Genomic DNA, 71,777 nt, shown 5'->3' on the forward strand with positions numbered 1-71,777 from the left:
GCTTTAAAAAAAATAAAAAAAGATGATCTCAAGCAGGCACAGCAAAGTGTAGCGTCCACTGTGTTGTATAGAAGCAAAGATCAAATCCCGCAGGTCAAAAGTTATTTGTTTTTGTACCACAGTCTCCAAAACGAATACTTGTTCTCCATCATTGCCAAGGGATCAGTGGCAATAGCAAATAAATGAACAGTACATATTGTCAAGAAATGACACTGTGTGTAAAAAAATATCCAAATGTACTTCGTTGCACAAAATGAACAAATTTATCTTCATCACTTCGATGCCCTTCTTATTCCAATGAACCATGGGCTTACTTGGTCCAATCAATAATGTGTTCAGATTCTTCCTGACCAACTGTTCCCCAGGAGAGGGATATTCACCAGTTTGTGACCATTGGACCAATAACATTTAGTCAAACTTTAAATTGTGACTGTAAGGAGGTCAGATGGAAAAAAACCTTGAGCTCAGATATCAAACTCTGCCTTACTCTTGCAGTTCACAATGTTAAGTGAAATGTGTAGGGACAGCAACTGCTTGGAACAGCAGCTTAGCTCCTTAATCTCCGTCTCCTCACGTTGGGAATAAGAATCCATCCCATGTCCACACCAGCGCACGCTGTCCATCCGGGGATTCAATATTCTTCATCCCTGTTGGCCTCATCGTCTCCGGGCACAGCCTCCTCTTCAGTGGCGTCCTTACGGGCGAGGTCGACATCTTCCTGCTCATCGTCCATCTCGCCTCCGTTGTCCTCCTGGGACAAAAGAACGCACGACATGACGTGGAGCAAATGCAAGGGCCCCGTCCGAAAACCCACGCTGGGCCACCAAGTGAAATGTGGAGTTTCACACAAGGCCTGCACCCTTTATACACAGCACCTCCGATATAAGCATATAACAATTACAGCACGGAAACAGGCCATCTCAGCCCTACAAGTCCGTGCCGAACAACTTTTTTCCCTTAGTCCCACCTGCCTGCTCTCATACCATAACCCTCCATTCCCTTCTCATCCATATGCCTATCCAATTTATTTTTAAATGATACCAACGAACCTGCCGCCACCACTTCCACTGGAAGCTCATTCCACACTGCTACCACTCTCTGAGTAAAGAAGTTCCCCCTCATGTTACCCCTAAACTTCTGTCCCTTAATTCTGAAGTCATGTCCTCTTGTTTGAATCTTCCCTATTCTCAAAGGGAAAAGCTTGATCACATCAACTCTGTCTATCCCTCTCATCATTTTAAAGACCTCTATCAAGTCCCCCCTTAACCTTCTGCGCTCCAGAGAATAAAGACCTAACTTATTCAACCTCTCTCTGTAACTTAGTTGTTGAAACCCAGGCAACATTCTAGTAAATCTCCTCTGTACTCTCTCTATTTTGTTGACATCCTTCCTATAATTGGGCGACCAAAATTGTACACCATACTCCAGATTTGGTCTCACCAATGCCTTGTACAATTTTAACATTACATCCCAGCTTCTATACTCAATGCTCTGATTTATAAAGGCTAGCACACCAAAAGCTTTCTTTACCACCCTATCTATATGAGATTCCACCTTCAAGGAACTATGCACGGTTATTCCCAGAGTTGCTGCCTTACGGCGCCAGAGACCCGGGTTCGATCCCGACTGCGGCTGCTGCCCGTTCTCCCCGTGACCTGCGTGGGTTTTCTCCTGGTGCTGCGGTTACCTCCCACACCCCAAAGACGTCCAGGTTTGTAGGTTAATTGGCTTGGGTAAGAATTGTTAATTGTGTGTAGGTTAGCACTATAGTCTATGGGGATCGATGGCCGGGGCGGACTCGTTGGGCCGAAGGGCCTGTTTACGTTCTGTATTCCTAAACTAAACCTCTACTCCTGTCAGTGTCACCTCACCGTGCTACACTTGTCCACAATCACCACAGCAGCCTTTAAAATCAAAACTGGGCCAACAAAGAGTTCACCGTAGCCTGCAGTGGAGAAACAGATCGACCCGTTTAGTTTAGAGTCATCGAGTCCTACTGTGAAGAAAAAGGCCCTTCGGCCCAACCTGCCCATGCCGACCAACATGTCCCAGCTGCACTCATCCCACTTGCTTGTATTTGGCCCATATCCCTCCAAACCCATCCTATCCATGTCCCTGCTTCTCAAATGTTGCTGTGTTCAAGAAGGAACTGCAGATGCTGGAAAATCAAAGGTAGACAAAATTGCTGGAGACACTCAGCGGGTGCGGCAGCATCTATGGAGCGAGGGAAATGGGCAACGCTTCGGGCCGAAATGTTGCTATAGTCCTTGACTCTACCACCTCCCCTGGCAGCACGTTCCATTCACCCACCATCCTTTGCGTGAAAAAATGACCCCTCGGATTCCTATAAAAGCTTTCCCCCTTCACATGAAACCTATGCAACCTTTGATGTAGAGATACAGCGTGGAAACGGGCCCTTCGGTCCACGCCGACCCCTGTCACCCGTCGACACTAGCTCTATGTTATCCCACTATCTCATCCACTCCCTACACACTTGGGGCAATTCTACTGAGGCCACAATTAACCAACAAATCCGCACGTCTTTGGGATGTTAATGGCGAACTTTAAATCAATCCTAAATCATCCTCGTTACCCCCATTGTCCCTTTGTACATGACCTCCTCCTTGACCTCCAGATTCACCCTGTTTGACATATCTGACTCCACCACAATTCTTCCCATTTTAAATCAGTGACTTCTCCAAATTGCTCTTTTCTTAATCCAATTATCAAAGTTCTGCCTGATTTTTATCATCCGTAACTGAATTTAATTATCTTAAAATTAGCTTCCAAATTCAATTATCTTAAATTTCTGCAACTATAATTAAATTTCATCTGCAGGGCAGGGTAATCTTTCTAAGAGCACTAAAGGGCCTGTCCCACTGGGCGATTGTTTTCGGCGACTGACGTATCAGGTCACTGAGAGATTTGCCGCGCGATTATTTTTTCTCTCGTGATTTTCCAAGTGTCGCAACAATTTTTTTTGTCGCCGCTGGATTTTGAAATGTTCAAAATCATTTGGCCACATTGATATGACGTCGGCAATCGCCGAAAAAAAATAATGGCCAAGTGGGACACGCCCTTAACGCTACCATACTTTGCCTATTATGCTTCCTGGCATGTAGGGCAGCAACGGAGGTTCCTTCAGTTGCTGTTTCCGTAACATATGTGTTTTAGGAGACAGGGTTGTTAGCCCTAGTGCTCAATCTCCAACCTGGAGGACCAGTGGATCGCTCTTCGTCTTGCCTGTAACCTTCCACCTGTCCAGCGTGGGAGACCCTAACAGGAGAAGAGTCTCCCGCTGGCATCGCTCTAGGGGTCACTGAGACACACACGCTCCCCGACCACGACAAGGTTGCAATCCAACGGGGAGACAGGCCCTTAACACTCTCAGGTAATTATGTTTCTGAAACCCGAGATGTCTCTACACACAACTTCTGCTAAATGTTTACTTCCTATTTTTTTTGCTTTTCCTAATACCTTGTGCCACCCCTCCATTTTAAATAGGTTTAAGTTGATTATTGTCACAGGTACCGAAATACAGTAAAGGCTTTGTTTTGCATACTATTCAATTAAATCAGATTAAACTATACATAAATACAATCAAGTCAAACTCAAGTACAATGAGTGGAGCAAAGGGGGAGATTGGGCACCATATCCGAGGATGTGCTGGCTCTTGAGAGGGTGCAGAGGAGGTTAACAAGAATGATCCCAGGAATGAGTGGGTTAACCTATGATGAGAGTTTGTCGGCACAGGGCCTGTACTCGCTGGAGTTTAGAAGAATGAAGGGGGTGGGGAACCTCATTGAAACACAGAATAGTCAAAGGTTTGGATAGAGTGGATGTGGAGAAGAAGTTTCCACTAGTGGGAGAGTCTTAGGACCAGAGGTCATGGCCTCAGAATTAAGGGACATTCTTTTAGGAAGACGAGGAGAATTTTTTTTAGTCAGAGGGCGGTGAATCTGTGGAATTATTTGCCACACAGAAGGCGGTGGAGGCCAAATAAGTGGATATTGTTAAGGCAGAGATAGATAGATTCTTGATTAGTACTGGTGTCAGGGGTTATGGGGAGAAGGCAGAAGAATGGGGTTAGGAGGGAGAGATAGATCAGCCACGATTGAATGGCAGAATAGACTTGATGGGCCGAATGGCCTAATTCTACTCCTCTTCCTTATGACAAAGTCCATTGTCCGTAATGGGGTAGAGGTGAATCGGACAGTACTGTATTTATGGAAGGACAGTTCAGAAGCCTGATAACAGAGGGGTAGAAGCTGCTGTCCCTTCTGCCGGATGGGAGGGGGAGAAGGAATGAATGAACTGGGCCACCTGACCATGTTACCAACCTGTCTGTGACCTTGTGGAATCCTTTACAGTTGTTGTTCTTTGTTAGATCTCCTTAACTACTGTGGCATTAGACATTTTCATTGTTGCATTATTCACCATATCTAAATGGAAACTGTCTCGGCCCAGAATTTAGTTTAGTTCAGAGATACAGCGTGAAAATAGGCCCTTCGGCCCACCGAGTCCGCGCCTATAAGTGATCTCCCCTATACTCATTCTATCCTAGACACTAGGGACAATTACAGAAGCCAATTAACCTACCAACCTGCACATCTCTTGAATGTGGGAAGAAACTGGACCACCCGGAGAAAACCCACGCAGTTACAGGGAGAGGGGGCAAACTCCGTACAGACAGCACCCGTAGTCGGGATCGAACCCGGGTCTCTGGCGCTGTAAAGCAGCGACTCTACCGCTGCGCCACCGTGCCGCCCCTGTGTACCGCTTACATTTTCCGCCTCTTGATCTTCCTGATACTCGTCCATGATGTTAGCGCCTTCTTTACGTGCAGCGTTCTAGAGGTGGATAGAGCAGAGAAGAATTTAGAGAAAGGATCTTGTCTTCATCTCCGTTGATTCTGCAGTCGCGATACTGCGGAGAATTTGAGGTGTTCATGTTCCCGTTGTTGCCGTGCTGCGACACTCCCCCGCTCTCAGCTGCAGGGGGATAATGGGGTGGGTGCAAGGGGTGAGCGGGGTGGGGTAAACAGCAAGCATGGGGGAGGGGGGGGGAAACTAGCGGGAGTGGAAGGAGACTGGGGGCAGGGAGAGAGGAAAGTGAAGAGTGAGGAGAGATAGTGGGAGGGGAGGGGAGGGGGGAGTGACTGGAGAAGCAGGGGGGAAGGAGAGTCGGGGAGGTAACAGGGGATAAAGAATGAAGGGGGGGCAGTGAGAAGGTGGGGGAACGAGTGGGAGAATAAAGGAGAACGGGAAGGAAAGAATGGAGGAGGGGAGGGGAGGGAAAGGGGAGAGGAGTCCAGGACAAGTGTTGAGGCAGGTCTGTGTGTGTCTGTGTGTGTGAACGTGTGTGTGCGTGCGTGTGTGTAGTGCGTGCGTGTGTAGTGCGTGCGTGTGTGTGTGTGTAGTGCGTGCGTGTGTGTGTGTGTGTAGTGTGTGTGTGTGTGTGTGTGTAGTGTGTGTGTGTGTGTGTGTGTGGTTAGTGCGTGTGTGTGTGTGTAGTGTATGTGTGTGTGTGTAGTGCGTGTGTGTGTGTGTGTGTGTGTGTGTGTAGTGCGTGTGTGTGTGTGTGTAGTGCGTGTGTGTGTGTGTAGTGCGTGTGTGTGTGTGTAGTGTATGTGTGTGTGTGTGTGTGTGTGTGTGTGTGTAGTGCGTGTGTGTGTGTGTGTGTGTGTGTGCGTGTGTGTGTGCGTGTGTGTGTGTGTGCGTGCGTGTGTGCCATACCTTTGCCGCCGGCCTGGCCAGGAGCTGCTGCTCCTTCACCCCGCCCACCTTCGCTGCAAAGCCCGGCCGCTCCAGTTCAGCTTCTTCAAACTCATCCTCACCCTGGTTGTTGGGGTCCTGAGCCGGGTCCTCATCAACGTCGGGCATCTGCAGAGACAGAAGGAAACACTGAACCCGGCCTTACTCCCTCCTGCCCCTCTCACCCCCCCCCCCCCTCGCCCCTCCCCCCCGCCCCTCTCACCCCCCCCCTCTCACCCCCCCCCCCCTCGCCCCTCCCCCCCCCCCACTGCCCTTCTCTCCCCCCTCGCCCCTTTCTCCCCCCCCTCGCCCCACTCTGCCCCCCCCCCCAGCAGAGGAAGTAGTGGAGAGTGCGGGGGGAGCGGAGTGCCGCAACTCACCAGCGGCTCCTGTGGAATGGGCTCTCTCCGGGACGACAGGGCTCGGGCAAACAGCTTCTCGGCGTTCATCTTCCCCGCTTCCTTCAACCCATGGTCTAGAAAACAAGCGAGACCAAATTATAGATAGCCCAGCTGCACAATGGCAGCGTTAACAACCAGCCGACGGTAACACAAGCAACTTGGTAATGGGGTAGGGAGAGGGATTGGTGGAGAGGGATTGGTGGTGAGGGATTGGGGGTAGGAAGAGGGGGAAGGGGCAGAGGGAGGGGATGAGACAGGGAGGGGAAAGAGAGATGGACGGGGTGGAGAGGGGGGGAGGGGGAGAGGAGAGTAGGGGATGAGGGAGAGGGGGGGGGGGGGGAGAGAGGATTAAGACTAATCAAACAGAGTATGCAACAAACACCAAACTAAACAAAAAAAATCAAGTCATTCACAGATACAGGCAAAAGGGAATAAATTTTAATGCAGGATAGTCCAGTGAAGTCTGATTAAAGGTAGACCGAGGGTCTCCAATGAGGTAGATGGGAGGTCAGGACTCCTGCTCGTTGCTGGTAGGATGGTTCAGTTGCCTGATGTTAGTCGGGAAGAAACTGTCCCTGAATCTGGAGGTGTGCGTTGTCACACTTCTGTACCTCTTACCCGATGGGAGAGGGGAGGAGAAGGGAGTGGCCACCAGGGCCATAGGTGGGAAGTGTATGTCGGAGGGCGGTGTTAGGGCAGTCACTGTTGCTGTCAGATACTGCACGTACTGATGGGCTGGATCTGTCGCTGACAAGGTCACTAAATGTTGTTTACAGTCACAGTCAGCGTTCAGCTCCGAATACACGAGCCGCAGAAACACATGACTCATCCAAAGCAGATGTCTGGCAGCTCAGAGGCACTGGTGTCGGAGGAGGAGATGTCGAGGGAGAAGTGGGTGAAACCAGCGATTCGGGGGCATCTCGGTCCCACCTCCACTCCATAGAGTCACAGAGTCACACAGTGTGAAAACTGGCCCTTGCCCACACCGACCAACATGCCCCATCTAAACTAGTCCCACCTGCCTGCGTTTGACCCATCTCCCTCTAAACCTGTCCTATCCATGCACCTGTTGTTATAGTATCTGCCTCAACTACCTCCTCCGGGCTCTGGCAGCTCGTTCCTTAAATCTCCCAGGACTCGAGGGCCGGAGCTATAGGGAGAGATTGAGCAGCTGGGTCTTTATTCCTTGGAGCGCAGGAGGATGAGGAGTGATCTTATAGAGGTGTGTAAAATCACGAAAGGTATAGATCGGGTAAACGCACGGCCTCTATCTCAGAGTAGGAGAATCAGGAACCAGAGGTCAAGGGTTTAAGGTGAGGGAGGAAAGATTTAATAGGAACCCGAGGGGTCAGGTCGGGGTGAGTTACCCCCCCGCCACGGGTATCATGTAATCCCGTGTCGGCATGGACCCCGTGGGCCGAATGGCCCGTTTCCACGCTGTATCTCTAAACTAAACTGAAAAACTCAACTATGCATGTACCCGTCCAAGTGTGCTTTAGTCTGCCCATGGGATAAATATCAGCTGACCAGCGGTGTAGATCTCTACCCATTCTCTGATGCATCTCCTCAAGTCTCTCCCTCCCGTCGCCTCCACGGTCCAGACTCCAGTTGGCGTTCCCATGCCCGGGATTCCAGTAGCTCCTGACGTTCCTTGCCGGAGTGACCGGAGGCCCCAGGCCGTTCTCCGCTCGGCTCTCCCGATGGTATTCCACGTCTCCATTCACGGCGTTGATAATCTCATCCCACCTGTGGGCAGAGGAGAGCAAATCAAACTGCAGCAACTCACTCAAAGTGTCTCAGCTCGACGGAGGAATCCGCTGGAGGAATCACCCTGAAATATGTACGCGGGGAAGGGGGGGGGAAATCGCTGTTTGCGTTGAGAAATACTTTTTAGAAGCACAGTGGCGCAGCGGTAGAGTTGCTGCTTCACAGCGCCAGGGACCCGGGTTCCATCCCGACTACGGATGCGATCTATACATTCTCACTGTGACCACGTGGGCTTTCTCCGGGATCACCGGTTTCCTTTTGTCCCAGAGTAGAGACTTCTAAAACTAGAGGGCTTAAGCAAGGTGAGGGGTGATATATTAAAGAGGAACCTCCTGTGTAGTCCGTATCTAGAGGGGAGACCTGAAAGCTTATAAAATTATGTGAGGCATAGATAGGGTAGACAGGCAAATACTTTCCCCCCCCCTGTCTGGCTGTATGGTAATTTGCATAATACTGGACATTAATTGGTACACATGACAATCAAAGATCTTTGAAACCTTTGAAGTCAGAACTTTTTTCCCCCCAGAGTAGAAATATTAAAGACTGTCAATAGACAATAGGTGCAGGAGTAGGCCATTCAGCCCATCGAGCCAGCACCGCCATTCATAGATCAGCCATGATTGAATGGCGGATTTGACTCAATGGGCCGAATGGCCTCTGCTCCTATAACTTATGAAGTGTGCCGCCCCTTTGTTCTGTTTGTTTCTCTGAAGATCTTTCCTGGTCCGAGAACACTAACGCAATTATCAAAAAAGCTCATCAGCGCCTCTACTTCCTGAGAAGATTACGGAGAGTCGGATTGTCAAGGAAGACTCTCTCTAACTTCTACAGGTGCACAGTCGAGAGCATGCTGACCGGTTGCATCGTGGCTTGGTTTGGCAATTTGAGCGCCCTGGAGAGGAAAAGACTACAAAAAGTAGTAAACACTGCCCAGTCCATCATCGGCTCTGACCTTCCTTCCATCGAGGGGATTTATCGCAGTCGCTGCCTCAAAAAGGCTGGCAGTATCATCAAAGACCCACACCATCCTGGCCACACACTCATCTCCCTGCTACCTTCAGGTAGAAGGTACAGGCACCTGAAGACTGCAACAACCAGGTTCAGGAATAGCTACTTACACACAGCCATCAGGCTATTAAACCTGGCTCGGACAAAACTCTGATTATTAGCAACCACTTTCTGCTATTTGCACTACCAGTTTATTTATTCACGAGTGTATATATTTATATCATGGTATATGGACACATTTATCTGTTTTGTAGTAAATGCCTACTATGTTCTGTGTGCTTAAGCAAAGCAAGAATTTCATTGTCCTATACAGGGACACATGACAATAAACTTACTTGAACTTGAACTTGTGCTCTGTGAAGACTTGCCCGTTAGAGCCCTACAACGTGGAAACAGGCCCTTCGGCCCAACTTGCCTGTACTGACCAACATGCCCGTACTGACCAACATGCCCGTACTGACCAACATGCCCCATCCAGACTACTCCCACCTGCCTGCATTATTGGCACATATCCCTCTAAACATATCCCATCCATGTACTTGTCCTAATGTTTCTCAAACGCTGCCTCAGCTACCTCCTCCAGCAGCTCATTCCATACACCCATCACCGTCTGTGTGAAAAAAATTACCCCTCAGATTCCTATTAAATCTTTCCCCCTTCACCTTAAACCCATGTCCTCTGGTTCTTGATTCCCCAACTTTGGGCAAGAGACCCGATCTATTCCTCTCATGATTTTAAACACCTCAATAAGGTCACGCCTCATCCTCCTGCGCTCCAAGGAATAGAGTCCCCCCCAGCCTGCTCAACCTCTCCCTGTAGCTCAGGCCCTCAAGTCCTGGCAACATCCTCGCGACCCTTCTCTGCTTCTCTGTGTGAATGAATGAGGAGCGTGGGGGTGGGTGTGAGGGGCTGGACCTGCGACCCACCTCTGCACCTGCTTCAGGGCGCCCCCTACCTCCAGCCCACTCAAGGCCATCGACCCATGTTGTCCAGCTACCCCCTGGCCCTGCTCTTGCTCAGCAGTGCCACCAAGTGTCCGCTCCGGGCCATTGTCCTGCAACATCTCCTGCACCTACGAAGCAAGAACCGAGAGTCAGGAGTGTTTAATTGTCATTTACTTTGGTTTAGTTAGAATATAGAACATAAAAAATAGGTGCAGGAGGAGGCCATTCGGCCCTTGGAGCCAGCACCGCCATGCATTGTGATCATGGCTGATCGTCCCCTATCAATAACCCGTGCCTGCCTTCTCTCCATATCCCTTGACTCCACTAGCCCCTAGAGCTCTATCTAACTCTCTCTTAAATCCATCCAGTGACTTGGCCTCCACTGCCCTCTGTGGCAGGGAATTCCACAAATTCACAACTCTCTGGGTGAAAAAGTTTTTTCTCACCTCAGTCTTAAATGACCTCTCCTTTATTCCAAGACTCTGGCCCCTGGTTCTGGACTCGCCCAACATTGGGAACATTTTTCCTGCATCTAGCTTGTCCAGTCCTTTTATAATTTTATATGTTTCTATAAGATATCCCCTCATCCTTCTAAACTCCAGTGAATACAAGCCTAGTCTTTTCAATCTTTCCTCATATGACAGTCCCGCCATCCCAGGGATCAATCTCGTGAACCTACGCTGAGTTTAGAGATGAAGCAAGGAAACAGCAGGCCCTTCGGCCCAAAGAGCCCATGCCGACCATCAATCACCCGTTCACACTGGTTCTATGTTCTCCCACTTCCTCCTGCACTCCCCGCACATTCGGGGTAACTCACAGAGGAGAATTAACCTACAAACCCATACATCTTTGTAATGCAAGTGTAAACCAGAGCACCTGGAGGAAACCCACCAGGTCAAGGTCATATTTCACGTAGGCACCTTACAACACTGTTATAATATTGATTTCTCTAACTTCACATAACCCTTGCATCCCCTCTCTCTCTGTCCCTCCCCCACCCTAGTTCTCCAGCTAGTTTCACTGAATAATTTTGCTGTTTGCATGCCTCATTGTCACCTTCCCCACGTCCAACATTCCCTTGATCATCGTCTGCTTTAATCTGTCCTTTTCACACCTCGCATGCTCCTTGAACCCTTCCGCCCCTCGTTTCCCCTCTCCCTTGACCCTCAGCCGGATGAAGGGCCTCCACCCGAAACGTCACCCGTTCCTTCTCTCCAGAGATGCTGCCTGTCCCGCTGAGTTGCTCCGGCTTTTTGTGTCTATCCCAAGTTGTACAAAAACTGATTAACAAGCCAGCTCCCACCCCAGCTGGCCCGCCCTCTCCATGTCTCTCTGCCGCGCACACACACACACGGGCAGGCGCACACACACACGGGCAGGCGCGCACACACACACGGGCAGGCGCACACACACACACGGGCAGGCGCACACAAACGGGCAGGCGCACACACACGCACACACACACACGCGCGCGCACACACACGGGCAGGCGCACACACACGCGCACACACACACACGCGCGCGCACACACACACACACAGTCTCGTGCCGGGACCTCACCTGGTTGCCGGGGGGCAGGTTGTTCACCGTCCTGGCGACCCGCGGCACACGGTTGGCACCTTCCGCCCGCGGTTCCTCCCTCTGCCAGGCGGGGGAGCCCCCGTGCTGCGGCCGCTCCCCTTGTCCGGGAGTCTCCCCCGCGGCTGGTTCCCCAGGTCTGTCGCCGGTGGCTGCTCCCCCTCCCCCGGCCGCCTGTCCTCCATCCGCCAGCGCCGGCAGCTGCTGCTCCACCTGCACGGGACGACAGTCGGTGACAAGTCCGTGGTGGGGGGGGCCGTGCATCGCGAACAGATCAAAGCAGGCGATGATCAACAAAATGTACAATGGTTCAGCCCAGACGGCTGTGGAGGACAAGTCAGTGGATAATGTTAAACCAGAGATAGATAGATTGTTGACTAGTATGGGTGCGGGGAGAATGACGGAGAGATCAGCCATGATTGAATGGCGGAGTAGACTTGATGGGCCGAATGGCCTAATTCTGCTCCTATCACTTATGAATCCCTCGCATCTGAATAAACCACAGCACAGCACAGCGGGAGACTCGGACTGTTGCCAGCGGCAGGACGGGTGGGTCTTTATAACATCTGTTGGTGCAGTGGGTCTTCATAACAACATCACTCTGTGTTCCCTGCCAATGAATTGCTTCCAAGATGGCGCTCAAACCAGGTGACTAGGTGCGTGCTCGCCACAGAAGCAGATCTACAATCACATATGACAATCGCTCCACAACATTAAATCTCTGTTTAGCTATGACTGGCTTTACCTTGCACTAAACGTTATCATGTATCTGTGCTCTGTGAACGGTCCGATTGTAAACAACTATAGTCTTTCTGCTGGATGGTTATCACACAACAAAAAGCTTTTACCTCGGTACACGTGGACAATAGACGAAACTGACTGATAAACTGACTTACTGATTTGTGGAATTCATTGCAACAGACGGCTGTGGAGGCCAAGTCATCGGGTATTTTTAAAGCGGAGATTGGCAGGTTCTTGATTAGTACTGGTGTCAGTGGTTACGGGGAGGGCAGGAGAATGGGGTGGTGGGGGAAAAATAGGCCAGCCAGGATTGAATGGCAGAGTCGACTAGATGGGCCAAATGGACTAATTCTGCTCCTATGTCTTATGAAGAAATGGTCTCCAGAGACGCAGTCTGGCCCGCTGAGTTCCTCCAGCATTCTGTGTCTTTTAAAAAATATATTTACATCAGTCAGGAACTGACGTACAAATTTGGGGTGAAAAATGTGGGAAGGTTTTGCCTTAAACGAGCCGCACCTTCTGATCAGCGACGTTTGCCTGGTTGTTAGCCGGGGGCCAGGGTTGCCGGCGTCCTGCTTGGTTCTGTACCTGCTGCACGGTGGGCTTTAGGCCGGGCTTTTTGAAACTCGGCATCCCATTGAGAGCTTCCTTCAGCTGCCTGAACTCTTCCAGCTGGCCCTGGGAACGCAAACACAAGTGGACAGTCGGCATCTGACCGGGGCAATGCAACACAGCTGGGGGGGGGGGGGCAGAGAGCGAGGGAGAGGTCAGTGCTCATCACGTGTAAGGCTTTAGAGATACAGCGTGGAAACAGGACCTTCAGCCCACCGAGTCCACGCCGACCAGCGGTCACCCCGAACACTAACACTATCCTACACACACTCGGGACAAGTTACAATTTTACCAAAGCCAATTAAACTACAAACCCGCACGTCGTAGGAGTGTGGGAGGAGACCGGAGCACCCGGAGAAAACCCACGTGGTCACAGGGAGAACCGTCAAACTCCACACAGACAGCACCCGGGGTCTCTGGCGCTGCAAGGCAGCAACTCTACCGCTGTGCCACACTGAGGATAGGTTTGGGCCAACTTGGTGGAGAATTCCAGCTGACCAGAACACAACAGCAAAAACGGGTATCAGGAAAGGCAACGCTCCCATAACCACGAAGGAAAACCATACCAGAACCATGCACCAAACCCAGCCACAAGCAGTGTTTCTCTCCTGCCTTCTTCCCAAAACCTTTGAGGGGGAGGGGACCTCATTGAAACTTACCAAATAGCGAAAGGCCTGGATAGAGTGAATGTGGACAGGATGTTTCCTCTCGTGGGAGAGTCTAGGACCAGAGAACACAGCCTCGGAATAAAAGGACGTTCCTTTAGGAAGGAGATGAGGATGAATTTCGTTAGTCAGAGGGTGGTGAATCTGTGGAATTCATTGCAACAGAAGACTGAGGAGGCCCAGTCAATGGATATTTTTAAGGCAGAGATGGATAGATTCTTGAAGAGTATGGGTGTTAGGGGTGATGTTGAGAAGGCAGGAGAATGCGGGGTTGAGATGAAAAGATAGATAGATCAGTCCTGATTGAATGGAGGAATAGACTTGATGGGCCGAATGGTCTAATTCTGTTCCTATAACTTATGAAATTATGGCACCCTTTATAAACACGGTGGCGCAGCGGTAGAGTTGCTGCTTTACAGCGAACGCCGCGCCGGAGATCCGGGTTCGATCCCGACTATGGATGCTGTCTGTACGGAGTTTGTACGTTGTCCCCGTGACCTGCGTGGGTTTTCTCCGAGGTCTTCGGTCTCCTCCCACACTCCAAAGACGTACAGGTTTATAGGTTAATTGGTTTGGTAAATGTAAAAATAGTCCCTCGTGGGCGTAGGATAGTGTTAATGTGCGGGGATCGCTGGTCGGCGCGGACCTGGTGGCACGAAGGGCCTGTTTCCGCGCTGTATCTCTAAACTGAGAACCTGTCAATATCCGGTTTAAAAATACCCAATGACTGTGGCAATAAATTTCAGATTCACCACCCTCCGGCTAAAGAAAAAAGACAGGCTAACTTTAAATAACGTTTTGGGTCGGGGCCTTTCTTCAGACGTTTATTACCAACCCTTCTATTCCTGGGCTAGAGTTTTGCCTTTTATAACAGTGCAGTAACACAGAACCTTACTTAGAGCTTACTGAGATTTTGCTGGCACAGTTTTCCATTATGCCAGATTTAGAAGTGCTGTTAATCTCAGTGAAGCTCTTCGTTTTCTGTCCTTGTTAAAAATCGCAAACACTGTCTTGGGGAATGGGAGAAAAATCAGGTCTCATATCCAAGACAGTGCTGGCTCGAAGGGCCGAATGGCCTACTCCTGCACCTATTGTCTATTGTCTACCATTTGAACCATCCTATCATAACTGAACCATCCTATCAACATCTAGAGTGCGGTCCTGAGCCACCATCTACCTCGAAGATGGCCACAAAGTGAATAATGTTTTGTGCAAGAGAGAAGGAATGGGTGACGTTTCGGGTCGAGAACCTTCTTCAGTCTGAAGAAACATCACCCTTTCCTTCTCTCCAGAGATGCTGCCTGTCCCGCTGAGTTACTCCAGCATTTTGTGTCTACCATTCAATTGGACTTTCCTGGCCTTTATCTTGCACTAAACATAATTCCCTTTATCCTGTATCTATACACTGTGGACGGCTCGATTGTAACCATGTATAGTCTTTCCGCTGGTACACAAAATTGCTGTGGAAACTCAGCGGGTGCAGCAGCATCTATGGAGCGAAGGGTCCTTCGCTCCATAGATGCTGCTGCACCCGCTGAGTTTTCCCAGCAATTTTGTGTACCTTCGATATTCCAGCATCTGCAGTTCCCTTTTGAACACTATAGTCTTTCCGCTGACTGGTTAGCACGTAACAAAAAGCTTTTCACTGTACCTCAGTACACGTGACAATAAACAAATCTAAAACTAAACATGACAAAAACCTGCAGGTTTGTAAGTTAATTGGCCTCCGTAAATTGTCCCTAGTGTGTAGGGAGTGAGATAACATGGAGCTGGTGCGAGCGGGTGATCGATGGTTGGCATGTATTCATGGAGCCAAAGGGACTGTTTCTGATCTTTATCGATAAACCAAAACCAATCAAAAATCGTCGGAGCAGAAATAACTCGGCCAAAGGCCAAAACCGCTGCATTATTCTGTGCTGCCATTTGCAGCAACCCCAACATTAAGTACAGTCGCTCAGCAAAAGGGATCATGCCACTGGATCTCTGACCAAGTGGACAGAAGCAAAGGGCAGCTCCCTTGGAACGATGAAGCAAGGCCTCGCTGGTGCGTACCTACCTGTGCCTTGGCCAGCTGCAGGTGCATCTCCTGGTGCGTTTGCCGCAGCTGTTTACTCTCCAGCCTAAGCTTCAGCACGTTGTCTGTGAGGGGGGGGAAACCGCCCAGTTAGTGGCCTTGGTCTTGATGCCGCTCCGCATGTCGTAACGCCGATCGCAACGCCTCCGACCCACACAGACAGCACAGCAGCCCCATCTGCACAGTCTGCTCACTCATCCATTAACAGTCGGGGCAGGTTCATTCATCCACACGCAGCCCCTCACACACAAGCGCCCACCTTGTACTCACACCCGCACGCACTCACGCCCACGTGTGCACTCTCTTCTGCACGCTCACACCTGCCCACTTGCATGCCCGCTCACTCTTGCGTGTTCACACTCACACGCGCACTCATACACGCTCACTCGTCTGTGAACATGTCACGCACTTCCACACTCACATGTTCACACGCACACCCACAGGCTCACGCTCGTGCCCACCCACCCACACATTCTTCCACGCCCTCACCCACACTCAGCCACTCACACCCCCCCACACACACTCATCCACACCCACCCACCCTTGCCCTCACCAACATCCACCGTCACCCTCACCCACACTCATGCCCGCACCCACACCCACTCCCCCACCCACACCCCCCCACCCCCTCACCCACCCTGCAGGCTGCTGATCTCGAGCTCCTTCTGCTGATGGAGCTGCAGGTACTGCTGGCTGTGGCTCTCCATTGCCTTCCTGTGCTCCAGCTGTAGGCTGTTGTGTTGGAGCTGCAGCCCCACCAGCTGCTTCTTCATCTCCTCGTGCTGGTTCTGGGAAAGCAACATCCTGCATCAGTACAGCGCGCTCCCCGCACACAGGACCCGGTCCCCACCGCACCCACACAGCACCCGTGGCCAGGATCCAACCCGGGTCCCCGGCTCTGCGAGGGAGCAACTCTACCGCTGCCCGCTAGCATCAGTAAAGCAGGGAAAGTGTTGCAGCCGTCCGTCCACCCGCCTGGTGAGGGGCCGCGATACCAGTGGCCACACTCACCTTCAGTATATTGTGCTGGGAGCTGAGGGCACCGTACCGATTCATGGCATCCTGCTGCAAGAGAGTTGGACCAGGGATAGGTTAGTCACTGCGGCAGAAACACGCGTGTTACACGGAATCACCCCACGGCACAAACTCCGCAGCGCATCTCCCTCGTGCCCCCAACTATCCCAGCCCAGACCCTCCGTCCCACCCCCGCACCCACCAACCCCAGCTTCATGTCCAATCCAATCCCGACAGGTAACCCAGCCCAATCTAATCCCAGCATCTGCAGCCTCACATCACAACCAATCACAGTGGACAATCATATCCAATCACAGTGGCCGATACAATCCAATCCCAGTGGCCAATCATATCCAATCCCTGTGGCCAATCTAATCCAATCCCTGCGGCCGATTCAATCCAATCCCATTGGTCAATCCAATCCCAGTGGCCAATCCTTATCCAATCCCAGTGGCCGATACAATCCCAGTTGCCAATCCAATCCAATCCCTGTGGACAATCTAATCCAATCCCAATGACCAATCCTTATCCAATCCCAGTGTCTGAACCAATCCTCGTACCTACGACCTCAAGACCAATTGTAAACCTTCTCTCCAAGTCCGTTCAGCTCCTCCTCTGGTCCATCAACTACCTGCAGCCAAGAGCTTCTTGGGACCCAATTGGAAGGAGTCAATTGAAGAAATTCTGGGAGAAACTTGATTTAGAACTTGGCTTGGATAGAAAATTGTCTTCATGGAAGGAAGCAGAGTGTGATGGTCAAGATTGCTAATCGGACTAGAGGCCTGTGACTAGTGGTGTGCCTCAGGGTTCGGTGCTGGGTCCGTTACTGTTTGTCATCTATATCAATGATTTGGATGAGAACATATGTGGCAAGAGCAGCAAGTCTACAGATGACACAAAAGTGGGTAGTTTTGCAGATAGTGAAGATGTTGATCGATTGGCCAAGTGGGCGGAGGAATGGTTGATGGAATTTAATGCAGAAAAATGTGAAGTGTTGCAATTTGGGAAGTCTGACATGGGCAGGGCCAATACAGTGAAGGTAATGTTGTAGAGCAGGGGGATCTAGGAGTGCAGGTACATAGTTACCTGAAGGTGGTAGCAGGTGGATAAGGCGGTCAAAAAGGCTTTTGTCACATTGGCCTTCATCAGCCAAAGTATTGAGTATAGAAGTTGGGAGGTCATGTTGCAGTTGTGTAAGATGTTGGTGAGGCTGCATTTTGAGTATTGTGTTCAGTTCTGGGCACCGTGTTATAGGAAAGATATTGTCTAGCTAGAAAGGGTACAGAGAAGATTTATGAGGATTATGAAGATTTACTCGAGGGTCTGGTCTATAGGCACAGGTTGAGTAAACTGGGACTCTATTCCTTGGAGTGCAGGAGGATGAGAGGGGGATCTTATAGAGAGGTGTATAAGATCATGTGAGGAATAGATCGGGTAGATGTTCAGGGTCTCCTGCCCAGAGTAGCTGAATCGAAGACCAAAGGACATAGGTTTAAGGTGAATGGTGAAAAGATTTAATAGGAATCTGAGAGGTAACTTTTTCACACAAAGGGTGGTGGGTGTATGGAACTAGCTGCAAGAGGAGGTAGTTGAGGCAGGGACTACCCCAACATTTACGAAACAGTTAAACAGGTACATGGATCGGGCAGGTTTGGAGGTGGACCACACTGGGGTTGTGTTACTGGAATAATAAACCAGATGACCCTACAATCCAGAGAGGGGACTTCAGATTCTACGGTTAAGAATCTAAACTGACCTAGGAATGAAAAACTAATATCAGTAATAACTGAATTCACCAGATAATCATAAGAACTCATTCTAGGGCGGCACGGTGGTGCAGCTGCCATAGTGCGCCAAAGAACCAGGTTCGATCCTGACTGCGGGTGCTGTCTGTATGGAGTTTGTACGTTCTCCCTGTGACCGTGTGGGTTTTCTCCAGGTGCTCCGGTTTCCTCCCACACTCCAAAGACGTGCAGGTTTGTAGATTAATTGGCTTTGGTAAAACTGGAAATTGTCCCTGGTGTGTATCGGACAGTGCTATCGTACGGCGTGATCGCTGGTCGGCACGGACTCGGTGGGCCGAAGGGCCCGTTTCCATGCTGCATGGACAAAATCTAAAGCCGAATGTCTAATATCTTCCTTTTAGCAAAGGAATTCTTCATCTCAGTTTACATTAGATTCCAAACACGTGGCGATGCGTTTGATTTATATTCCGACATAGCTATTTTACTCAGCGATAGATGAATGAGTTGGGTTAGGACAGGCTGTAAATACCAGCGAGAAAAAAAACTTCACCAGAGAACAAAGCAGAAAAAAACTAAGAATCAATAATCTCAGTTCGAGTAACATCATCAAATGCTGACTGTTTTGAATTGTGGTTTGCTTTCAACAAGCCACAGGATAATCTGTCAGAGTCCCTGGATAATTGCTTACAGGTCGTGTGTGTATTGCTGTTCTACAGTCTGCTGAAATGCAGCCAAGTGGCTGTGAGCATCGAAGATACGCAAAAAGCGGGAGTAACTCAGCGGGACAGGCAGCATCTCTGGAGAGAATGGGTGACGTTTCGGGTTGAGACCCTTCTTCGGGTCTCTAGCATTATTGCTTTGAGAAAACTGTGGAATTCTCTGCCCCAGAGGGCGGTGGAGGCCGGTTCTCTGGATGCTTTCAAGAGAGAGCTAGATAGGGTTCTTTAAAAATAGCGGAGTCAGGGGATATAGGGAGAAGGCGGGAACGGGGTACTGATCGGGGATGATCAGCCATGATCACATTGAATGGCAATGCTGGCTCGAAGGGCCGAATGGCCTACTCCTGCACCTATTGTCTAAAACAATCGCACCTCCCAAAAATGGACATTGCTTCAGCGCCGAGCACGAGGACAAAGGGCCCCCCCCCCCCCGAGGGTGGAGCGAGAAAGAGGGTTCTGGAGCCCGATGCGGAAGCATCTCCCGGGGGCAAGGAGATGCAGCTGTTTCGTGCTGCCCCCCTGGTGTCAGACCTTGGGGCAGGGTGCCCACACACCCCTCTGGCACCAGGAGGTTGGTACAAGCTGGGGCCCCCCCTCACACCCAGGCAATCAACTCCATCATTCAAATAAAACAAGCCCACACCAGCGGTGGGGAAGAGAAAGACTTGCAAGTACGTTGTCATGAACGTTGCCAGTCCATGTTCTCCAGAGATGCTGCCCGACCCGCTGAGTTACTCCAGCACTTTGTACCCATCCGTGTTCTCCAGAGATGCTGCCTGACCCGCTGAATTACTGCAGCACTCTGTGTCATTTTGTTGTCAACCAGCACTTGCAGTTCCATTCTGAGATACAACAAAGTGTCGGAAAAGCAGCAGCCAATATGTTCACAGAAACGTTTCCACTAAAGAGTAATTTTGGAGCAACCAGCCGAAGCCAGCGATAGGACATCGTCTGACAGCCTTAAACCAAGGAGACGTCTGCCCTCTCAGATGGACGTGAAAGATCTCAGGGCCCCAGGTTGAAGCTAGCGTCTGAAGGACGGCGTCTCTGACAGCGTGGTTCTGTTCTGGAACAGCAGCCTCATCTTTTGTTCTCAAGTCTCTAGATTGGAATTTCAAACTTTAACCCAGGGCTTCAGAAATGCTGTTCCTGGACCCAAGCACCGACTCAATGTACACGTTTTGTGTCGTTTTATTTGTAGACCAGCACCTGCAATTCATTTTGTCTGTAAGTATATAGAGAGTGTCTTTCGAGATACACTAACGTGCTTTCTGGTCACTGAAATGCCAATCTTCGGGCGATCACGGTGGCGCAGCGGTAGAGTTGCTGCCTTACAGCAAACGCAGCAGCGCCGGAGACCCGGGTTCGATCCCGACTACGGGCGCTGTCTGTACGGAGTTTGTGCGTTCTCCCCGTGACCTGCGTGGGTTTTCTCCGAGATCTTCGGTATCCTCCCACACTCCAATGACGTACAGGTTTGTTGGTTAATCGGCTTGGTTATTGTATTTAAAAAAATTGTCCCGAGTGGGTGTAGGATAGCGTTAATGTGCGGGGATCGCTGGTCGGCACGGACCCGGTGGGCCGAAGGGCCTGTTTCCGCGATGTATCTCTAAATATAAACTAAACTGAACCGTGTAGGATAAGCAGACTCAATGAGCACTCGAAGATAGACACAAAAAGCTGGAGGAACTCAGCGGGTCAGACAGCATGTTGTTCAAGAAGGAACTGCAGATGCTGGAAGATCGAAGGTCGACAAAAATGCTGGAGAAACTCAGCGGGTGCAGCAGCATCTATGGAGCGAAGGAAATAGGCGACGTTTCGGGCCGAAACCCTTCTTCAGACTGATGGGGGGTGGGGGGGGGGGAGAAGGAAGGAAAAAGGGAGGAGGAGGAGCCCGAGGGCGGGGGGGGGATGGGAGGAGACAGCTCGAGGGTTAAGGAAGGGGAGGAGACAGCAAGGGCTAGCAAGGTCAGACAGCATCCCTGGAGAGAAGGGAGCAGTCTGTGTGTGTGTGTGTGTGTGTGTGTGTGTGTGTGTGTGTGTGTGTGTGTGTGTGTGTGTGTCATAGTTAGAAGTTGATATGAAGCAAACTGGTCTCCCCCCCTTCACCTTGCATCTTAAAGCAGGAAGACTGAGAAACAGGGATGAGTTGCAGTTTGGAGATGAGGTGCTACGTTTATGGAACAAAGTGAGAACTCACCTTCTCTTTGTTCAATGACTCCTGAGCTTCCAATTTATACACCAGAAAGTCTGTAGGAACAAGAGGGAAAGTGAGAATGAGTTGGGATTCAATCGGTATCAGGTCGATGCGTCTAAACACGAGGTCGGTGGGGACCGAGCGCTGTAACCATCCTCTCAGTCAAAGATTTTTCCCTCAGGTCCATATTAAATCTTTCCCCTCTCAACTTCAACGCATGTTCTCATGTTTTTGATTCCCCTGCTCCAGGTAAAAGAGTTTGTGCAGTCACCCTATTTATTCCCCTCATGATTTTACACATCTCTATAAGTCACCCTTCGGTCTCATGCGCTCCAAGGAATAAAGTCCTAGCCTGCCCAAACTCTCCCGATAGTTCTGCTCCCTCGGGTCCTGGCAACATCTTTGTTAATCTTCTCTGCAATCTTTCCAGTCCAATGACATGTGAGTAGCAGGTGAGTAATGCCCCTGTCCCACTTAGGAAACCTGAACGGAAACCTCTGGAGACTTTGCGCCCCACCCAAGGTTTCCGTGCGGTTCCCGGAGGTTGCAGGTGGTTGCCGGAGGTTGCAGGTAGTGGAAGCAGGTAAGGAGACTGACAAAAACCTCCGGGAACTTAATCCACTTAAATCAGGATAGTAGTGGAGGTTCAGAGGGGTTCTAAGGCACTTTTGCTGTTACACATGCAAACGCACTGTGTCAGGCAAGATGGCGCCCAAGCCTGGCGACTCTGCGCGCTGGTCCCAGAAGTGGATCTGCAATCACCCATTACAATCGCTCCACTTTGTAAGCTACTACTCCAAGTGATGCCCTTTATCGTGTATCTATACACTGTGGACGGCTCGATTGTAATCAAGTATGGTCTTTCCGCTGACTGGAAAGCACGCAATAAAAAGCTTTTCACTGTACCTCGATACACGTGACAATAAACTAAACTGAAAAAGAACTAAAACATTATTTTCTTACATACAGTCCAGTAAGTATTGCCATACCAAAATAGCTAAGTGTTTACAGAAATCGTCTACTGAGAGCGCCGTGCAACGTTTTGGCGCTCATTTTCAAAGTACAGACCGTGCTCCGGTTGTTATGAGCGGGGCCCTATCCAGGCGAGTCCCAGGCTGTTGCAGGGCCTCCAGCCATCGCCTTCCTTGGGCAGGTGGCTCAAGCAGCGAACCAACATTCCTCTCCTAGCCCGAGTGTGGGAGGAAACTGGAGCACCCCGGAAAAACCCAGTGTCCAGGAGAACACCCACGAGGTCACGGGGAGAACGTGCAAACTCTGCCGCTGCTCCACGAGATCCTGTTCTAGTCTAACCCTGCTTCTTTCGACTCTTAGCCCCAGTGGAATGAAGACCATCTCGTGCAGATCGCGTGAGGCGTGAGGATAGCACTGCGCCACCATGCCATCCCTAACTGGATTCCCAAAAGTAACAATCCCCATTTATTTTTCAGGGGCGGATACATCCGCTGAGTAAATAACCCTGTTATAATGAGTTTCAGCACAAAATGCAATGCTGCAACCCAGCTCAGCAGCTAGGGCGGGATTTCCTCTTTAAATAGATAAGAAAATATCCGTTGTGTTGCCTGTAAAGTGGGTGTAGCAGGAAACCAAGATGATTATTCTTAAACACAGAAAACAGTTGGCAGAATTGGAATTCATTTCCTGCAAAGACTACTCCCTTCCCCCCCCCCCCCCCCCCCCCCCCCCCCACCCTCCAAACTTCTAGACCAATGCCCCAACCAAGAGGGTCAAGAGTATTTTATTGTCATGGGTCCCAGATAGAACAATGACATTCTTACTTGCAGCAGCACAACAGAATATGTAAACCAGTACTAAAAAAAGACACAAAGTGCTGGAGTAACTCAGTTGGTCAGGCAACATCTCTGGAGAAAATGGATGGGTGATGTTTCGGGTCTGGACCCTTCTGAAAGTAAGGGCTGTGGGAAGGTGAAGAGTTGGGAGGCAAGAGAAGACCAGGAGCCATGAGGGCCAGCCACAAATGACCTCAGGCAGGGTGGCACCTGGTGGCTAACGGAATCAAGGGATATGGGGAAAAAAGCAGGAACAGAGTTTGGGTGATCATATTGAATGGCGACGCTGGCACGAAGGGCCGAATGGCCTACTCCTGAGCCTATTTTTCTATGTTGCTATGTCCAGGGAAGGGGTGGTCTCAAGAGGAGCAATGTGGAGAATTTTGGAACTGGTGGAATTACCAGGGTGGAGGAAGGGGACAAGGATGGAGGGGGAAGGGGGGTGTGGGGGGGGGGGGGTAAATGAGATGACGTTACTTAAAATTAGAGCCCCAATACTGGCAGCCCTGGGGGATTCCAGGCAAAAACAAGCCTTCACAATGGGAAGGGTACAATGTCCCGAAGAACAAGGGCCAGTGAAGTGGCAAAGACAGGAGGAGGTTGGGATGCCAGGGAGATATTTGGCTGCCAGGGTGGTACAGGTGGTCTTACTACACCTTCCATGTGGGTACTTTGGCCTTGTGCTTTCACATTCTCATCACAAGGGTGCAGGCCATTCGAGCGATTAAGTCTATGCCAGTTCTTAGATCAATCCCATTCCCTCCTCTATTTCTCTGCTACCCAATCTCTCTCTCGCGGTGCTAGCTCGAAGGGCCAAATGACCTACTCCGGCACCTATTGTCTAACATGGCCAACAGCACATAGCTTGGGTGAGAGTTAAAATCCAGTATTTTCAGGGGACAGTGAAGTAGGAGTAACATTTTCTGGCAACAGTGAAATAGGAGTAATATTTTCAACCAACAGAAAAGTCAGAGTAATATTTTCAGACGGTAAAGTGGGAGGAATATTTTCATACTACAGTGAAACAGGAGTAACATTTTCTGGTGACAAAGTAGGAGTAATATTTTCAGATGAGAGTTCAGTGTAGTTTATTGTCACGTGTACCGAGGTACAGTGAAAAGCTTTTGTTGCGTGCTAACCAGTCAGCAGAAAGACAATACACGATTATAATCGAGCCATTCGCAGTGTACAGATACATGATAAGGGAATACCACTTAGTAATATTTTCAGACCAGTGGAGTAGGAGTAATATTTTCAGGGGACAGGGAAGTAGCAGTAATATTGTCAGGCGACAGGGAAGTCAGAGTAATATTTCCAGACAAGTGCAGTCGGAGTAATATTTTCAGATGACAGCGGAGTAATATTTCCTGGGGAAATTGAAGAAGCAATATTTTGTGGCCTCACCGAAGTAGGAGTAATATTTTTTGACGATGGTGAGGTAGGAGTAATATTTTCAGGCAACAGTGAGGTAGGAGTAACATTTTCAGACAGCAGTATGAAATAATAAATTGTGGGTCAGAGCAGATTGATTCCGCAGATAAACTGTGTCGGGTAGAACGCAATGTAGGCAAGTTCTGTAGGGAGTACGTCCAGAAATAATGCAATTACAAATAAATCCAGACAATCTCCTTTGAAGATGTGTGCCAATTTCCGAATTGGTCCAATTTCTGAAACTACTTCAACGCCAGGAGATCTCAAGAGCGCAAACTATTCATTGGAAGCTCATCGCATCTGCTTCTGTTCTTTGGCATTGTGAAGCCATTTGGCAGCAGGACATCCCGCATGTGATCACCTGTGGCCTCCGGTGCGTCGGTGAGACCAAGCGTAGACTCGGCGGCCGTTTCGCCAAACACTCGCGCTCGGTCCGCCAAGGCCTGCTGGATCTCCCGGCTGCTAAACATTTGAACTCCCCGTCCCATTCCCAGACTGACCTCTCTGACCTGGGCCTCCTCCCTTGCTATGGCGAGGTGACACGCAAACTGGAGGAACAGCACCTCACATTCCGCTTGGGTAGCTTACAACCCAGCTTCAGTATTAGACAATAGGTGCAGGAGTAGGCCATTCGGCCCTTTGAGCCAGCACCGCCATTCAATATGATCATGGCTGATCATCCCCAATCAGTACCCCGTTCCTGCCTTTTCCCCATATCCCCTGACTCCGCTATTTTTAAGAGCCCTATCTAGCTCTCTCTTGAAAGCATCCAGAGAACCGGCCTCCACCGCCCTCTGAGGCAGAGAATTCCACAGACTCACCACTCTCTGTGAGAAAAAGTGTTTCCTCGCCTCCGTTCTAAGTGGCTTACTCCTTATTCTTAAACTGTGGCCCCTGGTTCTGGACTCAACCAACATCGGGAACACGTTTCCTGCCTCTAGCGTGTCCAAACCCTTAACAATCTTGTATGTTTCAATGAGATCTCCTCATGAGATCCAATGAGATTAACATCAAATTCCCCAATTTTAGCTAACCGCTAACAACCCCCCCCACCCCATCTATCCGCCTCCCCTGTCCCACCTGGGCTTGGACCTATTTCTCCCTCCCCTCCCCTCCCCCCCCCCTCCCCTCCCCTCCCCCCCCCTTCCTTCCTCTGGCTTCACAATTTGCAACTCTTCAATACTTCAGTCTCACTTTATTTTCCCCCATCTCTGGCCTATGTCCAACCATTTGCCAATCAACACCCCCACCCCCCCCCACCCCCCACACTGCCTGTGGTCATCTATTAACTACTGTGCCTTGGCCAGACCACCCTCACCTCGAGCTTTCTTCCCCTCACACCTTCCTACCCGACAATAATTCTGAAGAAGGGCCCCGACCCAAAACTTCACCAATCCACGTTCTCCAGAGATGCTGTCATAGAAACATAGAAATTAGGTGCAGGAGTAGGCCATTCGGCCCTTCGAGCTTGCACCGCCATTCAATATGATCATGGCTGATCAGACATGGCTGTCTGATCCTCTGAGTCACCCCAGCACTTTGTGCCTATCTTTGTAACCCGGTATTTATACCAGGTTACCCTTAGTGCTGCAGTAACAGAAGCTCACAGAGTTACTCCACACACACCACGGCCATGTCATTCACTGCAGGGACGGAAATCAAAACTTGACACCAACCAGCCAGAGGAATTTTAAATGGTACACAAAAATGCTGGAGAAACTCAGCGGGTGCAGCAGCATCTATGGAGCGAAAGAAATAGGCAACGTTGCCTATTTCCTTCGCTCCATGCAAAGAGTTGAACAATCTCCACTATAGGAAATAGGCAACGTTTCGGGCCGAAACCCAAAGGGTTTCGGCCCGAAACGTTGCCTATTTCCTTCGCTCCATAGATGCTGCTGCACCCGCTGAGTTTCTCCAGCATTTTTGTGTACCTTCTATTTTCCAGCATCTGCAGTTCCTTCTTAAACAGAGGAATTTTAATTATCTTCGCACCCAGCCTGACCCTACTCAAAGTCACCTGAAGGAGAACTGGGGGGAAAGATTTGCTTTGTTTCCCCATCATCTCCATTGATCTGGGCTGGAGGACCATCACCTTAATAAGTTCATAGGTTTGAGGAGCAGAATTAGGCCACTCGAGTCTACTCTGCCATTCAGTATGGCTGATCTATCTCTCCCTCTCAACCCCATTCTCCTGCCTTCTCCCCATAACCCCAGGCACCTGCACTAATCAAGAATCTATCTCCATCTTTAAAATACCCAATGGTCTCAATGGCCGTCTGTGGCAATGATATCCACAGATTCACCACCCTGTGACTGAAGAAATTCTTCCTCATCCCCTTTCTAAAGGTGTGTCCTTTGATTCTGAGGCTCTGGCCTCTGGTCCTAGACTCTCCCACTAGTGGAAACATCCTCTCCACATCCACTCTACCCAGGCTTTTCACTATTCGGTGAGTGTATCCACCATTTGAAGGCAAGACCAGTTTTTGCCTCTGTTCACCCCAGTCGAAGGTACCCTGTGAAAACAGATCACGCCAACAACTCATCCCACAGCTCCGGGCACTCTCTCTCTCTCACTCGTTTTTTACTGGTAAGATCTCAGTGCACCTCAACATTGTTCTCTCTCTCTCTCTCTCTCAGGGCATAGTGTCGCAGAGAGGCCCACTCTCTCCCTGCCTCCCACTTCCCCCTCTCCCCTCCACACCGCCCCCCCACTCCCTTCTCCCACAGTCTGACTTTAGTATCATTGGGCACCGAGGCTTTGTCTTTGGGGACTGGCTACTGTACCAGGGGATCGCTGGTCGGTGCAGACCCAGTGGGGCCGAAGGGCCTGTTTCCGTGCTGTATCTCTAAAGCCAACGGTGAACTACGGAGAAGCCAGGATGCAGAGTGAAGCGTCTCACCTTCCTTTGTCTTCTTGTGTTCACTCCGCTCCTTCTGCAGCGAGCGCTCCAGTCTGGACCGATGCTCATACACGACTGCACAAAGAAACACAGCGTCAAACACCATGGATCAATGAATGGCAGGTCACAGTGAGATTCTTTGTTTTGCCGACCCAAGGTATGCGAAGAGTGGCCACATAAAGGGCACCGACAAAGTTGCAAAGTATTTAAATTTACCCAAAGCATTTTTAGCACAATCGATTTGTGATCCCCCTTAGTTCTCGACGGTTCCTCCTATGTTCTCCAAGCCCCCCTCATGACAGTTCTACATTAGTTCTCCTCCCTGTTCGACCCCCCCGCCCCCCCAACATGGTAGCCCCCCCACTCTGGGTCCATCATCCAACGCTTCTCGTCAATCCCGTGCTCTCCACAGGGATGCGGGACCTTAGCTACCTCTACCCCCCCCCTCCCCCCCAACTCCCACCACGTCTGTGTGTGGGTATGCATGTGTCAGTGTGTGTGTGTACATGTATGTCAGCGTGTGACAGTGTGTGTGTACGTGCACCTGTGTGTTTGCGTGTGTGTATGCGTGTGCGTGCGCATGCGCCTGTGTGTGTGTGTGTGTGTGCGTGCACCTGTGTGTTTGCGTGTGTGTATGCGCGTGCGTGCGCATGCGCCTGTGTGTGTGCGCGGGCGTGTGTTGCTATGTAGTATCCCAGCGCCTGCACCTTGCCACACTTGTGCATACATGACAATAAAGTTGGCTCGACTTGCCCCGCCTCTCCTTCCCCCTCCTCCCTCCAGCACTGGGGGCGGGGGAGTCTCACCCCAGGCTCTGCAGGGAGCAGCTGAGAGACTCTTGACCCCTCTGTCCATTCTCCTCCACAGACGCTGCCCGACCTGCTGAGTTCCTCTAGCATTTTGTGTTTTGCTTGAGTAAAAAAAAAAAAATTCAAGGCAGCTGCAGTCAAATCAGCTCCTCAAAAATGGGCTTTTCAGTGTGAAGGATGCTGGCACACATGTGCCCAGTAATCTTTAATATTTAACTTATTTCAGTGAACATTAGCCAACATTTGGCTGCGGTTCAAGCCAGGATTGATCTACCTATGCTTCTAAATCAGCGAGGATCAAAGCAATATAAAAGCAGCACAGTTCAGCAGGTCGATCTGGAAATAGATACAGGATAAAATCAAGAAGGGCAGAAACCACACAGCACAGCTTTCAACATCTGGACTTTAACTTCAGTGAGGAAGCAGGCCCTTCGGCCCACCGAGTCCACGTGGGCCAGTGATCACCCTGTACACTAGTTCTATCCTATACGCTAGGGAGAATTTACCGTAGCCAAATGATCTACAAATCTGCACATCTTTTGCGAGTGGGAAGTACCCGGAGAAAATCCACCTGGTCACAGGGAGAACGTGCAAACTCCATCCGTAATCAGGATCCACCCCGAGTCTCTAGCGCTGCAAGGCAGCAACTCTGCCGCTGCAGGCAAGAGTTCCATAGGGTGGTGGGTTCCTGGGACATGCGGCCAGGGATGGTGGTGCAGGCAGATAAGATAGTTGCAATCATGAGGTTTTTAGATAGGTATATGGATATGCAGGGAATCGAGGGATATGGACCATGTGCAGGCAGATGAGCTTAGTCTAACACGGCATCACGTTTGGCACGGACATTGTGGGCCAAAGGACCCATTCCCCTGGGGTACCTTTCTATGCTCTATGAAACACAAACCAGAACACATATCGCAATGGTGACACAGCTTGGATCTTAAGCAAAAAAAACAAACTGCTGAAAGATCTCAGCGGGCCAGGCAGGCACCAAATTGCAGTGATTTAGACGGCGTGTAGTTATGGTTATTCTCGGTGTGATGAACTGGAAAAACAAGATTCCTCGGTTTTTTCCATTTGTTAACTCATTCTGTGCCCTGGGACTTGTATTTAAATGCAAGGTGTTTTAATTGAAGGTTGCAGAAGTTGTGATGCACGAGTATGTCTGGCTTGACTGCCCTCGTGAATGGGGGTCAGAGGGAACTGCAGATGCTGTCATCTTAAGCAAATAAACAAACTGCTGGAGTAACCAAGCGAGTCAAGCAGAATCTAGATAGGCTTAGATAGAGTGAATGTGGAGACGATGTTTCCACTACTGGGAGAGTCTAGGACCAGAGACCATAGCCTCAGGATAAAAGGATGTACTTTAGAAACATAGAAAATAGGTGCAGGAGTAGGCCATTCAGCCCTTCGAGCCTGCACCGCCATTCAATATGATCATGGCTGATCACCCAACTCAGTATCCTGTACCTGCCTTCTCTCCACACGCCCTGATCCCTTTAGCCACAAGGCCCACATCTGGCCCATGTGGCTAAAAGGATGTACTTTAGAAAGGAGGTGAGAAGGAATTTCTTTAGTCAGAGGGTAGTGAATCTGTGGAATTCATTGTCACAGAGGGCTGTGGAGGCCAAGTCAAGGGATATTTTCAAAGGCGGAGAATGACAGATTCTTGATTAGCACGGGTATCAGGGGTTATGGGGAGAAGGCAGGAGAATGGAGTTGAGAGGGAAAGATAGAACAGCCACGATTGAATGGCAGATTAGACTTGATGGACTGAATGGCCTAATTCTGCTCCTGGAACTTACGAACTTTTCTGAGGAGGGAAAATAGACTTGGGACCTTTCTGCAGACTGATTATAGTGGGGGGGGGGGGGTTAGAAAGCCGAGCTTATGCTTTGCATGATCTTTTGCAAACTATCATTTGCTCAATCTCCTATCTGGCTTCATCTTAGTGTAGAACTTTCCATCACCAGAGCAGCAACGGGTTACTCACCCCCCCCCACCCATGTACTCCGACACTTGTTTACATTGTCTGGGTCTAACTTTTAAATCTTCCCCAGGAGAGGGCCCTGTGAGCGCTTGGCTTTCAAGCCTCACGCACTGTTCCCCTCAGCTGCACGCGTGCACACAGCTATCCCCATCCCCCCCCCTCTCTCCCCTCTCTCCACAATAACACTCATTAAAGCTCGCAAAAGGCACAATCTTTTCCGACTGGAATCTTTGAAAGTTCAACTTAAGATCGCAGGTTGCACAGCTAACACCGCAGGAGTGTGCAGGAAGGAACTGCAGATGCTGGTTTAAACCGAAGATAGGCGCAAAAGGCTGGAGTAACTCAGCTGGACAGGCAGCAGCATCTCTGGAGAACATGGACAAGGTGACGTTTCGTGTCGAGACCCTTCTTCAGACTGGTTTGGGGGATACAAGGGAAAACGAGAGATGCAGAGAGATAAAAGAACAATGAATGAAAGATAACTTCAGATGCTGGAAAAAAAAATGGAAGGTAGACAAAAATGCTGGAGAAACTCAGCGGGCGAGGCAGCATCTATGAAGAGGAGGAGATAGGCAACGTTTCGGGTCGAGGTCCTTTCTCTCCAGGGATGCTGTCTGTCTGTCCCGCTGAGTTACTCCAGCATTTTGTGTCTATCTTACTTGAGATCCTCATCAGTCTGAAGAAGGGTTTCGGCCAGAAATGTTGCCCATTTCCTTCGCTCCATGCAGCCGTTCACAGAGACACGTAGTGCCCGGGGGGGGGGGGGAGAACATTGAACAATTTCACGTCAAAAGATGGGAAACGTACCATGGGTCAACGCGAGGATGGTTCCCTCAGGCACACAGGTGGATACTGTTAACTTAAGTGAATATTGGTTCGTAAATTGGAGCTGTCATAGAGTCGTACAGCATTGAAACAGGCCCTTCGGTCCAACATGCCCACGCTGACCAACTTGCTCCATCTACACTAGTCCCACCTTCATATGTTTGGCCCATGGTGGACAAAAGTGCTGGAGAAACTCAGCGGGTGCAGCAGCATCTATGGAGCGAAGGAAATAGGCAACGTTTCGGGCCGAAACCCAAAAGGGTTTCGGCCCGAAACGTTGCCTATTTCCAACGTTGCCTATTTCCAACGTTGCCTATTTCCAACGTTGCCTATTTCCAACATTGCCTATTTCCTTCGCTCCATAGATACTGCTGCACCCGCTGAGTTTCTCCAGCATTTTTGTGTACCTTCGATTTTCCAGCACCTGCAGTTCCTTCTTAAACAAATTACTTGAGGAGATGTTCCTTACTTCGGTCCTACCCGAGGAAGCGGTTGTTGTTGGTGTTGTTGTTGTTTTTTGCTAGCGCTCCCTGAAATAGAATTAGTGCATGAAAACTTCCAAAGTTTTCTGACCCCAAATCCACCCCTTTGCTCGATCATTGATGAACGCTGTACTCGGTAACCCGGGCGACGAGAGAGAGAGAGCCCCCGGGGCACCGGAGATCAACAGGAGCAAAGATCCAAGTCCTTTCTCTCCATAGACGCTGCCTCACCCGCTGAGTTTCTCCAGCATTTTTGTTTTTGTTTTTTTGGTCTGACCTGCAAAGAAGATCTAAGCGTTGCGGGTTTACAGCGGAAACCCCGAGTATTGTTTGCAGGATAAGTTTTGTCGGCCACTATTTCAGCAATGTAAACATCTCAAAAAAAAATCAGCGATAATTCACACCATTCGCCACAAAGGAAGGGCGAGCGCTCTCGGAAAGTGAACTTTTCACTTCAGAGTCTTGCATGCAGAATCAGGGACCCGATTCGAGGCGTCACTTCAAGAGTCAAGAGCGTTTTATTATCAAAAGTCCCAGTTAGAACAATGACATTCTTACTTGCAGCAGAATATGTAAACACAGTTATACACTTGTCCGCGGTACACAAAAAAAAATGCTGGAGAAACTCAGCGGGTGCAGCAGCATCTATGGAGCGAAGGAAATAGCCAACGTTTCCTTCGCTCCATGCAAAGAGTTGAACGATCTCTACTATAGGAAATAGGCAACGTTTCCTTCGCTCCATGCAAAGAGTTGAACAATCTCCACTATAGGAAATAGGCAACGTTTCGGGCCGAAACCCTTTGGGTTTCGGCCCGAAACGTTGCCTATTTCCTTCGCTCCATAGATGCTGCTGCACCCGCTGAGTTTCTCCAGCATTTTTTGTGTACCTTCGATTTTCCAGCATCTGCAGTTCCTTCTTATACACTTGTCCATATCCTCCACAGATGCTGTCTGACCCGCTTACTCTAAACACTGCCATGCCCCCCACCCACCCCCAACGTATTATAGTCACCGGATGCTTGTCAGACAACCCCTACCAGCCGTGTCCTGTGCTCGTTCAAACTCCTGGGTGAACCCGTCCTATCGTTCAGTCAGACCCACCTTGTAACTGAGCCGAGACGGATTCCTGCTGCTGCTTGTATTTCTGGGCCAGCGTCTCGGCGCTGCGCACGTTTTCCTTCAGGTGGGTGTAGGTGTACAGCCCGAGCCCGAAACAAAGTACAACTAGGAAACAGAAGCCCGTCTGGAGAAGTCCCTTCTGCCGCCTGGAGCACATCCCGTTGCCCATGGTGGACATGGAAGGGGTTGGTTATTCAGCCGGCGCTCGCTGCTGTAAACATGGGTTTGTTACTGCGATTACTCAGCGATTCCCCGCGTCTCTTCAGCCAGCCCTACAACCCTGCAATGGAGAGAAACCAGCGTGCAGGGGCTGGCTGGCGGAGTGAAGTCACTCGGCTCAAACAACTCAGCCCGCGGCGGCTCAGCTCAGCTCAGCTTCGATACATATTAAACTGATACATTGAGGAAGTAGCGTGACTGACGCCGCCGCCGCTCAATCAGCCCCGGCGCCGACACTTTGTAGCCAGTCGGCGATGGGGTCGGGGGCGGGACCGGGACCTGCAGAGATTACCGCGGCCTGCTCTTCCTTCTTTCGTTTTGGGGGGTTTGTTGTGTCCCCGGTTGTCGGTGGCTCAGAGTGGCTGCAACTCCCCCCCTCCTCCTCCCTCCCTCCCCCCCCTCTACATCTGCTTGAAACTGCCGGCGCCATCCAGCTCTGGGAGAGCGGAGCTGCATCCCACGCTCGCCCTGACCATTCTACCCCACCTCATTCAGTCTTTATTTCTTTATGAATACTGTGTTGTATTTTTATTAGTGTGCTGCAAGGACATCAGAATTTCCCCTGAATAAGGGGATTAATAAAGTATCTATCTATCTATCTATCTATCTATCTATCTATCTATCTGTCTATCTGTCTATCTATCTATCTGTCTATCTATCTATCTATCTATCTATCTATCTATCTATCGTCGCCTATTTCCTTCGCTCCATAGATGCTGCTGCACCCGCTGAGTTTCTCCAGCATTTTTGTGAACCTTCCTTCATACACTCATAGGTTATAGGGGAAGAATTGGCCCATCAAGTCTACTCCGCCATGGTTGATCTATCTCTCCCTCTCAACCCCATTCTCCTGCCTTGTCCCCATAACCCCTGACACCCGTGCTAATCAAGAATCTGTCAATCTCTGCCTTAAAAATATTAATAATAATAATAATAATGGATGGGACTTATATAGCGCCTTTCTAATACTCAAGGCGCTTTACATCGCATTATTCATTCACTCCTCAGTCACACTCGGTGGTGGTAAGCTACTTCTGTAGCCACAGCTGCCCTGGGGCAGACTGACGGAAGCGTGGCTGCCAATCTGCGCCTACGGCCCCTCCGACCACCACCAATCACTCACACACATTGACCTCCACAGCCCTCTGTGGCAATGAATTCCACAGATTCACCACCCTCTGACTCAAAGATCCTATAGCGGAGCAAGATAGACCACTCCTGCTAAATGCAATGGGCTGACGTGTAGTACACAACGGAGCGGAACGTGGGCCTTTTTTTCATCCATTTCAGTAACCGGACCCGACCCGACCCGACTCTCAACGTTGCGGGGGAACAGTTTGTGTTAATAAATTAAAATTCTGAAAATGAGGAGAAGATTTTTACCAAAGAACTTTTATTTTTACGAGGATGTTTCCGTAACCGGCTTCCGTCTCCGCACTAGTATCTTTGCTCCGCTACGGGATCTTTGGTGCGGAGACGGAAGCCGGTTACGGAAATGGGGCCTAAAATTACCCATGAATCTGCCCATCACCGTACTATGTCTTTTTCGTCGAGTGGACTATCTTGCTTGCTTTAGGATCTTTGCTCTGACTAAAGAAATTCCTCCTCATTTCCTTCCTAAAAGTACGTCCTTTTATTCCGAGGCTGTGCCCTCTGGTCTTAGACTCTCCCTCAAGAGGAAACATCCTCTCCACATCCACTCTACCCAGGCCTTTCACTATTTGGCATGTTTGAATTGAATTGAATACATTTTTACTCGGCAAGTATGTATACATACAATGAATTTGCCTTGGTGCTTTGCTCGCTAGTAACAAAACAATATACAGTAGACAATTAAACATAAAACATTATAATTTAAACGTGTGAAGAATTAAATAAGATAGCAGAGCTAAAGGAGGCAACAGACTTTTGGCTGGTGAGTAGGGTTACTGCTTAACAGTGAGGTGCCCCCCTCTTCCTTCTAAACTCCAGTGAGTTCAGGCCCATTGCCATCAAACGCTCATCATATGTTAACCCAATAGTTCCTGGGATCATTCTTGTAAACCTCATCTGGAACCTCTCCAACGCCAGAACATTCCTCCTCAGATATGGGGCCCAGCTGCTGATGGATTTGTCTGGCAAATATGTCAGACAAATGGTTTGTGCCACGATGCACTGATGGACTGCAAATCTTATAGAGGTGTATCAAATAACGCCCTTTCCTATCCATGCCCCTGTCCAAATGAGCACATGGATGTCATGAACAAACAGCAGATGAAACAATAACTTCCCACTAATTCAAGCCCTCCTGCAATGTAACTATACAATGTACCATCAAAGCCTGGTCCAAGCTGACTGGGCACGTTTCCACCTCCCTGTTCCCCTTGAAGGCACCCGGGTAGACAAATCAATTGTTCTTTTATCTCTCTACATCATCGTCTATATCTCTCATTTCCCTTTCCCCTGACTAGTCTGAAGAAGGGTCTCGACCTGAAACGTCACCCAGAGATGCTGCCTGCGCGCTGAGTTACTCCAGCTTGTTGTGTCTATCTTCGGTTTAAACCAGCACCTGCATTTCCTTCCTGAACAAATTTGCTGGAGACCTTCCTGCTGGTCCTGACTTGGGTCTATCTTCCTCTGTTTGCAAACTTCCTCTGTTGGTCCAAACAGAACAGCTGGATAACCAGGGCGTCATGGTGGCACAGCGGTAGATTTGCTGCTTTACACAGCGCCGGAGACCCAGGTTCGATCCTGACTACGGGTGCTGTCTGTACGGAGTTTGTATGTTCTCCCCATGACCGCGTGGGTTTTCTCCGAGATCTTCGGTTTCCTCCCATACTCCAAAGACGTACAGGTTTGTAGGTTAATTGGCTTGGTGTATGTGTAAAGTTGTCCCTAGTGTATGTAGGATAGTGTTGATGTGCGGGGATTGCTGGTTGGAACATGTTTCCATGTGGGCAGGTAGGATTAGTATAGATAGGACACCTTGGTCAGCATGGGCAAGCAGGTCGATGGGGCTGTTTCCATGCTATATGACTCGATACTCTCATTGACGAGCCACGAGGTGCTATGTACTTTCCCAGCTGCTCTGTCTCTTGAACAGTCATGGGATAGTGATTCCCATGATGAGGATGTCACATTTTTCAAGGAGGCTTTGAGACTCTGCGTGATGCATTAGAGTGCATGGTGGTTGACATGATCCCCCTTTCAGAGATGGTTTGACGATCGATGGAAGGGACATGGGCCTGGGATAGACACAAAATTCTGGACTCAGCATCTCTGGAGAAAGGGAATAGGCGAAGTTTTGGGTCAAGATCCTTCTTCAGTCTGAAGAAGGGCCTCGACCTGAAACGTCACCTATTCCTTTTCTCCAGTGGATTTGGAAGGTTGATGGAAAGACATAGTAGGTGATAGCTCTCCAATGCTTAGAACATTGAATATGGAACAGTACAGCACAGGAAGAGGCTCTTTGGCCCACAATGTAAGTGCCGATCATGATACCAAAACCAACTCTTATCTGCCTGCATATGATCCATTCCCTGCTTAATGTCAACTCGAGGTCGATTCATCAAAACTTCGTAAACCAACGAGGACAATGTGCATGGGTGGAAGTCTAACAGGATGTTGAATTTTCCTTCACAATCTGTGAAGAAAAGTCAGGGGAAAAAAAAGAGGATCAACAAAGGTTAGATTACTACCCGGAGGCAAAATATGGATTGTTTTTCTGTCTACCTGTGGTCTTCAGACATTGTGTTATGTCAAATAGAATTAAATAATTAAACCGCACAGACATTTCCATTTCCGTGCACAGTAGAATGAGAAGTGCTGGCACAATGCCAAACAAGCACAGAGAACATTTGGGTCTGGTCCTTTGATGTTCTTTGCAGGAAGAATGAGCAAAGTATGAAATGGTTTCCATATAAAACCAAACTCACAGAAGTTTGGAATTTGTACGTTCTCCCTGTGACCGCGTGGGTTTTCTCCAGGTGCTCTAGTTTCCGCCCACATTTCAAGTACGTGCAGGTTTGTAGGTTAATTGGTTTCGGTGAAATTGGAAATTGGCCCTATTGTGTGTGATAGAACTATGTATGGGTGATCGCTGGTCAGCTTGGACTCAGTGGGCCGAAGGGCCTGTTTCCACGCTGTATCTCTAAACTAAATTAAATCAAACAAAATGAAGAGTGGCTATGCTGATGGGATCACACTGTGCAATATTTCTAGTGGACTGAATGACCTTTGGTATATTGACTTTGATAAAAAGGAGACATCAATGCTTTTTTGTTTAGTTTAGTTTAGTTTCGTTTAGTTTAGGTTTGAGATACAGCATGGAAACAGGCTTTTCGGCCTACCGAATCTGCACCGACCAGCGAACGCCACGCATTAACACTACCCTACACACACTAGGGACAATTTACAATTTATACCAAGCCAATTAACCTGTACGTATTTGGAGTGTGGGAGGAACCCGACGCGATTACGGGGAGAAAGTACAAACTCCTTACAGTCAGCATACGTAGTCGGGATCAAACCCAGGCCTCTGGCGCTGTTTGCGCTGTAAGGCAGCAACTCTACCGCTGTGCTGCCGAGCTATCCAATCAAGATGTGTGCCTTCCTCTGTCAAAACCAATGTCCCTTTAAACTTCATCGAATGTGTATATTAGTACTGCATGTATGGTGCCGATGCATAATTCATGTTGAACTGTGTGGTACTTCACCAAGCTCACTCATGCATGCAATATATTAATGATACCAACCAATCACAATTTATTCACGAGGGAAACAAAACACCACAGCAGGTGAAAATATGTACTTCATTTTGGGGACCTGCGTTCAAATCCAACCTCGTTAATGGAAAAAAACAACTTTTTATAAAACTTTTATCACGCACCTCTAACATAAGAAATGCCAAGTGACTTAAGAGATGCTTATTGCTTCTACTGGTCTAATGTGAGATGTTTGGGGAATTTCAATCTATTTGTTAGTGAATATTGTCGTATGAGCGGTGCCGAATTTGGCATTCACGACTGGTCATGTCCAGAACGGCCCGAGAATAGCTAATGCAACAATGTGGCACAGGAGAGTGTACAGGAGCTGGAGCTGAGATGTAGAGGAGATAGCAGGCAGGGAGTGGGTCTGGATCGGGACTGTCTGTACCAGACCTGCAGCGCCTTGATGTCGATACGGTGAATATGAAATTAGATCTTCAACATCAACTGCTCCCCAGGTGAGTACATAACAAAAGGGATGTAAATCACTCCTGATAGCATCCTGATTTCACCCTGCATATACAAATTTAGCTTTATCTTTTATTGATATCCGCTTACTAATATTTTCAGAAATGAAACCAAAAGCAGATTCGCAGAGAACTTACGGATTTCACAAATACCATCAATGCAGGTGAAATTAATAAAAGACTTGTTTATTGTCACCTGTCATTGAGTTATTATCTGTGTTGAAAAACGTCCACAGCTTTGAAGAATAATTGTAGAAACTAGGAACTGCAGGTGCTGGTTTTTACAAAAAAAAGATACAAAGTGCTGGAGTAATGCCCCCGTCCCACTTAGGAAACCTGAATGGAAACCTCTGGAGACTTTGTGCCCCACCCAAGGTTTCCATGCGGTTCCCGGAGGTTTTTGTCAGTCTCCCTACCTGCTTCCACTACCTGCAACCTCCGGCAACCACCTGCAACCTCCGGCAACCGCACGGAAACCTTGGGTGGGGCGCAAAGTCTCCAGAGGTTTCCGTTCAGGTTTCCTAAGTGGGACAGGGGCATTAACTCAGCGGGGCAGACAGCATCTTTGGAGAACATAGATAGGTGATGTTTCGGGTCGGAACTGATTGTGGTGGGGGAGGGGGGGGAAAGAAAGCTGCAAGGGAGGATGGGCAGGACAAAGCTTGGCAAATCTTCTTGTGTATGGCGTGCACAGCCTAAAGTTGGAGGTCAACTCGTTCTATTTGATCTTTTGTTTGTGCACGTCGAGTTGATTGCATTAGTCGAAACAGGGTGGACCACGTGAAGGTTGCAATCTCCCACCCCAGCCTGGCAGATAATAGCTGGATACAAGTGGGGGCAGTTTTTGATGGGCAGACAGCTGGACAAAGGACAAAGGACAAAGGAAAGTTGTGAGAATAAATGTTGGAAGGGTTGCGAATTGTGAAGCTAGAGGAAGGAATGGAGGTGAAAGGGGAGGGAGAAGGGGAGAAATATGTGCGAGAACAGGTCGGGCATTGGGGAGGGAGGAGGGTTAAAGAAAGAGAGTGGAGGAAGAATGGAGGGGGTTGTAGTTAGCCTCTTCCTCATCATTGAGGATAACTTGCAAACATAGGGCTACACACCCTGGAAACAGGCCCTTTGATCCAACTTGTTCATGCCGACTAATTTGGTAAGTCCCATTTGCCTGCATTTGGCCCAATATCCCCCTAAACTCTCCCTTTCCATATAAATCTGTTCAATTTACCTCTGCTCCAGTTTCATAGATCGCGAGGTGGCTGATGAGGCCAATGGGGAACTGCAAACTCCTCCATAGATGGGGCAAGTGGGATGTGCGGGTGGGAGATTATGCACTCCTTCCAGCACTTAGACTGGGCTTCTTTGTAACCCATATGGGCCAAATGTGGGCAAATGGAGCAAACTTAGATGGGGTATCTTGGTTGGCCCATATTGGGCCCAAGTGCCTTTTTCCATGCTGCATGACTTTTTATTCAATGACAACAAAACTTGGCCTTGTGGCTATAAATGGGCCAGGCTCTTAGCTGCCTTGTATGTGCAGTCACCAGGGGCAGCATTGTGGCGCAGCTGGTAGAGCTGCTGCCTCACAGCACCAGAGACCTGGGTTCGATCCTGACTTGTTGGGGTCTCTATAGAGTTGGCACATTCACCCGGTGACTGTGTGGAAATCCCCTCTGTAAATTGCCCCTCGTGTGTAGGGAGTAGATGGGAAAATGGGATAACACAGAACTTGTGTGAATGAGGGGTCGATGGTTGGCGTGGACTCAGTGGACCTTAAGGCCTGTTTACATGTTGTATCTTTCAATCAAATTCAATATCCAAATCTCGTCTGGATATTTATTTTCCATTTCTGCAAAGTTTGTATATGAGTAGGCAGTGTCTGTGGCTTAAGGCAAGGTAATAAGCAAAGCATTTTCTTGAATACTGCTCAAAATAAAAAATGTAGAACGTAGAACAGTACAAGGCATGTTCAACCCCACTGGCACTCAGTGATCCTGCTGAACACGATGCCAAATTAAACTAATCTCCCCTGCCTGCACATGATCCATATCCCTCCATTCCCTGCATATATTCATCTAAATGCCTCATAAACGCCACTATCTTCGAGTGAACATCTGGGAAGAACGGAGGGGAGGCTGGCTGGACTATGGTGCCTTCCTCACCTTGGTGCCACTGTGTTATGTTGTGTCGTGGACTTGCAGTGTTTGTGCTTTTTTTTAAATTCTATTTTATTTTTAATATGTTTTATTATTTATTATTATTTATTTATTTATTATTTTTATTTTTTTATTTTTATGATACTGCCTGTAAGGGAAATTCATTTCGTTGTCTCTAACTGAGACAATGACAATAAATTTGAATACAATACAATACAATACACTATCAGATCTGGCTCCACCACCACCCCTGGCAGCGCGTTCCAGGCACCCACTATCCTCTGTGTAGACAAACTTGCCCCACGCATCTCCTTTAAGCTTTGCCCCTCCTGAGACAAGGCAGACTAGTCTTTCGCTATGTCCTCTAGTCGTTAACTTATGCCCTCTATTCTTTATGAGTGTTGGTATCCTCGTTGTGGGTAAGTAATTTTATTTTTAGAAGCAAATATTATTTTTTAATATAATTTTAGTTTTAGAAGCAAAATATTATTCTCTCCTACACCAGAGCCCCTAAGCATCAGAAATGCAGATAACAGCACAAAATATTCACAATGTCAAACGTGGCTCAATTTAACAGGCACCAAAAAAAAAACCCCCATTGGATCTGTCAGCAAAGAGGATTGATAAATGGTTTAATATTTGAGCATAGTTTGCGGCACATTCAATGTGGTTTCTGATGCTGGTGAATACTTTGCAGTTTCCATTCATCCACTCACTTATGCTTTCATAAACAAGATACTATTTCCGAGCTAGGTCCATAAAATGTTTTATAATACACTTGATAATAATCTATCCTTCATTCAAATTCTGCACATCGTTCATCTCCACTTCCTTCATTGTAAATTCAGATGGTAATAATTTGAATGTGATCTGCCAGTGTAGATTTGCCACACTGTAGCTGCTTATTTTTTTTACCATGTCCTCTCTCACCAAGTCCACAGAGCATAGAAACTAGAGCAAACACCGGGTGCTGGAGGAACTCAATGGGTCAGGCAGCATCTGTGGAGGGGATGGACAGGCGACTTTAGATTTTAGAGATACAGCACGGAAACAGGCCCTTCGGTCCACCGAATCCATGCTGTCCAGCGATCATCCCATTCACTAGCACTATCCTGCACACCAGGGACAACTTTACCGAAGCCAATTAACCTACAAACCTGTACGTCTTTGGAGTGTGGGAGGAAACTGAAGCCCGATAATGAAGGGATACGAATGAGCAGTTTCACTGTTCGCATCCATATATCCCTTTGTTATCATCTCTTCCACAGCCAACAATGGACCATTGTGGGCTCCACCTTTCCTTGGTCATCGGCGTTGGCTCTGAGTTGTTCTGTACCTTTTCATACCTCTAGTTTCCCTTTTTATCCTCTCTCGTTTATCATATTGTTTACAGTGTACTATATTTACATATTCTGTTGTGCTGCAGCAAGTAAGAATTTCATTGTTCTATCTGGGACACATGACAATTAAACACTCTTGACTCTCCCCTGACCCTCAGTCTAAAGAAGGATGCCGACCTGAAACGTCACTAATTCCTTTTCTCCAGAGATGCCGCCAGACCCGCTGAGTTTCCCCAGCACTTTGTCCAGCATGATGGACAGGACTGCCTTCACCATTCTCTGCAGGCTCAGGCAGTCAAGAAAGTTCAGGAATTTGTACATCCGTCTGAAGTGGGAGACAGGGCCTCAGTTTAACATCAAACGTTTAACACCATATTGCAAGATGCAATGTTTCATCCTCGCTACACTGATGTATCAATTGGGTGATCGAGTCTCTGGCACAGGAGTTATACATACAACCTACGCACTCCCAGATGAGACACAGCAGGGACAGGTAGAGAAGGGGTTTTGCCAACCAGGGTCCTCAGCATTGCATATTCCTGGATGTTGTCTTGGACAGAGCATATTGCATGTGAGTGAAATATCAAATGAATTCAAACAGCCCAGCGCTGCATTTTCCTACTGAGAGATAGGGAGCATTAATTCCATTAGTTCAAAAAATAATTGAGCTCTAGAGGACGATGCCAATCAAGTGAAAGTAATCCCACACACTAACACCGTGTGTAATTAAGGATTCAGGTGAGTAAATATCAATTGTGCAACAAAATCATCTTCATCAGGCGATTCAGTCCAATTCATCGTTCAGAAGGGCTTGTGAGATGCCTTAGTGGTGCATCTGCTGCCTCACAGCTCCAGAGATCCGGGTTCGATCCTGACCTCAGGTGCTGCCCTTGTGGAGTTTGCACATTTAACCCTCTGGTCGCGTGGGTTTCCTCCGGGTGCTCCAGTTTCCTCCCACATCCCAAAGACGAGCGGGGTTTGTAGGCAAATTGTCCCTCTGTAAATTGCAGCCTTTGCGTAGGGAGTGGATGAGAAAGTGGGATGGCGTGGAACTAGTGCAGACGGGTGATCGATGGTCGGCGTGGGCTCGATGGTCCGAAAGGTCTGTTTCCATCCTGCATCTTTAAACTAAACATTGCATTGAACTGCATTCCTATGCTGTACTCTTCAATGTTCAATAACCAGCCTCAAACCAATCCATCCACTGTCCATCTCGAACAATTACATATTTAGCCCAACAAAAAACATTCAATATCACTGATGCTCCCAACTATCGCAGGCAGCATATGTCTGTTCAGTCTGCCCAACTTGGTAATTGGTTCATAAAAATGGCTGGAAAAGTTCCTAGATCATGTTGTTTCCTTCATGTTAGAAGTTGATTGAAAACATTTACAAGTTGGCCACAGTCCAGTATTAGCATTTTGTAGACTTCCTTGACAGTTTGCAGAGAGCAGTTGCTCATAGGCACACAGACGTTTGACTGGGCCTAAAAATATTAGTTGCCAGGAGACAAAGGGGGCCCACTTCATCAGGGGCCCACTTGATATAGGGGGCCCACTTCATCAGGGGCCCACTTGCCATCGGGCAAGCTGACACCCTGGCCACTGTTTGAAGTCACTTATATAGGTCTGTCAATAGGATGGTCAGGTGGTTATGGTGCTTACAACCCAGTAGAATTAATATTGATTTCTCTAACTTCAAGTAACCCGTGCATTCCCTCTCTCTCTCCATCCCTCCCCCACCCAAGTCGCACCAGCTTCTCGTTCTCACCTAGCAATCAGCTAACAATGGCTTGTTCCCTTTATCATCGTTAGTTTTTTGCATATCTTTCATTCATTTGTTCTACTGTTTATATCTCTTGTTTCCCTTTCCCCTGACTCCAGTCTGAAGAAGGGTCTCGATCCGAAATGTCACCCATTCCTTCTCTCCAGAGATGCTGCCTGTCCCGCTGAGTTCCTCCAGCATTTTGTGTCTATCTATGTTGATATCCAAGCAGATATCTACCAACTGCAAAGGGCGGTTTGGAGGGAAGGGGTAGCTTCCTTTTACGGACAGCAAAATGGGGAAATCACTTGTGGTATTCAGACATCATGACTCGTACAATTATCTCATTACTCAGTAATTTCTAAAAGAATTGGCAATTACAGCAGAGGACAACTAAACGGTCCATCTCTGGAATCGGTGGCATTAACAGTCAGATTTGCATTTAACGCAAGAATTGCAAGCATTTCTATATGTGTAAGGAGGAACTGCAGATGCTGGTTTATTCTCTGTACCGGATGAAGATGGTATTTGGAAGATATTCAAACTATTATAAATTCACAGATGAACTAAAATTTGCTGAGAACGCATCTAAAGTCAAGATATCCCTGTGTGTGGATTGTATATTCTAGACTTGGATTTGGTGGGCCGAAGGGTCTTTTTCTATGCTGTACCTCCCTGTGGCTCTAAATACCATGTTAGGAGGAAGGCGGTGCATTGAAGCAAGGTCATGGGAGATAAATCATGTAATCTGCTCACACTCTCCCCAACAGTTTAATAGAATGAAGCTAATTAAAAACACGGAACATTTTAAGAAGCTCCAGTGTGAAAAGTGTGTTGAACGACACAAATGCAAGAGTGATGGTGAACAGGAAGACATAGAAACATAGAAACAAAGAAACATAGACATTAGGTGCAGGAGTAGGCCATTCGGCCCTTCGAGCCTGCACCGCCATTCAATATGATCATGGCTGATCATCCAACTCAGTATCCTATACCTGCCTTCTCTCCATACCCCCTGATCCCTTTAGCCACAAGGCTAACTCCCTCTTAAATATAGCCAATGAACTGGCCTCAACTACCTTCTGTGGCAGAGAATTCCAGAGATTCACCACTCTCTGTGTGAAAAATGTTTTTCTCATCTCCGTCCTAAAAAATTTCCCCCTTATCCTTAAACTGTGACCCCTTGTTCTGGTCTGGACATCAATCATGGAAATTCTGGACATATTAAACACCCAGGCAACCCATGGATTAATACCAAACCTGCGTTAGGACAACGGGTTAGATAATTCCCAGGGAATGAAAGTTATTTTCTGGAATTTGTAGCCATTTTTATGTGGAAAGGAGTTAGTTTATCACACAGACTCAGGTTTAAATATGTTTTTCCAAAAGTAACTTGCATTCACTAAGTTTAAAACAACTAAAAGTTGGCTAAAAAGCCAATAAACAGAATTAGGGGTGGCGTAAAGGCTTAGTTAGGGGCGGCACGGCAGGGGCAGTGGTAGAGCTGCTGCCTTACAGCGCCAGGGACCCGGGCTCGATCCTGACTACAAGTGTTGCCTGTACTGAGTTTGCACGATCTCCCCGTGACTGCGTGGGTTTCCTCCCACATTCCAAAGGCGTGCAGGTTTGTGGATTCATTATCTTCGGTAAATTCTCCCGTGTGTGTGTGTAGGATAGAACTAGTGTACGGGGTGTTTGTTGGTCAGCGTGGACTCGGCGGGTCAAAGTGCCTGTTTCCACGCTGTATCTCTGAACTGAAACGAAAACTAAAAGTATTGAATGTGTTCTGCAAGGGATTGCAGGCAATAGACTTCGTATGAGTCTTTGTCAGCAAATGCAATTTTTTTTTAGGCCCCCCTCGGTCGTGGCTGACCATGGGTGTCTCCAGGGTTGGAGGACGCCTGTGCGTGACTTTGTTTAACGTGGGGAGACTGGTGCACAGACAGCCACCACACGGTCCTTGACAGATCTAGGTCAGCATCCAGTGGCATGGAGTCCAAGACGACCGGAGACCCTTTTCTGCTGCAGCCTTCATCCGCCTTCCCAGCCGTTGTGACGCTCCACTAAGGTCAGCCATCGTCCTCCGCCTGTTCCACCGTTGAGGTCTTGGTTGGATTGGCTCTTTGTCAGAGTCCTCCCCCTCGACCTTACCGCAATGGGTGGCCCTACCAGGAGAATAGCTCCAGACGGCATCGCTCTCAGGATCTCAGGTCCACACAAGCTTCTCCACCACGACAAGGTGACAATCCACGGAGAAGATGGAGCAAATGCAATTGCACCCTTAGTAAGCATACGGTTGGATTTTATTACTGTTTGGTTTGGGAACAGCTCTGCCCAACACCACAAGAAATTGTAGAGAGTTGTAGATGTAGCCCAGTCCATCACACAGACCAGACTCCCCACCATTGACTCCATCTACACTTCACACTGTGAGAAAGTAGGAGTCTACTCCCTCCCAGAGTGTTCCCCTTTACCCACTGAATTGGAAGGACATCTTTGGGTCCTAGTTTTGGCATTAATTTCTGAACTTAGGGCTAACGGAATCAAAGGATATGGGGAAAATGCAGGAACGGTGTACTGATTTTGGATGATCAGCCATGATTATATTGAATGGCGGTGCTGGCTCGAAGGGCCGAATGACCTCCTCCTGCACCTGTTTTCTATGTTTCTAACTGTGTGTCTAACTGTGGGACAGGGAACATATTCGCCTTGTGTTTGCCATGTCGGTAATTCTAACACGTTCATTAATTGGCCTGTCATGTAAGTATTACCACAGTTTAGACGGGTTTGTCCCCAGGGTATCGAGCTATTTGTATATAACACTGACATGTTTACCCACATCCTTCTCTCCAGCTTCATCAGAGTTGGATTTCTGCACTTGAAGGACTGTTGGTTAGCAAAGAGAAAAGGATACAGGTGAGGATTAGATATGTTTTGTGAAAAGGGCTGATATAATTATAGGGCTTTGCACAGTCATAAAATACTGTGGAACAGCATCCCTCTTCCCATCAGAACCGACCCCTCCATCGACTCCTTTAAGTCGAGACTTAAAACTCATCTCTACTCCCAAGCCTTTCTTGACGTCCTCTGAGCGAGGACTATATGTATGTAGTGATGTGTGTATTTAATCCATGAACTACTGTTGTATAATGTTAGTACCTCCACCAATGTAATGTAACGAGACTTGACTTGATAAAACATCACGCAAGCCATTTAACGTATATGGTTATATTAACAATACCACTTCAAAGAACAGACTGTTCATTAGTTTAGTGAAGTGCAGTGAAATTGTCGGCTAGGTTTAGTTTAGTTTATTATAGTCACCTACACCGAGGTACAGTGAAAAGCTTTTTTGTTGCGTGCTATCCAGTCAGCGGAAATACTATTCATGATTACAATCAAGCCGTCCAACGTCTAGTGCAAGAGATAAAGTCCGATTAAAGATAGTCCAAAAATGCTGGAGAAACTCAGCGGGTGAGGCAGCATCTATGGAGCGAAGGGAAAAGGCAACATTTCGGGTCGAGACCCTTTGGGTCATTGGAGTGTGTGAGGAAACTAGAGAGCACCAGGAGAAAAGCCACGGGGGTCACAGGGTGAATGAACAAACCCCGTACAGACAGCACCCGTAGTCAGGATCAAACTCACGTCTCTGGCACTGTGAGGCAGCAGCTTTATCCCACAGCTCTATCTTACTGCAACACTGCTTAGGTTTATTATTGTCATGTGTACCTGAGGTACGGTGAAAGGCTTTGTTTAGTTTAGTTTATCATCGTCACATGTACCGATGTACAATGAAAAGTTTTTTGTTTGCGTGCTATCCACCCAAAGAAAAGATTATACAGAAATATAATCAACCCCCCCCCCCCCCCACAGAGCATGGATATAGGATAACGGGTACAACATTTAGTGCAAAGAGAGTCTTCAAGAGAGGGCTCTTAAAAATAGCGTAGTCAGGGGATATGGGGAGAAGGCAGGAACGGGGTACTGATTGGGGATGATCAGCCATAATCACATTGAATGGCGGTGCTGGCTCGAAGGGCTGAATGGCCTACTCCTGCACCTATTGTCTATTGTCAAAGACGTAATGTTGAAGTCTGATAAAGTTCAAAAGTCTCCAAGGAGGTAGATGGGAGGTGAGGGCCACACCATAGCTGATGAGAGGCAGTTGCCCGATAACAGCTGGGAAGAAACTGTCCCTCAATCTGGAGGTGTGCGTTTTCAAACTTCTGAACCTCCTGCCTAATGGAAGAGGGGAGAAGAGGAAGTGACTGGGGTGAGACTGGTCCTTGATTGTGCTATCCAAACAGATCAAATAATACTACACATAAATACATTCAAGTCAAACTCATGTACAATAGGTTGAGTGAAGGGGGAGATACAGAGTGCAGAATATAGTTCTCAGCATTGGGGTGCATCAGTTCCATAGACAAAGTCAAATGTTCTCAATGGGGTAGAGGTGAATCAGACAGTATCCTAAGTCAAGTCAAGTCAAGTTTATTCGTCACATACACATACGAGATGTGCAGTGAAATGAAAAAGTGGCAAAAAAACACACAACAGAATGGAACAGAATCACATATTACATATTTGTGGGAGGATTATAGAAGGACTGTTCAGAAGCCCGATAACAGAGGAGAAGAAACTGTTCCTGTGTCTAGTGGTGCGCTCGTTTAAGCTTCGGTACTTTCCGCCAGACAGGAGATGACTATATTAATTCTTTGCGACATCTGCCTTGTTCTAGTGATCCCAAAACGCAACGTGCTGATGTGATATGGCGGAACACCCCGTCCAGGTGTTTGCGTACGGCTTGCTCGTGAGCTGCGGGATTTTGGGGAACGCCGTAGTCATCTGGATCGCGGCCGACTCCACCCGGGAGAACCGCTACCTGGCCTCCTCCGACCTCATCCTGATGAACATTGCCGTGGCCAACCTGCTGCTGTCCCTCACCAGGAACACCCTGCTCCTCTTCTTCGACGCCGGCTACTCCGTGTCCTTCACCGACGTGGGGTGCCGGATGATGATGTTCGTCTGGACTTGGCTGAGGTCGGCTAGCATCTGGGTCACCCTCAGCCTCAGCATCTTCCACTTTGTCACCATCAGGGCAAGCCGCACCATGCTGCAGAAGCTGAACGAGAGGAACAAGATTGCAAAAGCCATGGTGATCGAGTGGGCTCTGAGCTTTGTCTACTCCAGCGTTGCCCTGGGCTACTCATCCAATACAAAGACTAACAGCACCAATAATCTAATGTTGATCAGTAGTACCATTAGGCCACTGCTTGGCTGTGTGTGGACATTTCCAGATGATACCAGTGGTCTTATTTACACAATGATCTCAGTTGTTATACATGAAGCAATCCCAATAAGCCTAATGATTCTTGCAAACGCTGCCACCTTGTTGTTTCTCTACAAGCACTACAGAAAAACGCAGGATGTTGTGTTTAATAATAATCTGATCAGCACTGAGTGGAAAGCAGCCAAGACCATCCTGTACCTGATTTTGTTGTTCATTTTTTGTTGGGGCACGCACGTGTTATCAATAAATTATTATAATTTTATGGGCAGCCCCTCCACCCGCTACATGCTGATTATCGCCAGGTTTTCAGCCTCGGGGTTTGTGGGCTTCTACCCACTGGTCGTAGCGACAGGCCACGGCAAATTGAAAAGGAAAATGGCCAACATCCTGAGGTGTAGGTGGCTGAAGTCTCTCAATCAGTGACATGACCACTCTGCCAGCACAAAGCCAAGAGTTTACAGTTTAGTACAGGGTGATACAGCGCGGAAACAGGCCCTTCGGCCCACCGAGTCCGTGCCGACCACCGATCAATGATCCCCGTACATTAGCACAATCCATCACACTCCAGGGACCATTTACAATTTTACTGAAGCCAATTAACCTGCAAACCCATACATCTTTGGAGCATGAGAGGAAACCAGAGCACCTGGAGAAATCCCACGTGGTCACAGGGAGAACGTACAAACTCCGTACAGACAGCACCCATAGTCAGGATCGAATCTGTAAGGCAGCAACTCTACTGCAGCGCCACTGTGCCTTGTCAACACAAGGGTATTTTATTGTCATTTCTCCTGAAAATGAACAATGATATTATTACTCGCAGCAACACGACAGCAATGTAAACTTAGTACTCGGTAATAATACTCTTTGGTTGTAGGGGTTGTAGGGAAGAAGCTTCTCCTGAACCCGGATCTTTCAGTTTTCAGGCTTCTTGTCAAATCTTGTAGGATTAGCCTGTACACTGGTCTGCATGGATTCGGTGGGTCTGTTTTCATAATATGTCTCTAAACAAAACTGAAGTAAACTAAACTGAACTGAAGGATTTCTTTGCAGTTAGATTATACCTTATATGTGTGCAATGTGTTATTGACACAAGCCACAGAAATTTGTTTTAAATTATAGTCCGGCCCTTCAGTTCTTCGCAGCAATTTGATAATCCATCCATTATATTGGATGGCACACTGGCACAGCTGGTAGAGATGCTGCCTCACAGTGCCAGTGTGTGTGTGGAGTTCGCATGTTCTCCCTGCGATCGTATGGGTTTCCTCCAGGTGCTCCAGTTTCCTCCCACATCCCTAAGACGTGCGGGTTTGTAAGTAAGTTGGCCCTCTGTAAATTGCCCGTAGTGTGTAGGGAGTGGATGAGAAAGTGGCGTAACATTGAACTAATGTGAATGGGTGATCGATGATCGGCATGGACCTGATGGGCCGAAGGACCAGTTTCCGCACTGTAGTTTCAAACTAACAACATAGGAGGAGTCTACTCATCCCCTCAGACACATTTTGTCGCAACTGAACTCTAGGTAGCACTTTTACTCTATAAAAAAAAGTCCCCTCACCTAACAAAAACATATTGATCTCAGTCTCAATATCGCTCCAGAGATCACGACTCAGCGCTGAAGAATAACGTCCACCTTGAATTCCAACCCCCTTCCAAGAAAGGATGACATCCCAGTCGACTAAACTTTACTGACTATTCTGCATGGAAGTCCGAAATTCTTTGATTGTCCAAAACTTCTAACTTTTTCATCGTTTAGCGAATTCTCTTTCCTGGAACCGAAGCACATGACTTCACAATTTCATGGCTTTGAGCCACTTTCGGCACCATTTTAATCATTGATTTAATATATCTGTGTCCTTTTGTAACATCCTGTTCCCATCCAAGCCTTTACTGCCAAGCCAGCTGGCTGTCTTCACAACTTCTGCTCTTCAACTCTGTATCCCTTCACAACCCATAAATATGGAAGAAAGTTGAAATTCCAATCTGAGTTCCACGGATATGAATCATACTTGGTCTACGACTTTGATTTGAGAATAACAACATTAAAAAAAAAAAACACTCGGATAGGTGGATGGATAGGAAAGGTTCAGAGGAACATGGGCCAAATGCAGGCAAAATGGGACTAGCTTAGATAAGTTCATAAGTTCTTGGAAGCAGAATTAGGCCATTCAGCCCCAGGTCTACTCCGCCATTCAATCATGACTGATCTATCTTTCTCTCTCAAGCCCATTCTCCTGCCTTCGCCCCATAACCTCCCATATTTCCCTTTCTCAAGTACCAATCTAATTCCTTTCAAAACACTTCCTCTTGACTTGGTTGGAAAGAGATTCCATATCTTAACCACCCTCTCTATATAGACTGTTTCCCTAATATTTAAAATTCTTCTTCTGATAAGTTAGTTCCTTCCTGCCAATGATACTCAATGATTTAATTATACTTTATTGTCACGTGTACCTAGCTAGGTACAGTGAGATTCAATCCAGTAAAACCATACACCTGGGCAGTACACAGAGACATGCCACATTTCTGGTGCCAGAGACAAAGTGTATTGGCTTGGGCATGATCCAAGCCTGCGAAACGTAGCAGTTAGTGCCTTAAAATGAAGTCAATGGAAGAGGAGGTTGAAATGGAAGAGGAGAAGTCGACTAAATAAAGAAGTCCAATCGATTCAACGGAGTACAGATATTACTGAACACATTGAGGTGACTATTTTTGTGTGTAGTGTTTTATGGGTGTAAATGAATACAGTGCTGTTTAAATATTTGGTTTAATGCTGTGTGCATGCTACATATTCAATTTGTGGAAGAGAATTTCTAACTTCACCACCCATTGTGGAAGATTTTTTCCCAGTTTTTAAAAAAAAATGCTTTCTTACCAAAGATCTTATAGCGGAGCAAGATAGACCTCTCCTGCTAAATGCAATGGGCTGACGTGTAGTACGCAACGGAACGGAACGTGGGCCTTCTTTTCATCCATTTCAGTAACCCGACCCGACCCGACCCGACCCCACCCGACCCGACCCGCAGTGTAATCAACGTTGCAGGGGAACAGTTTGTGTTAATAAATTATAATTTACTTGTATTTTAATGTTGCTTTTTTTCACCTGCACTTTTTAAACTATTCGTACTGTTTTTATCAGGAACTGGATTGTTTTTTTTATCGTTTTTATTTATACGTGTAATGTTTAAGTTTTTATGTGCGATGCTCTGGTATTCCCTGGGAAACGTCTTCTCATTTTGCACTGTACAACTGTTGCTTTGCATGATGACAATAAAAGGATGATAATGATAATGATGATGATTCTGAAAATGAGGAGAAGATTTTTACCAAAGAACTTTCATTTTTACGAGGATGTTTCCGTAACCGGCTTCCGTCTCCGCACTAGTTATCTTTGCTCCGCTACGGGATCTTTGGTGCGGAGACGGAAGCCGGTTACGGAAATGGGGCCGAAAATGACCCGTGAATCTGCCCACGACCGTACTATGTCTTTTTCGTCGAGTGATCTATCTTGCTCGCTGTAGGATCTTTGTTTCTTACTGTCTTAAGTTCATGAGACGTTTACTGCCAGTCCATTATCATGCACTTTCATTCTGTACATCTTTCTTTCTCACCTCTCTTTTTTCCTGTCTCCCATACTTTTCTCATCTCTCTCTCTCTCCCTCTCTCTCTCTCTTTTTCTACCGCTGCATCACCGTGCCGCCCACTACTGTCACCCACCCTTTTGTTTCCTTCTCATCTTTACCTTTGTCCACCCATCTACCAGTCAATCTCTCCTCAAATTTGCACACAGCAACGACAAAGTGATAAATGGCAGTGTCCATATATTGTTTACCAGAATGCTGCCTGGATTAGTTGGTACTAACTAGAGGGAGCAGTTGGACAGACTTCGAATGTCTTCTCTGAAATGCCAGAGATTGCAGGGAGACCTGATAGTATATAAAAGTTTGAGAAGCATAGATCAATACCCTTTCAAACCATGAAAAAAGCTGATCAACAATGGCAGCCGACTCCAGCACCTGAACCCTTAGTGTGTAGAAAGGAACTGCAGATGCTGGTTTACACCGAAGATAGACACAAAATGCTGGGGTGACTCAGTGGGTCAGGCAGCATCTCTGGAGAGAAGGAATAGGCGATGCTTCGGGTCAGAACCCTTTCCCAGATCTCTCAAATGACATTCCTTTGTGCAGTCTTCTGATTAATGGGAAAACAATGGAACAACATTTAAAACCATTAGCTACATGCATGGGTATCTTCAGTCTCAGGCTCATTGTGGGAACACAGACACCTTACAATGGAAATGTCACCAGTCACAGCTGGCTGGAATGCCAGTGCATTGAGCTGGAGACACAAGCAACAGCAGATGCAGGAATGTCGAGTAAAACACCAAGTGCTGGAGGAACTCAGCAGGTCATACACAAGATGTGGAGGAAGAAGGGTCCTGGTCCAAATCAACACTAACCCATTCCCTCCACACACATGCTGCCAGACCTGTTGAGTTACTGAAGAAGGGTTTCGGCCCGAAACGTCGCCTATTTCCTTCGCTCCATAGATGCTGCTGCACCCGCTGAGTTTCCCCAGCAATTTTGTGTACCCTGTTGAGTTCCTCCACCACTTTGCATTTTGCAGTGTTCAGATATATGCATTTGGGCTCTGCGATCCACGATTGTCTTGCTGATCTGCGTACTGAATAAAGATTTTGAAACATGGCTCACTTTATCCCCTGCTAAGTGTCAAGAGTCAAGTCCCAAAATGGAACAATGACATTAATTGAAAGCTTTGGTTTCAATTTTGTCCCTAGTCTGGGCACTCAGAGATTCTGGCTGTGAAGAATCCGCTAAAATTATGGGGAAAACTGACAAAAATGATTGACTGAAGAAATCGCAACCGCCGTTGATTATGGCCTTGGTGCTATTTTCACAGTGGCATGTAAGCAAAAAGGATTTTGAACAGCTACAGAAATATCTTCACATGAATAATGGATTAAAATTACATCAAAGACCAGGGTGGTGAGTTGGTCATGCATCACCAACCATATGTTTTGCACACGACAACTCTCCCTGATTAATAGTTTTGTAAGCTCTCTTTCCTTTTTAAAGTGTCAGGTCTGTGGGTGGCATAGTGGTGCAACGGTAGAGCTACTGCCTTACAACACCAAAGGCCCAGGTTTGATCCTGACTACGGGCGCTGTCTGCATGGAGTATGTACATTCTCCCTGTGACCCTGTCGTTTTCCCCGGGTGCTCCAGTTTCCTCCCACATTCCAAAGAATGTGGCTTCTGGAAGTGTTGGATAGAACTAGTGTACGGGTGATCGCTGGTCGGCATGGACTCGGTGGGCTGAAGGGCCTGTTTCCATGCTGTCTCTCTAAATTAAAATAAACTAAACTAAGCTCTCACTGGGCCAGAGCCTCCTCGGTCACCAGGGGCCCAATGAACTGGTCATCGTTTCAGGGTTAATCACATGTTAGAAAGGATCAGCAGAATTCTTTGAGGTTGGAAGACATCACATTCAAATCCAACCTTGCCTTCACTTGAATTCTACAGTCACGTGGGCTTTTTCAGCAAGAGTGTGAATATAAATCAGGAGAAATGTAAAGAATTCCAGCATTGGAAGTGGCTCTGCTTATCATCTCACTGTCCCCAATAATGGAAGACCCATTCCCTCTACAATCCAACACAAGAAAGCACATCAGCGCCTCTACTTCCTGACAAGATTACGGAGAGTCGGTATGTCAAAGAGGACTCTCTCGAACTTCTACAGGTGCACAGTAGAGAGCATGCTGACCGATTGCATCGTGGCTAGGTTCGGCAACTTGAGCGTCCAGGAGCGGAAAAGAATGCAGAAAGTTGTGACCACTGCCCAGTCCATCATCGGCTCTGACCTCCCCACCATCGAAGGGATCTATCGCAGTCGCTGCCTTAAAAAGGCTGCCAACATCATCAAGGACCCACACCATCCTGGCCACACACTCATCTCCCCGCTGCCATCAGGTAGAAGGTACAGGAGCCTGAAATCTGGTACATCCAGGTTCAGGAACAGCTTCTTCCCCACAGCCATCAGGCTATTAAACTTGCCATCAAACAAACTCTGAACTATAACAGCCTATTGCACTTTATCTGTTTATTTATGTGTATATATATATATATATGGTCTATGCTATATCGACACACTGAACTGTTCTGTATTTATGCTTACAATACTCTGTTGTGCTGCAGCAAGCAAGAATTTCATTGTCCTATCCGGGACACATGACAATAAACTCTTTCTCTTGATTCTTGACTCAAATGCGCTGTTCAACACTTTGTGCCTCCCTGACCATATTGTCTGCATATTCCCCCTACTAAAGATAATAGAACAGGAACAGGAACTGTTTCGTTTTGCTCGGCCCGAAACGTTGCCTATCTCCTTCGCTCCATAGATGCTGCCTCACCCGCAGAGTTTCTCCAGCATTCTCCAGCTACCTTCGATTTTCCAGCAACTGCAGTTCCTTCTTAAACATAGTTTCGTTTAGAGATTAGTTTAATTGTAGGCCAATTAACCTACAAACCTGCATGTCTGTGGAGACGTTCTTGCCACCGAAGTGGATCACCTCACATTTATCCACATTATAGGTGGATAAACGCAGGATAAACGCAGGTCACCCTGTTCCCTAACTAACATATCCAAACATCCTGCCTGCCTGACTGCCTGCCTGACTGTGTGCGCGTGTGTGTATGTGTGCGCGTGTGTGTATGTGTGCGCGTGTGTGTTTGTGTGCACATGTGCGTGCATGTGTGAATGGTTATATAAGGAGAAGACAAACTTGCAGGATTCCTTTAACTAACATTGGATTTTAACTAACATAAGACTGGATAAACTCGGCTTGTACTCGCTAGAATTTAGAAGATTGAGGGGGGATCTTATAGAAACTTACAAAATTCTTAAGGGGTTGAACAGGCTAGATGCAGGAAGATTGTTCCCGGTGTTGGGGAAGTCCAGAACAAGGGGTCACAGTTTAAGGATAAGGGGGAAATCTTTTCAGACCGAGATGGGAAACACATTTTTCACACAGAGAGTGGTGAATCTCTGGAACTCTCTGCCACAGAAGGTAGTTGAGGCCAGTTCATTGGCTATATTTAAGAGGGAGTTAGATGTGGCCCTTGTGGCTAAAGGTATCAGGGGGTATGGAGAGAAGGCAGGTACAGGATACTGAGTTGGATGATCAGCCATGATCATATTGAATGGCGGTACAGGCTCGAAGGGCACCTATTTTCTATGTTTCTATTGGCAACATGATAACAACACAATTGAATTAAATTTCACTGTGTTCCTTTAATTAAAGATAATGCAGATGTTTAGAATGTCGGAGCTCAGCTGTCTGCTCTTGGCTTGATATCAACGCATGATGAGAATCGGCTTGGGACGGACGTCATCAATGGGCTGGTTAATGGGATTGCAGCTCGGCACCGCTTCACAATGGTGCCAATCACTCAAGGAAAGCAGACGTCAGACCTCTTATTGTGCAGCTGCAAATTGGATTTGCACCCCGGACAAGCCTGGTCCATGCAGCCGTTCACAGAGACACGTAGTGCCTGGGGGAGAACATTGAACAATTTCACGTCAAAAGATGGGAAACGTGCCATGGGTCAACGTGAGGATGGTTCCCTCAGGCACACAGGTGGATACTGTTAACTTAAGTGAATATTGGTTCGTAAATTGGAGTTGTCATAGAGTCGTACAGCATTGAAACAGGCCCTTCGGTCCAACATGCCCACGCTGACCAACTTGCCCCATCTACACTAGTCCCACCTTCATATGTTTGGCCCATGGTAGACAAAAGTGCTGGAGAAACTCAGCGGGTGCAGCAGCATCTATGGAGCGAAGGAAATAGGCAACGTTTCGGGCCGAAACCCAAAAGGGTTTCGGCCCGAAACGTTGCCTATTTCCAACGTTGCCTATTTCCAACATTGCCTATTTCCTTCGCTCCATACATGCTGCTGCACCCGCTGAGTTTCTCCAGCACTTTTGACTACTTTCGATTTTCCAGCATCTGCAGTTCCTTCTTAAACACATGTGTTTGGCCCATATTCCTCTAAACATATCCTATTCATATACAAATGTTTTTTAAACGTTGCAATAAGCAGATGGCAGAACACACGCCTCTCGTAACTTAAATATATGATTTAATCCCCGTAACAAAAGTTCTTGGTAACTTTTTACATATGACCTATATTTGGATATAGAGACATGGATAGGAAAGGTTTAGATAAATCTGGGTCAAACGCAGGTAAATGGGACTAGCTTCGATGGGACATCTTGGCCAGCATGGACCAGTTCGGCCAAAGGGGCCTGTTTCTGTGCCGTATGGCTCCATGAACCTCTATGACTCCATGTACATAACACAACCAGGTCCCCAGCAGCCAAATTCTCCTCGTCAGTTTACTTGTGTTTTATGAGTGTTTGATTCATGTGTGTTTGAAATAATGCCCTTGACCCTTTAATACCAACATTTGATATTCACACTGGTATTTTTGCAATAACACGCTCAAATTTACTGCAGACCAGCATAGTCGCGCATATGTTTAATTTACAGTTTTGAATTATGCGATGCTTTTCAAGCACGTAACCCCCCCATGTAAAACGCAAGATGCCTGATATCATCCTTTTGCCCCTGTCCCACTTGGGAAACCTGAACGGAAACCTCTGGAGACTTTGCGCCCCACCCAAGGTTTCCGTGCGGTTCCCGGAGGTTGCAGGTGGTTGCCGGAGGTTGCAGGTAGTGGAAGCAGGTAGAGGAGACTGACAAAAACCTCCAGGAACCGCGCGGAGACCTTGGGTGGGGCGCAAAGTCTCCAGAGGTTTCCGTTCCGGTTTCCCAAGTGGGACAGGGGCATAACAGGTGGAGGCACAAGAAACTGCAGACGCTGGAATCTTGAACAAAACACAAAGTGCTGGAGTAGCTCAGCAGTTCGGGCAGCATCTGTGGAGGGAATGGACAGGCGATGTTTTGGGTTGGGACCCTTCTTCAGACAGGCCTTTCATTCATTATCCTGAATAGAGTCCTCCTTTATATAAAGCTGCACTCAGTCTCTTTGCTCATCGCTGCTGCTGTTACGTACCTCGTGTCCAGATCAATAGATTTCATTTAAAATTCATAAAAGACTTCATCTTCAAATCTCCCTTTAATTTGGCTTCAACTTATTTCTGTGAATCAGGTGCTGTTTACACCCCGGCCACTATCTACGTTTGTGTAAATAAAGCTGCTTTTTCGTGCCTTCGATGAGGCAGGAGGGCCGTGCTCGACTGAGAAACAACACTAAAGATCATGACAGGAGACAAGCAATGGCCCACATTTAAATAAACCATATACGATTTGCTTGAAGGCACAAAACACAATTGGAAATGTGATCCAACCATAGATTGCAGAAGGCGTTGAAGATAGCATTCAGGAAGAGGCTTGTCAACGTGGCAGAAAAAGCAATACGCCTCTGGATTGGAAGCAGATTAGAATTCGACAAAAAAAAAAACAAGAAATTAATAAAGAAAAGGTAGATAGAAAATGGGAATAAACTAGTGAAAAATGGAACAATATATTGCAAGCAGTGGTTTGAGTGTTAACTCCAGCACTTTGTGAATGCTGCCTGACCTGCTGAGTTATTTCAGCACTTAATAGATTGCAAGCATCATGTAAAGAAGGGGAAGGCAAATGTGGATCCGTTACAGATAGAGATGGGGGAAGTCATATTAATTTATTCCATTCATTTCCTGTCCCTCCATGATTATAGATTGGGTAATTTCCCATTTCAGTTGTGCTGTCGAAACACAAAATTTAAATTGCCCCTAGTGTGTAGGGAGTGAATGAGAAAGTGAGATAACTGGTGCGGATGGATGACAGATAGTCAGCTTGGGCCGAAGGGCCTGTTTCCAAGCTGAATCTCTAAAAACAAGAGAAAAACGACAAGATATACTGCACCCGCTGACTTCATCCAGCGCATGTTTTAATCAGGTTCTCTTCATAATTTTAATGGGGTAAAGAAAATTTCAGCCTCGTCAATCTTATAAACAACTGAAAAAGCAACATGGCAGGGTATTATGTGTAAGACAAGCCAGATCCATGTGTAGAAACAAGGAACTGCAGATGCTGGTTTATACCAAAGATAGACACAAAGTGCTGGAGTAATATAGCGGGTCAGGCAGCATCACTGGAGACAAAGAATGGGTGATGTTTCAGGTCGGGTCAGGTCGGTAGAAGGGTCCTGACCAGAAACGTCACTCATCTCTTGTCTTCAGGGATGCTGTTAGATCCATGTGCACTGATGCATGACAGAATTTAGGTTTCAATCTCACAGCTTTGAGTCAGCAGGAATCAAGTGTGGACAAGTAGCTGGGTGTAAAATGCTGATTCATTTTTCCATCCGAAGGAAATAATTAATCCACCAAGAGTGTGTGTAGCCTAATCGGTGATCCCCACCGGAGCTGGCAGGAAGAAAGCATTGAGACTACAACTCATGGGGTTTGTTGATTTTGCTTGTTGGTAACAAGGACCTACACGAGAAGCCTCTGCTGGGACTTCCAAAACCAGCAAGGCAACTTGCATTCAAAATGATTACCTTTCAACTCTTTAAATAGGTACACCAGCGCAGGAAGGTGCAGTCAAACTCATTCAGACTGATGCCCACATGGATATGTATGTGCCCATATATTGTCCAGTACATATGGACACTTGTACTGGCAGATCCACCCACAGTATCGCAGGGCTTCCATAATAAATGCTTTATCTATCCTCCTGTTACAGAAGCCTTGATTAGTGAGTGGGACATCCTGTGATGCGGTATTGTCCTACAGGAGGTATTAAGTGGTCTGTCCTTATGATCTAATACCTTGGGCATCTAATACCTAGGTGGGGTTCCATCTCAAAATGTGGCATCAACCACTTGGGTTGTAGGAAGGAACTACGGATGTTGGTTTAAACCGAAGATAGACACAAAATGCTGGGAGTAACACAGCAGGACAGGCAGCATCTCTGGATAGGAATAGGTGACGTTTCGGGTCGAGACCCTAGTTCAGACTGTCTGAAGAAGGGTCTCGACCCAAAACATCACCCATTCCATCAACCACTTGGGACTGAGATGAGAAGAAATTTATTCACCCAGAGGGAAGTGATTCTTTGGCATGGTCTTTTTCAGAAAACTGTGAGGACTCGGTCTTAGTTTAGCTTAGTTTCATTTAAATACACTGTGGAAACAGGCCCTTCGGCCCATCGTGTCCATGCCAACAACGATCATCTGTACACTAGTTTATGTCCTGCACATTAGGAGCAATTTACAGGAGCCAATTAACCTACACACCTGCATGTCTTTGGAATGTGGGAGGAAACTGTAGCACCCAGAGAAAGCCCACGCAGTCACAGGGAGAACGTGCAAACTCCATGCAGACAGTACCTGTAGTCAGGATTGAACCCAGGTCTCTGGCTCTGTAAGGCAGCAAATCTACTGCTGTGCCACCCAGTCATTGAGTATATTCAAAGCAGAGATGATATTAAAAAAGATATTAAGGTAAGGGTTGGGGGTATGAGGAAATTCAAAGGCTGCGTTGCATCAGAGGAAGATTAAGCTAAAGAAGGAGAAACTTATGAGCTGACTGGTTATGTGTAAGGATCCTGCGGAAACAGAGAAAATGATTACATTTCATACTTCAGTTAAGAGGTGGTACATGCAGGATGACTGGAGTGTGGCCAATTTCATATCAATTTTTACAAAGGTGACACAGCTAACCATGTAACTTGAGAATTAATTCAACATTCATGGTATTGGAAACTGTACAGTCCTTAATTAAAAATGAAATTACTAACAGATGAAAAGAAAATGATAAGAAGCAACCAATTTCGGAAAAACGATAGTGCTTGATCAACATGACGTTCTATAAACACGATTCCACTGGTGGATGTGGAAATTCAACGTGTGTGAATTAACAGAAATCCTTTAAAAATGAAGCTCCACTAGTCAACAGGCCTATGCTTTGGAAATGCCATCTACAAACAGATTTATCGAGACTACTAAACTAGCAGTAAATCCTCGATAAAACTATAACTGGGCTGCTGCCTCACATCGCCAGAGACCCGAGTTTAATCCTAACTACGGGCGCTGTCTGTGCGGAGTTAGTACGTTCTCCCCGTGACCGCGCGGGTTTTCTCCAGGTATCCCGTGTCCCACATTCCTAAAACATGCAGTGATTTGTAAGTTAATAGGCCGCTGTGCATTGGCCGTAATGTGCGAGGCGTAATGTGGATGGGAAAGTGGGAAACCATAGAACTAATGTAAACGGGAGATCGATGGTTGGCATCGACTCGGTGGGGCAAAAGGCCTGGTTCCTTGCGGTATATCGAAACTAAAGAGATTGTTGCAGACTGAAGGACAACCAAGTAAGAAAATAATCCTCTGGAAAAGATTGCTGAGATAGGTAAATGATAAAAAGAGATGAAAAGAGGAATAAAAAGACACCTTATTTTTAAATTCAATTTAGAATTGAAGTTAAAGCAAACATCAGCATAAAATGGACGTTAATGGCTGGTTGCTATTGGTGTTTTCATTGCTGGATATGGTTCGCAATAGGTAAGACACAGATCACCATAACTAGAGTAATATAAAGAAGTGTAATTAATTTAGTTTACTTTAGTTTGGAGATACACAGAGGGAACAAGCCCTTCGGACCACCGAGTCCATATCGCCCAGCAATCTCTGCACACTAACACTATCCTACACACACTAGGGACAATTTACAATTTTACCAAAGCCTATTAACCTACAAACCCGTAGGTCTTTGGAGTGTGGGAGGAAACCGGAGCGTTTTCCTTGACCCCATTACTTAAGATAAACAGAAATATCATTGAGATCAAACAGAAAAAAGTATAATAATAATAATAATAATAATAATCTGGAAATGATTCCAAAATATAATAAAAGGACATATTGATATTTAGTAATAATGATGACAGCAGCCAGTTAATGAAGAGAAGTGAGAACACTTCATGAATTGTCCATGGCTCATTAACCAATTGATTAGTTGCTAGGCACCGATTACCTGGTCAATGAGGTGAACATGTTTACCTGGTCAGCAAAATAACTGTTTAAAAACCAGAGTAGAATCCGGCTGGAATAGACACAAGATGCTCACCCTCCAGCCTTGCTGACTCCACCTAGTTGCAGCCAAGGTAAGCACCACCTTTAGATTATTAATTTCGAGGATATCTCCTCGATATCCCGCAACTCTGCTCTTGCTCCCCCTTCCCCTCACTCGTAACAAGGACAGAGTCTCCCTTTGTCCTCACCATCCACCCCATCGCATGCAGCACATAATCCTCCAACATTTTCGCCACCTCCAACAGGATCCCACTACTCGCCGCATCTTCCCATCTCCACCCCTTTCTGCTTTCTGCAGAGACCGTTCCCTCCGCAACTCCGGGGTCAACTCGTCCCTTCCCACCCAAACCACCCCCTCCCCAGGTACTTTCCCCTGCAACCGCAGGAGATGCAACACCAGTCCCTTTACCTCCCCCCTCGACTCCATCCAAGGACCCCGACAGTCTTTCCGGGTGAGGCAGAGGTTCACTTGCATCTCCTCCAACCTCATCTACTGCATCTGCTCAGATTCAGATTCAGATTCAGATTCAATTTTAATTGTCATTGTCAGTGTACAGTACAGAGACAACGAAATGCATTTAGCATCTCCCTGGAAGAGCGACATAGCAAATGATTTGAATAAATAATAATAAGTGTCCGGGGGGGGGGGGGGGTGATTGGCAGTCACCGAGGTACGTTGTTGAGTAGAGTGACAGCCGCCGGGAAGAAGCTGTTCCTGGACCTGCTGGTTCGGCAACGGAGAGACCTGTAGCGCCTCCCTGATGGTAGGAGGGTAAACAGTCCATGGTTGGGGTGAGAGCAGTCCTTGGCGATGCTGAGCGCCCTCCGCAGACAACGCATGCTTTGGACAGACTCAATGGAGGGGAGCGAGGAACCGGTGATGCGTTGGGCAATTTTCACCACCCTCTGCAATGCCTTCCGGTCGGAGACAGAGCAGTTGCCATACCATACTGTGATGCAGTTGGTAAGGATGCTCTCGATGGTGCAGCGGTAGAAGTTCACCAGGATCTGAGGAGACAGATGGACCTTCTTCAGTCTCCTCAGGAAGAAGAGACGCTGGTGAGCCTTCTTGATCAGAGTTGAGGTATTGTGGGTCCAAGAGAGGTCATCGGAGATGTTGACTCCCAGGAACCTGAAGCTAGAAACACGTTCCACCTCCGTCCCGTTAATGTGGATGGGGGTGTGCGTGCCGCCCCTGGACTTCCTGAAGTCTACAATGAGCTCCTTGGTCTTCTTGGAGTTAAGGGCCAGGTTGTTGTCAGCGCACCATGCTGCTAAGTGCTGGACCTCCTCCCTGTAGGCCGACTCATCGTTGTTGCTGATGAGGCCAATCACCGTTGTATCATCTGCATACTTGATGATGGTGTTAGTACCATGTACAGGTGTGCAGTCATAGGTGAAGAGGGAGTAGAGGAGGGGGCTCAGCACACAGCCCTGTGGAACGCCGGTGTTCAGGGTGAGGGTTGAAGAGGTGTGCTTGTCTAACCTAACAGACTGGGATCTGTTGGTTAGAAAGTCCAGTATCCAGTTGCAGAGGGAGGGGTCGATGCCCAGGTTACCGAGTTTGGTGATCAGTTTTGATGGTATAATGGTGTTGAATGCTGAGCTGTAATCGACGAACAGCATTCTTACGTAAGTTCCACGTGTCAACTCCTGTACATCGGAGAGACCAAGCGCAGGCTCGGCGATCGTTTCGCTGAACACTTCCGCTCAGTCCACCCTAACCTACCTGATCTCCCGGTTGCCAAGCACTTTAACTCCCCCTCCCATTCCCAATCTGACCTTTCTGTCCTGGGCCTCCTCCATTGTCAGAATGAGGCCCAGCGCAAATTGGAGGAACAGCACCTCATATTTTGCTTGGGTAGCTTACACCCCAGTGGTATGAACATTGACTTCTGTAACTTCAAATAGCCCTTGCTTTCCCTCTCTCTCCATCCCATCCCCCTTCCCAGTTCTCCCACCAGTCTGACTGTCTCCGACTACATTCTATCTCTGTCCCGCCCACAGGTGAATCTGTGGAATTCTCTGCCACAGAAGGTAGTTGAGGCCAGTTCATTGGCTATATTTAAGAGGGAGTTAGATGTGGCCCTTGTGGCTAAAGGGATCAGGGGGTATGGAGAGAAGGCAGGGATGGGATACTGAGTTGGATGATCAGCCATGATCATATCGAATGGCGGTGCAGGCTCGAAGGGCCGAATGGCCTACTCCTGCACCTATTTTCTATGTTTCTATGTTTCCCCTGACATCAGTCTGAAGAAGGGTCCCGGCCTAAAATGTCACCCTTCCTCCTCTCCAGAGATGCTGCCTGTCCCGCGGAGTTACTCCAGCATTTTGTGTCTACCTTCGATTTAAACCAGCATCTGCAGTTCTTTCCTACACCTTTAGATTAATGATCTCCTCCTGCCCAAGTCAAGACACACATTTCCAGAATTTGCTTGAATAAAAATGGTGAGTTGAACACATACATCGCTACTAAATAATGTATTGTAGCTTGGAAGAAATACTCTGGGAATTAAATATCTCGGCAAGTAACGTTCTCTCAATGTTCCTCTCCATCTCTCTCTTGTCATCCAAAATTTATCTCCTCTGCTTTCTGACCCACAGTTTGCTGTTGTGTTCTTTTGGTTCATATCTCTGCTTCTTCTGTATCCTTGAATTTCCTTTGATTATGAGATAGATTGTTAGTCACTGCGGTGCCGACTGATCTTTTTTTTGTGTTGTTAAGAATATGCGTTTCCAGATATTTATGGGGAGAAAATGGTCAGATGGGAAATATCCGAGTAAATTCTAGCCCACTGCAATTCCTTCTTAACATCAGAAGCCCGGATCAGTTTGCATTCATTCTTGCGCTTTGTTTTTGGTTATGTTTTTCATCAGGTCTATTTTCCTCAGGCACAGTTACTCCTTGACGTTGACCTTCTTCCTCTGACTTCAACAGGGCTGTGCTTTGCTATAAACATGACAGGGCCACGTTTGTTATTTGCGTCATTCAATTGCAGCAGCTTAAACCCTGAAACCTCCTGTAAAAAAATGCTGTTTGGCAGGATAAGGATTTCCTGCAATCAAGCTGTACACAATGCGTGCAAGATCTTTCTTCCTGAAGGCGTTGACCCCCTGTTGAGGAGTGGCTGTGATTGGAAGCACCTTTTGTCCCACACCTTGGTTATTCTTAGGTAGACAAAAGTGCTGGAGAAACTCAGCGGGTGCAGCAGCATCTATGGAGCGAGGGAAATAGGCAACGTTTCGGCCCGAAACGTTGCCTATTTCCCTCGCTCCATAGATGCTGCTGCACCCGCTGAGTTTCTCCAGCACTTTTGTCTACCTAAGCGAGGGAAATAGGCAACGTTTGCCTATTTCCAACGTTGCCTATTTCCTTTGCTCCATAGATGCTGCTGCACCCGCTGAGTTTCACCAGCACTTTTGTCTACCACGGGCCAAACACATGAAGGTGGGACTAGTGTGGGCATATTGCCCATGTCCCTCGCTCCATAGATGCTGCTGCACCCGCTGAGTTTCTCCAGCATTTTTGTCTACCTTCGATTCTCCAGCATCTGCAGTTCCTTCTTAAATACCTTGGTTATTCTTGATGCCTGATCCTGACCTTTAATCCTGGAGCTGGGATGGAGACATCTCCATCTCCATCTCCATCTCCATTCCCCCAATGGTCAAGCATATCTATCTTCTGGATGATCAGGAACAAGACACCATGCAAATAAGCTCTTGGTGCGGGAATAACTCAGCGGGTCAGACAACATCTCTGGAGAGCATGGATAAATGACAGTCAGTCACGGTGGCGCAGCGGTAGAGTTGCTGCCTTACAGCAAAATGCAGCGCCAGAGACCCGGGTTCAATCCCGACTACGGGTGCTGTCTGTATGGAGTTTGTACGTTCTCCCCGTGATCTGCATGGGTTTTCTCCGAGGCATTCGGTTTCCTCCCACACTCCAAAGACGTACAGGGTTGTAGATTAATTGGCTTGTTTAATTGGCTTGATAAAAAATGTTAAATTGTCGATATGATGGCGATATGCAGAGTACTGCCCTGCCGACTACAAAACTCAGAAGGCTCAGAAGGCATTTAGGGTCAGGGACAGTCTGAAGAAAAAACAAAACATCACCAATCCATGTTCTCCAGAGATGCTGCCTGACCTACTGAGTTACTCCAGCACTTTGTGTCTTTTTTTGTAAACCAGCATCTGCAGTTCCTTGTGTCTCCAAGAATCCAAACAGATTTATTTGTCAATTTCATCTGGAGGTGCCAAGGGTGTTGTCACGATGGACATGCTGGCTTGATCAACTAATGCGGGCAAAATCGCATTCACAACAATCGCCCATCAGATAGTTACAGCAGCTTGATGTTCTCGAGCTTTAATTAGAGGGTTGTGTTCCAGTAATATTGAGGGAGTTAGATGTGGCCCTTGTGGCTAAAGGGATCAGGGGGTATGGAGAGAAGGCAGGTACAGGATACTGAGTTGGATGATCAGCCATGATCATATTGAATGGCGGTGCAGGCTCGAAGGGCCGAATGGCCTACTCCTGCACCTATTTTCTATGTTTCTAATACTATTGTGTAAAGTGACTAACAGAAAAGCTTTGAAGATATACAAAAAATACTGGAGTAATTCAGTGGGACAGGCAGCATCTTTGGAGAGAAGGAATTAGTGACGTTTTGGGTTGAGATCCTTCTTCAGACTGAAGACTTGATGGGTGTCAGGGGTTATGGGGAGAAGGCAGGAGAATGGGGTTAGGAAGGAGAGACAGATCAGCCGGAGGAGACTTGATGGGCTAAATGGTCTAATTCTGCTCCTATCACTGATAACATTATGACCCAAAAAGTCACCCATTCCTTCTCTCCAGAGAAGCTGCCTGTTCCGCTGAGCAGACAATCTTCGGTGTAAACCAGCATCTGCAGTTCCATCTTACATAACAGAAAGCTTCTACGTTTTTTTCACTGGTATCTTTTTTTAATTTAAGATGGAAAAGGTAATTAAAATATACAACAACTAGGATGGGATTTGTTAATTTAATTTCAGAGCCGTCAACGTTATATTACAAAATTCTACTAAATCTGATTGCAAATTGAGTGCAATTAAGATCACCAAGGCAACAGTTGTTAAAATTGCGCTTCTGAATCTCAGTCTTTATATTTGTTTGTTGTGGGGGTTGCAGGAATGGGTAGCAGGCACAGTATTGACTCGAATCATGATGATAAAATGCCAAGAGTTCCCTGCAAAACTATTAAACAAATATCATTTCAAATGTTGTTGTGTGTAGGATTATGAAGGGTTAGCTATTGGAGGCATTTAAACTATTAAAGACATTGAATCAAATAGATTTATTCCTTGGAGCACAGGAGGCGGAGGGGTGATCTAATAGAGATGTATAAAATAACTAGACCAAGTGCAGACCCGTTGGGTCTGTTCCCCCAACGTGCGGTTGTGGGGGGGGGGGAAGCGGCATGCAGCGTCACACACACTAACTAACCCCCCCACCCCCCGCACTCACGCTAATTACCCCCCTTGATATTATATTAATATTATTAATTTGCTCCTTTTACCCCATAACCACCGTATCTACTGACACATAGCCCCCAACTTGCAGTCACATCTAGAGGGGGGGGGGGGGTAGAGAGTGAGGGCAGATAGAGAAGGGGCAGAGACAGAGAGAGAGAGAGAGAAACAGAGAGAGAGGGGCAAGAGGGAGAGGGGGGTGGAGAGGAGAAGAGGAAGGGTGGGTGAGGGGGGAAAGGTGGGGGAGGAGGGGAGGAGAGAGAGAGGGTGAAAGTTAGGGGGAGCGAGAGGGGGTGCTGAGAGGGTGGGGAGCAGGGAGGGGGAGGGAGGGTGGAGGGTGGAGGGAAGAGTGTAGGGGATGTGGAGGGGAGGGGGTTTAGGGGAGGGAGGAAGGGTGGGGGAGGGGATGGAGGGGAGGAGGGGGAGAGAGAGAGAGGGGGACAGAGATGGGGGGGATACAGAGAGGGGAGGAGAGAGGGGGGAGGAGAGGGGAGGGAGGAGAGGGGAGGGAGGAGAGGGGAGGGGGTGGAGGGAAGAGGGAGGGGGTGGGAGGGGAGGGGGTTTAGGGGAGGGAGGGAGGGGAGGAGGGGAGGAGGGGAGAGGGGGGAGAGGAGAGGGGGGGGAGAGGAGGAGAGGGGGGGAGAGGAGGAGAGGGGGGGAGAGGAGGGGGGGAGAGGAGGAGAGGAGAAGAGGGGGGGAGAGGAGAGTAGAGGGGGGAGAGGAGAGGAGGGGAGAGGAGTGTAGAGGGGGGAGAGGAGTGTAGAGGGGGGAGAGGAGAGTAGAGGGGGAGAGGAGTGTAGAGGGGGAGAGGAGAGTAGAGGGGGGAGAGGAGTGTAGAGGGGGGAGAGGAGAGAAGAGGTGGAGTGGAGATGGAGAGGGAGAGGAGAGGGGGAGAGGAGAGGGGGGAGAGGAGAGGGGGGGGAGAGGAGGAGAGGGGGGGGAGAGGAGAAGAGGGGGGGAGAGGAGAAGAGGGGGGGGAGAGGAGAGGAGAGGGGTGGAGAGGAGAGGAGAGGGGGAGAGGAGAGGAGAGGGGGGAGAGGAGAGGGGGAGAGGAGAGGAGAGGGGGGAGAGGAGAGGGGGGGAGAGGAGGGGGGGGGGATGGGGAGAGAGGTGGGGAGAGAGAGAGAGAAAGGGAAAGAGACAGGGGGAGGGAGAGAAAGAGAGAGGGATAGGGAGAGAGAGAGGTGGGGAGAGAGAGGAACCCAAACCCCCCAAACAACCATTTGCAGGCAGTGTTTTTTTATTTCAAACTAACCATATTTTATTTTCAAACCACATTAAGGGTACTTACTCACAGGTGTGAAGAGATTTGTTCAGTGTCATTCAGAGCTCAGAGTGCCTTCCATGTTGCAGAGTGATTGAGGCACACCACTTACAGAGACTGATTGAGGCACACCACTTCCTGGTTTTATAGTCCCTCCCCCTCCCTCCAGCAGGGGCAGCAGAGAGAATGGGGAATTGTGTAAAAACATTAATATCTCTGTCATTTTTCATTGACGGGAAAAATCCTCGGCACACATGCGGCGGAGGGGGGCTCTGAGCGAGGTGGCCAAAAATGACGGCCGTAGGTGGCGGCGTTCTCTCGGAAATCGCAGCACAGAAGGCCAAAACCGGTCAAGAACAGAGATTTAGTAATATAGATGAGGGAAATAGATAGGATGAATGCATAGTATTTTACCCCCATGGCAGGGGAATCAAGGACCAGAGGATACAGGTTTAAGGTGAGAGGGGGGAAATTTAACCTGAGGGGCAACATTTTCACACAGTGGGTGGTGGGTATATGGAATGAGCTGCCAGAGGATGTATGTAGTAAGGAACTGCAGATGCTGGTTTAAACTGAAGATAGACACAAATATCTGGAGTAACTCAGTGGGACAGGCAGCATATCTGGAGAGAAGGAATGGGTGAAGTTTTGGGATGGGACCCTTCTACAGACTTTGAGGGTCCTATCCTTCTCTCCAGAGTTGCTGCCTGTCCCGATGAGTTACTCCAGCTTTTTGAGGAAGACAATTGGTCAGGTACATGATCGTAAAGGTTAAGAAAGGCAGCAGTTCAGGTAGATAAAGTGATTAAGAAGGTGGTTTTGTCAGGACATGGGAAATAAGAGCAAAGGAGAATATGGGCAACCGTATAGAACATCAGTTTTTCCACATCTGGAATATTGTGTGCAGTTCTGGTCTCCATGTTTAATTGTCATGTGTACCAAGGTTCAATGACCTTGCTTTTGTTGCATGCTATCAAGTCTGTGAAAAGATTATACATGATTACAATCAAGCCGTTCACAGTGTACAGATAAAGGCAAAGGGTACAACATTTAGTGCAAGATAAAGTCTCATAATTAGAGATAGTCCATAGGTCTCCAATGAGGTAGATTGGAAGTCAAGAATGCAGGTGACAGAATGGTTCAGTTACCTGATAACAGCTGGGTAGAAACTGAATCTGGAGATGAACGTTTTCATATTTTTGTGCCTCTTGTCCGATAGGAGAGGGGAAGAGAGGGAGTGGTCAGGGTGAGACTGGTCCTTGATTATGCTGGTTGCCTTGCTGAAGCAGCCTGGTGTAGATGGAGTCAATGGAAGGGAGGTTGCTTTGCGTGATGGTCTGGGCTGCGTCCACAACTCTCTGTAATGGAGTGGGAAGGAAAGAAAACTCGGCAGTATGTTTCGGGGAGGGAATGGCCAGGCAACGATTCGGGTCACGACCCTTCTTCAGACTGAGGACCCTACACAAACCATGCCTGTCCGCAGATGCTGCCTGATCCTCTGAGTGCCTCCAACACTTTGTGTTTTACTCAAGATTCCAGCATCTGCAGTTTCTTGTGTCTTCGTCAGGAATGTTGCCTGGGATGGGGCATTCAGCTATGAGGGGAGATCAGACAGACTGGGTTTGTTTTCCATGAGGAAGATTGAGGATGGAGGCACACAACATTAAGAGGGGAAAACTTAGGGAAGATAGCAACTTTTTTTCCCTGGTGAGGAAAAGCCAAGGGGTGTATAAACCACTGGGCATAGGATTAATTTAGGGAATTTAAAGGGGTTTTGAGGAAGAATTTTTTCTTCATCCAGTGAATGGGTGAAATTTGGAAGCCACTTGATTTTGGAGGTAGAGACTTTCTTAATATTTAAGAAGTATTTACATGAATACATGGCATACAGGGCCGAGTACTGGTAAATGGGGTTAGATAGGAACCTAATGGTAGACCAGGGGATCTGTTTCCATGCTTATGAGTCCAGGATTCTATGACTAACAAGGCCTTCTCAAGCAAAGGCAGCAAACAGAGTCGAGATCCAGATCAACAGCAATCTAATTACTCAACAGAATAGCCCTAAGGAATTGAAAGGCTCGCTACTGAAACTATTGTTCAAGATAAAATAAAGGAGAAAATTAAATGTTCTCTCAGTTATCTCAACCAATAATACAATCTCCTCCTAACAAGGGCAGCACTGTTGGTAGAACCTTGCAGGTCCAGTGACCTTAGCTTAGCTCTGAACTCGGGTGCTGTCCGTGTGGAGTTTGCACATTCTCCCTGTGACCTTGCGGGTTTCCTCCCACATCCCCATGACCTGCAGGTTGGTTGGTCAATTAGTGTAAATTGTTCCCGGTGTTTAGGGGAGGGGGGAATTGTTGGGGAAAGTGGGGAAAATCAAATGAGGCCAGTGTTGGATTAGTGGAAATGGGTGTTCAATGGTTGGCCAGGCTAAGGACGAAACCGCCTTTTCCAGCCTTTATAAAATTAAAGTCATTTTATTTGGAGGGGGAAAATATATATGGATGTTTGAGCGATATGGACTCTGTGTAATTGAGGTAAAGATGTAATTCAAGATATTCAGATCTTGGACTCTGTCTTCCTGTTATTGATTGATTGATAGATACAACATGGAAACAAACCCTTCAACCCACTGAGTCCACGCTGACCATCGATCACCTGTTCACACTAGTTCTATGTTAATCTAACTTCACATCCATTCCCTACACACTAGGAGCAATTTACACAGGGAAATTAGAAAAATAGGTACAGGAGTAGGCCATTCAGCCTATCGAGCCAGCACTGCCATTCCATATGATCATGGCTGATCATCCAAAATCAGTACCCCATTCCTGCTTTTCCCCCACATCCCTTGATTCCGTTAGCCCTAAGAGCTAAATCTAACTCTCTCTTGAAAACATCCAGTGAATTGGCCTCCACTGCCTTCTGTGGCAGAGAATTCCACAGATTCACAACTCTCTGGGTGAAATGTTTTCTTCCTCATCTAAGTCCTAAATGGCCTACCTCTTATTCTTAAACTGTGACCCCTGGTTCTGGACTCCCCCAACATCGGGAACGTTTTTCCTGCATTTTTCACCCAATTAACTACAAACCCGCACATCTTTGGGATGTGGGAGAAAACCGGAGGAAACCCACGCAATCATAGGGAGAATGTGCAAACTCCACACAGTAGCACCCAAGGTCAGGATCGAACCCGGGTCTCCTTAGCACCGAAGCAACACGGCTCCAATTGGGTTTACTCTGTCTAATGTATTAGATTACATCAGACTCTGTTAATCTAATGTATCCCCTGACCATAAATGATGACAGATATTCTTCATTC

General features: G+C 47.7%; 2 protein-coding genes across 4 annotated transcripts; one reads left to right on the top strand and one right to left on the bottom strand.

Annotated features, from left to right (window-relative positions):
- Positions 1 to 248: 248 nt before the first annotated feature.
- Positions 249 to 32,910, bottom strand: LOC116990544 (Golgi integral membrane protein 4-like). Of its 3 annotated transcripts, none has more exons than XM_033048316.1 (14): positions 32,565 to 32,910; positions 27,358 to 27,432; positions 21,222 to 21,271; positions 16,555 to 16,608; positions 16,181 to 16,331; positions 15,526 to 15,608; positions 12,709 to 12,870; positions 11,434 to 11,664; positions 9,856 to 10,001; positions 7,701 to 7,900; positions 6,134 to 6,228; positions 5,736 to 5,882; positions 4,785 to 4,850; positions 249 to 751 (listed from the first exon to the last, which is right to left on the bottom strand). In XM_033048316.1, exons 1-14 carry the CDS (start codon positions 32,758 to 32,760, stop codon positions 632 to 634), a joined length of 1,776 nt encoding a protein of 591 aa, XP_032904207.1. In that variant the 5' UTR covers positions 32,761 to 32,910; the 3' UTR covers positions 249 to 631. The 3 variants fall into 3 exon arrangements, with proteins under 3 accessions (XP_032904207.1, XP_032904206.1, XP_032904208.1); XM_033048315.1 differs by having other exon boundaries at positions 7,635 to 7,900; XM_033048317.1 differs by lacking the exon at positions 27,358 to 27,432 and having other exon boundaries at positions 7,635 to 7,900.
- A 15,131-nt stretch (positions 32,911 to 48,041) lies between these two features.
- On the top strand, positions 48,042 to 48,986 carry LOC116990308 (olfactory receptor class A-like protein 4). The gene has a single exon (XM_033047815.1). It carries the CDS (start codon positions 48,042 to 48,044, stop codon positions 48,984 to 48,986), a length of 945 nt encoding a protein of 314 aa, XP_032903706.1.
- The last annotated feature ends 22,791 nt before the right edge of the window (positions 48,987 to 71,777 follow it).

This window comes from Amblyraja radiata, chromosome 31 (genome assembly GCF_010909765.2).
Source record: "Amblyraja radiata isolate CabotCenter1 chromosome 31, sAmbRad1.1.pri, whole genome shotgun sequence".
NCBI classification, from domain to species: domain Eukaryota; kingdom Metazoa; phylum Chordata; class Chondrichthyes; order Rajiformes; family Rajidae; genus Amblyraja; species Amblyraja radiata.

Bases quoted from the DNA above. Each gene is read 5' to 3' on its own strand.
- LOC116990544 (XM_033048315.1), bottom strand. From the start codon at position 32,760: ATGTCCACCATGGGCAACGGGATGTGCTCCAGGCGGCAGAAGGGACTT. The intron at 7,901-9,855 runs GTGGGTCGCAGG...CTCTGCCCACAG, and splicing joins GCCCTGAAGCAGGTGCAGAG to GTGGGATGAGATTATCAACG. The intron at 5,883-6,133 runs GTGAGTTGCGGC...CTGTCTCTGCAG, and splicing joins CCATTCCACAGGAGCCGCTG to ATGCCCGACGTTGATGAGGA.
- LOC116990308 (XM_033047815.1), top strand. From the start codon at position 48,042: ATGGCGGAACACCCCGTCCAGGTGTTTGCGTACGGCTTGCTCGTGAGC.